Source organism: Biomphalaria glabrata, chromosome 17 (assembly GCF_947242115.1).
Source record: "Biomphalaria glabrata chromosome 17, xgBioGlab47.1, whole genome shotgun sequence".
In the NCBI taxonomy this organism is placed as follows: domain Eukaryota; kingdom Metazoa; phylum Mollusca; class Gastropoda; family Planorbidae; genus Biomphalaria; species Biomphalaria glabrata.
This window is the reverse complement of record NC_074727.1, coordinates 21,656,657-21,728,745: the sequence shown is the minus strand read 5'-3', so window position 1 is coordinate 21,728,745 and position 72,089 is coordinate 21,656,657. Positions and strand designations below refer to the sequence as shown.

The following is a 72,089-nucleotide window of genomic DNA, read 5'->3' as shown; positions in this document are numbered from 1 at the left end:
TAATATTTTGGTGTGATTGTTATATCCCCTTGTTATGAATGCGAAGTGTTGCACGTGTGGTGAACTGAGTGATTAAGTCTTCGTTGAATGTGCGAGAGAATGTGTTAGTCAGTAAGGTCTTGCTCCCGGTCCAGGAAGGTTGGACGTTTACTTCCTGGACTGGTATTTGTGCATTTATGTATTTATAAGTTGATGGACTGGTGTTTTGTGTATTTCCTAAGAGTGATATAATTGTGTGCTTTATTAAGTATTAAAGTATTATCGATATTCGTGAATATAAGGAGTTAGAGTTGATGTATATTAAGTGTTCGTATTTGAGTTAAGCAAGTATTGAATTATAATTGAGTAACCAAGAAAGTACCAAGCAAGTATTATTTAATATTCAAGAAACCCCTAGTGAGCCACAGGAACCAAGTTAAGAAACACAACAAGACATGAGACAAGCAGAGCATAGCAGCTAGCAGCAGTATATATATTTAAGATTAGAACCTCTGATACGTGGGGAAGGGGTTGGCGCAAAACGCGAATGATTTTGCCTCTCGTCAAGAATTTTTTTTTTTCCGTAATGGCCAATATGCAACGATGAGCAGTGACGAAACTATATCAACCATCCCTCACCCTCTCTATCTCTCTCTTCAGACCAGAAAAGATGCGCATGAAGGGTCAAACTTGGGTTAAAGAGCTGGGAAGTTAGTGTGAGTTAGGGGATGGCAGGGGCTTAGAATAGTGAGTGGACGAAGCATCGAAGATGGTGGGGGAGGGGGTTGTGATTGGGTCAATGAGAAAGTAGTCATTGTGTCTCTCTTGTACATTTATTTTGAGTTCAGGCATTCTTTGTCCATGTTGAACAAACAATGAGGCTGAAGTCTCGCTTATAACATAGTCGGTAAATAGTTACTTTAAGCATGCCACCTACGTTATATTTGTTTAGAAACACATCTATCTATCTATCTATCTATCTATCTATCTATCTATCTATCTATCTATCTATCTATCTATCTATCTATCTATCTATCTATCTATCTATCTATCTATCTGTCTGTCTGTCTGTCTGTCTGTCTGTCTGTCTGTCTGTCTGTCTGTCCTGTCTATCTATCCTGTCTATCTATCTATACATGGCCTGATTTAAACATGTGGAGTTCCCGGGGCACGATTTTCGCTGATGCCCCTACAATTTTTCGAAATCTTTAATTAAGATCCACTTATGAATGAAAAGACCTATATCTAAAAGCTTGTTTTTTTTTTGTTTTGTTTTTTTGAAAAACAAGAAAACATGAAAAAATACTTTGAAAAAAACAAACTTTGTTAAGAGTAATTGTATCAATTAATCTTGATCATTAATGTAATTATATGAATTCCGAATATAAAAAATAAATCTGTGCGATTAGAAACATTTTACCCATTGTTTTAGTTTAGCCTTTTGCATTCTCAATGCGCTATGATCCTATCACTTGTCTGGACCAGTTGTGAAAAGGGGAGGGAAGAAGGGGGTATTTTAATTGCATAAAAAAATGTTCACTCAGAGCTCAAGAGTTCTCAAGGGTGCTCATTCAGCTTATATTACCATAACTATCAATATATTTTAGTTTCTATCTTTCTCCTTCCCTTTATCTCTTTCTCTCTCTCTCTCTCCTTTACATCTCTCCTTCTTTCTCTCCCTTTTTTTTACTCCTCCTAACTCTTACTCCTTATGTCGTTTTTCTTTGTTTCCTACCAACCCTCCCCCTTTCTACCTCTTATTCTCACTCTTTCTTTCTTCCATCCTCTTTACTTTTCGTTTCCCTCCTTCTTTCATCTATCTTCTCCTCATTTTACTTCTCATTTATCTCCTCAAAAGTTTATTTCCCTTCATTTATTTCACGTCATGTATCTGTCCTCAATTATCTCAACTTCCTTTCTCTATATTGTTTTCATACACCCCTCGTTTTCCCCCTCTGTCCCCCCCCCCCCTCTCCTTTGCAATATACTCCCCCTATATATAGCTTCCCCTTGTATTAGTGTCACACACTTTTGTACTGGTTTTGAAGTCCGACCATTCGTTATAGAAGGCATTAACCCTGACCTGCAACGTCACAACATGTGGGCAGTTTAGACCAATAGCTCGTTGCCACGTCCTACAGACCCTTTGCCCACAACTGCCCACAGGTTGTGACGTTGCAAGTCTGTGTTCAGGTCTTCTATAACGAATGGTCTTGCTCAAGCAATCACGTGACATGGTGATAGAAATTCGCCAAACATTATATACCGGTATATATAGTGCACATTTTGTTAATTGGTAGAAAAAATACCGATGAGAGGACAACATAAAGATTACAAAGATTCCCAGTCTTCGCCAGGATTCGAACCCGGGACCCCCGGTTCGCTCAGCCACCGCGCCTGCCCTGGTCTAACTGATGTCTTAAAATTGATCTAATTTTTTGAAGAGGCTCAATGTCTTATTCGAATCTTTATGTGGATCTTCTTGTCAATTTATTGAATTTTTTTAGGGAAATAAACCTTATAAGATTACTATTCGTTTTAAATTAGGTCTAACTTATAACACATACTAATTAGCTTTTTCTCTTTAAAAAAATACTTGCATAACTGATTTTAAAAATTAGATTTTTCGCTTTCAGAAAAAAAAAAAGTAGCCGTTGCATCAGAACTTTAAATGGTCTAAAATATTGTGATGTCCGATTTTCAATATCTTTTCTAGTTTACGAGATCTAAACGGGACAGACGGACGGACATTTCGCACAAAACTAATAGCGTCTTTTCCCCTTTCGGGGGCCGCTAAAAATGATTACGAAAAACTGATCTTGATTTTATAATTGATGAATTCCAGCGGGTATATTACAATGAACAGTGCAAACGATCATGAACTATATACAACTTCTCAATACCTTGACTGCTCAACAGTATTATTTGGTCTGGACGTGGATGCGTTAACCTGTTTGTCTTGTGTGTTAGTGCATATGAAAGTATAATCTGAATAAACCACACAAAAACAAACAAATTAAAACAAAATTATTGACATCTGGAAACCGGTCGCCGTTCTGTCATCTGTCGTTCTGCACAAAACGGTCCTACTAATTAAGTTCCTTTGGACCTTTCAGCCTGAATGCAATGGCGCAGGGCACATGACTATACACAACGTGATGATGACTGAATGATGTCCAGGAACATTTGTTTGCGTTGATTGGCCCAGTTTTAAGTATACATTGTTGGACATACAAACATTAACAATAGGAATTCATGCGGATCTGTCAGCTGGTAAACGCACCAACAAAAGCATTAAGCATTATGTTTCTCGGAATTTGTGGGCTTCCATAGAAACTAAAGACAGTTCCTTTCAAAAGAATCCCAATCTGCCATGTTGGCGGATGTTTATTAAGATGTTTATTAAGATGTTTATTAAGATGTTTATTAAGAACGTTCTAGAATAGATAGAAGAGTGAATGGAAGACAGAACAGCACCAGCTGACTATCCTGCCTGCAAGTCCGCGAAGCTTCGGAGTCCTCGCTTACCCAATGTAAGGAACAATGGCAATCATAGAGCACAACAAATAACAACAACAAAAAGGTAAGTATGGTGATGTACTGGATACTCTCTAACTGCGAAGCTCACTGGTTATCATTAACATAAATTCCTGCCACCAAATTGCGTTCCAAATCATGGTCATAAGCCCCAGGCGTCTGCGGCGTAGCAAAGTATCCACGGGCCCTGGTTCAAGAATATCTAGGTCGGCCCCCCTCCCCCTAAAAAGGCTTTAGGGTTATACTTTTTAATTGTGTTTACGAAAGTGCAATTATGTATTCCAGTTTGGTGTCATCCCCAAGGCTCATGTGGGCCCCAACTAGTCAATAAATCCCTTTGTACCATGGTTGGTACTCCAAAGATTGTGGAACCCTAAGGGTCGTGGGCCCGGGTTCATTGAGCCCTTTCGCCCATTGGATGCTACGCCACTGCCAGACGCATTGAGCCACCTTGCGCACCTGTCTGTAACTTCTGTCAAATCTTTTATATAAGGTAAGGCAAGAGACAATAATAATACCCCGCCCTTTTACGAGAATTTTACGAGAATATTATAAAATCCTTTAGCGGGCCCCACTATCATTAAAAAAGCGGACCATTGTCTGCCGGGCAGGGTATTAAGACAGAACTGGTTTCGATATATGGTGTGGTCGTAAGAGAGCTAGAACTGGTTGTTTGTGACGGTGGTTGACTTGTAGCACCAAACTGCTAATAAACAACTAAACCGCTGTAGGCTTATTCAATTTTAACTTATAAAAACTTGAAATAATTTAAATAACTTCTTTTGTGAACAAAACTAAATAGAACTTTGATTACAATATAGACAAAGACAACTTCATATGAAATGAAAGAAATGTAGTAAACTTTAGTAATAATATAAATATTTTTTTAACAAATACACGTTTTTTTTTCACTCTGGCGTTCTGAAGTCGCCTGGCGTACCCAAGACAGCTTAGGACAATGCCGCTTATCTTGGGTCTTTGACACTGCTGAGCCACCAACCAATTGCTAACTCCTTCTCACCGTCACCATAGAAACACACACACACACTCACTCCATAATACTGGTATAGATGGATATCCCTCACTGTAACAGGGAAACGGGGAAACCCAGAAAAACACAGCTTACTTCTTGGATAGTGCTGAAAAAGAGTGGTCTCAATACAGAACCTTTGCTACGAAAATTAAACAATGGATCAGAATGTTGACTCGGCCACATGACTTCTAACCATTCTAAAAAAATGCTCGTAAAGTCAGCTGGTACGGCCATGTCCCAAGGCTTGATGAGTCAATGAACATTCCTGCATCAAAAAATAAAATGGAATAAATACTGGCTAAAGCAACGTTAGTAGACAACATCTGGGACATGAAGAGGTATACTTTAAGAGAAAAAGAACAAGTGACAGGAATGGAGAAAATTCTTCGGAGGATCACATGTGGTACCCTACCACCATGGTCGAGAGAAGATGAAAGAGCCAAGATCTGTCCAATGATATGTTCCAACCTAGATCAGAGAAATGAGTTCAGGAGTTGAGGTATGAAGTAATTTTTTTGTTTTAAAGTTGAGCACACCTATATCTACGTGCCCCCCCCCCCCCCATCTTTTTTCAATTTTTGAAATGCACCCAGTCTCACAACATCTGGTGAACCTCACCTTGACTTCTCCCAACCAGGCCCAGTAAGCTCCGCCTTGGTGGTTGAAGATCACAATCTCATTTCCTAGGACCTGTAAGATAGCCGTGAAGTGTAATATTTCTTTTGAGAAGCCGATTACATTCAAGACAGTCTCTAGCATGCCGTGTTGGGGCCTAATGCAGTAGGCCAGCCTTAGGTATAGACAAACTAGGCAGCCGCTTAGGGTCTCTGATTCCTGGTGGGAGCCTCGCACTGGTCTGAATTTTTTTATTTCGATGTAAACCTATGACGCAAGAACGCCAGTTTGGCAACGATATCTGTCAAGAGAAATATAGTCCAGTCTTTGGATTACATAGAATTTTTTCGAGACTTTGCAGATATCAAATCACGAAAAGTTGATATTTTTGTTGAACGTTTATGATATTCGCCGAAATATGTTTAAGACGTTTCCGGAACGCTTGTTGAACACTTTGTAAATTACGCTACATAATTTTCAGTTCTTTGTTGAAACATTTCAAGCTACAGGGATGTTTTAAATACATTCTATTCTATTTTTACGGTGTCTATTTTTTTCATTTTATCTATTTCATTTGAGGCCACTTAATTCATTTCGCCCAGTGCCTCCAGTTACCTAAGGCCGGCCCTGGCAGTAGTGCTTGATTTTTGGCTATTACCAGTCTCCATAGAAGAGAAACCAAGTCATTCTAAGTCCTTACAATAATTCCAAAACACACCGCGTTAACGCTTTTATTGCTTCCACTATAGACCTCCTTATTGTAGTCTTTTTGTTCTTAGGCCGTACATTTAATTAGGCTTCTGAAAACGAATGCTTTTGTTACTAAAATTAAATTTGTAAACGGCTGTTTCATTGGCATAAACCATTTATAAAACATGATTTGGAATCCTTTAAAAAAAAACAAAAACAAACAATAATTAGTGTCATTTGTTCATTAAGAGAGTTATGCAATCGAATCACATCGTGATGCGATCACTTTTTGTTTTGAGTAAACGGCTTATTTCATTCACTGATTTGACTGTATAATTTGATTTGTTTTAGTACTTTTGATTCGATTATACTTTTGAGTTGTCACCTTGCGGTCGGTATCGTTCTGTTTCCAAAGTCATTTCTTCAAAACAGCTTGTCATTTGCCTTTTTTTTTTCCCACTACACTATCACACACCCCGTCAATGGCATATTCAACTCCAGACGACAGAAGACTTATTCCCCCTTCTAACAGCTCTCCAATGAAATAAGCGCGTTCAAGATTCACGAGTACCGTCGCCCATACAAACTGATCACTGATTGGTTCAATGAATGACATCTAGATCTATAGGAACAAGTTTTTTTCTCCCTCTCTCTGGCGAATAATGTTAACCCATTTCGTTATTCTCATTTTAAGTGTAAAAACTACAAAATAAAAATTTAATCTTATAATCTCTACTGTATGTTATTTGTAAAGATATACACCTTTTACATTTCAGCTACTGTCTTTTTATATAGATCTCAATTTTACAATTTATGACTATACACATACGAATGATTTTAAACACATTTGAATATATTTTCTCTGGAGGTCAAATGAAATGTCGGTGTTTCAGAGAGTCTTCAAGTTTTAAATACACTATTTCGCAAAAAAAAAAAAAAAAATACATATAGAAACATAATGAAAGGTGACCCTACCCCTTGTGGAAGGACGCTCCTGAATTCGGACACCCTTCATTCCCTCCCGTACACCAAAACGAAACACGAAAACTTAGTTTAAAATGACCCCACATGGTCTTGCGCTTAGTTTGGTCAACCATGTGTGTGTGTAAGGAAATGTGTTTGAGGAAACACTAATGAGAGCAGACTTATAAGAAGGGCTCACACCCCAAGACCATCTGCAGATCGTCTGGTAAACCTCGCCGCGACGTCTCCCAACGATAAAGTTAAGGAAGTAAATTGAATGAATGAAAACCAAAAATTAAAAAGAGAGTTATAGAACAGTTATAAGTTAAAGGAGAGGTGGCTGATCGGTTAAGCTTGGCTTTCCAAACCGAGGTACCGGGTTCAAATCCTGTTGAAGACTATGATTTTTAATTCCGGGCTCTTTGGGTGCCTCAGAGTCCACCCAACTCTACCTGACATTAGTTGTGGAAAGTAAAGGCGGTTGATCGTTGTGATAGCCACATGATACCCTCGTTAACCTTGGGCCACAGAAACAGATGACCTTTACTTTATCCGCCCTATAGAACGCAAGGTCTGAAAATGAAGCTTGACTTTCTTTATAGTTCTAAATTCGTGAGTAGGTGTAGTATTACATACATCAACCATAGAGCAAGTTTACCCTACACAGACATCCAGGGCCTGCCCTAACCCTATGATGAACGAATTGCGCTTGGCCCATGCTGGGTGGTGATAAGGATAATAATAAGGATAATAAGTGAAAATTAAGATTTTGTATTAGAAAATAAATTCGTCTTTGCATTTTTATTCATTCTTTAGTAAGTACAAAAATCACGATCAAATTAAGTTTACTTTACGAGCCTGTGTGTAGCAAAGGCATACAATATATTATCGAAATGACATAATCTCGCTCAATAGCAAGAATTGCCACATTTTTTAACCTGAACCTCTAACGGCGTGTGGAGCTTATTTAGGCCTATGTATATGCTGCTTCTATATACTGTACTTATTTTATTTTTTTTAGATCTAGATATTGCCTTAAGTTTTACTTGTTTCATATGTTTCTTCAAAATTCAAGTTTATTAAATCGTCTCCCAGTCCTCCCCACAAAACGGCTGCGGGGGGGGGGGGCAGACACCGAACCTTGTACCATCGAGACGGCATTCCAGTGCGCATAACACATGTCCAGGCATCCATTGTTACATTGCTATAATAAAAAAAAACATTCCTTTTATTTTAATTAAGTGACCCATGTCAGAATCGGAGCAATTATTTATTCATGAGTGGGTTACCTTTCATCGCTCCATCACGCCGTGACACGCGTGGGTCTGTATTTTCTGTGGCGGGCCGCGGCGAAGACACGCGTCAAGTGACGTCACAAGCGCGTAATGGCGTGGCTCATCACGCTAGTTTCTGGTCAATAAGGGGAAACAATTTTACACACAAGGGGCATAATCCACATGAACAAGAACATGTCTTAGCAGAGTTGTAAAATTAATTGGTGTTTTAGACAATAACATGGGAACAAACAAAGTACAAGGGATGTGCCCTAGTGACATAAAGTGTTCCGCGAGGCCTGAATAGGGTTCTACGAACTACTGGAATAATTAACTAGTTGGTTACAACGTGAATTAATCTCTTTAAAATAAATTAAGCAAAGTGTTCCGCTAAATACTTCAAGACTGAAAAGTGTTGCGTTAAGGAAAAGGTTTAGGAATCACTGAATTAGAGAAAGATGAATCTGTACTATTTTGTTTAAGTTGTTGTGTATGATATGCTGGCTTGCCCAACCTAGACTCTATCTCTTCACCACCCATACCCCCTTAATAAAGGTCTCAGACAGACCCTTGTTGGTACACGGTGTTTACATAGTTGCTGGAAACAGCTGGTTCAACTCAACCGTTGTAGGCGTATTCATTTCTTAATGCCGAGCTAGAGTAAATCTTGAACAAAGTTCCTTTTTTTTAAAAAAAAAGAAAAAAAAATGTATACGTAGTGGCATTATAGAATAAACACAGCTTTTAACTTTTGCAACGTGGAAATGTGTAGAAAAACAGGTATCCGGAAATTTGGGTACTGGAATTTTAGGCACCCGGTAATTTAGGCACCGGTAAATTTGGTACTTTTTGACAAGGCAAAAAATTAGGCACCGGAAAATTAGACACTCTTTAAAAATCCCGTACTTATAAACTTTCCTAGATTCAGAAAAACTAGTGAATTAAAGATAATGTAACAAAATACAACATACTAAAAAACAACATCACGTGTTTATGTCACTCGTTGCTCTCTCGTCGTGACCACTTCATTTTAATTCCCGAGTTAGGACCTCAATTATGACATACTTCCTTGTGACATACTTCCTAATATAAATTGTTACAGATGTCACGTGTTTATTACGTTTATTTAAATGGCAGATCTTGATGCTATAAACTTGTGACATATGCGGGTTCGGAGGTGCCTTGATTATAGTTCAAACACTTTAACAAGTAATGAAGTAACAAAGTGCTGATATGTTTTCTTTAGTTTTAATTATTTAAAACTTGAACTTGAAACAATAAATGTATGTACAAAGATATATATAACAGATACAGGATTCAGTGAAATGTTGAATAAAATGAGTAAATATTTACTTTAAAAACTAGCGACTTCTAAGCCTAACTTCCTAGCTCTCTTCCCTTCTCAAGCTAACACTCTGCCTTTTATATCTTTCTTTAGGATAAAGAACAGTGACAATTCAATACCCATCCTTGACTCCTTGACCCGTTTACATTTAATTTTCCTTTTGATTGTTAATTATGTTTCCCTGCCGTAGCCTTGAACTAAGCTTTAATCGGCGTCTTTCTGGCATTAAAGCGTGAGTGCGCTGACCTGATTTTAGATAGGTACAATGTCCTCATTTTGTGAACAATGAGGTGTCACTAGGAACTGTGTTTGTAATTTAAGCTATGTTAATTTTGTTTCCCTGCTGTAGTCTTGAGCTAAGATTTAATCGGCGTCTTTATGGCATTTAAGCGTGGGTACGCTGACCTGATTTGAGATAGGTACAATGTCCTCATTTTCTAAACAACGAGGTGTCACTAGGGACGTGACATATACCCCCTCCTCCTAAGCGGGATGCATGTTGAGTAAAACGGAACTGCAACCGCTCAATCTTATATATAATAATGTTACTAACGTACAAAGGTATTACAGATGCTTCTTCCATGTATAAAAATAATATTCAATAATATGCGGTATTCTAGTTTTAGAATTCTTCACAATAATAACATATGTAAGCATGGCAAATACAGAAAAATTTAAGAAGATATGTTATAGTAATAAAATGAATGTCATAAGACTTGAAATCTTCCATCCAATGGGAATATTAAAATACATATATATTTCATATATAATCATTTTTAGTCAATGTATGAATCAAATTTTAAATGAAAACAAAATGTACAAGTTATGTTACTGGTAGTTGTAATCTAAGTACATCTTGACAGGGTGTCTGCTAGGACGTTCATCTTCCCTGGTATGGTTTTTACAGTAAACTGGTAGTCTGTTAACATTAAACTCCATCGTGTTAGTCTGCTGTTAGCCAGTTTTCTAGTGTTTAGAAATTGGAGAGGAAAATGGTCTGTAAGTAGGTTGAATGGTTTGCCTAACAGATACTTGGCAAAGCGATTTATGGACCAAACTATCGCTAAACACTCTCTTTCAATTGTAGAGTATCTGGTTTCCGCTGGTAACAATTTTCTGCTAATATAGAACACAGGATGTAGTGTTCCATTGTGCTCTTGCATTAAACAGGCTCCGATCGCTTCGGAGGACGCGTCCGTCGCAAGGTGGAATGTTTTGTTTTGGTCTGGTAACTTGAGAATGGACTCGTGTGAAAAGGTGTCCTTGATTCTCGTTATAGTGTCTTCCAGTTCTTGTGAATGAAGTACTTTGTTTGGTTGACCTTTCTTGGTAAGGTTTGTCAAGGGCGATGTGAGAGTCGTGTAATTAGGAATGAAACATCGGTAGAAATTACATAGTCCTATTATACTCCTGATTTGTTTCTTTGTCTTAGGCACTTGAATGTCTAGTATTCTCTTGATGATTTCATCTTGAGGTTTTAAAGAGTTGTAGCTTACTTTGTAACCTAAAAATGTTATTTCATTCATGGCTAGTTCCATTTTGCTGGGTTTGATAGTGAAGCCATGCTGTCTTAGTTCATGAAAGATTTCTTTTAGTCCTTGCAAATGTTCTTCCCAACATTTGTGAAAGATACATATGTCGTCTATATATGAAACAGTATCTTTTCTTTGTCCGAATAGTCGGTGTATTGCTCTGTTGAATGTACTACTTGCATTGACTAAACCAAATGGCATGTAGTTCAATTGGAATAGTCCGCATGCAGTAGTGAAGGCTGTGTATGGTTTACATTGTTCTTTCATTGGAATTTGGTAATATCCCCTTGAAAGATCTATATTTGTAAAAAATTTTGCTTCAGCAAACTGTGTCATGAGATCTTCTGGATTTGGCATAGGGTAAGAGTCTAGGCAAGTAATTTTGTTGAGTTGCCTAAAGTCTACACACATTCTAGGTGTTGTAGCATTGTGTCGTTTCACAAGTACGATAGGTGCTGCGTAGGGCGAATTTGAATGTTCAATTATGCCTTGTTGTAGTAATTGGTTGATTTCTTTTTGTAGAAAGTCTCTATAATGTATTGGAACTGGATATGGTCTTTGTTTTGTTGGTTTGTCGCTAGTCAAATTGATCTCATGTTCAATAACTGATGTTTTGCCTGGAACGTCGGTAAAAATTGCTGAGTAATTCTTTAGTATTTCTGATACGTCTTGCTTTCTTTGACATGATAAATTGTTCAATTTTATGTCTTTCCATGATTCTGTTTGTGTTGATATTGGATTCGGGAGTATGAGTTCTTGTGTATCATTTGAATCACTTTCTTGAAGAACAGTCAAACATGTAATTGTGTCTGGCACTGTTTCATTTTCTTGCATTTCTTCATTATATTTATGAAGCATATTGATGTAATAGACTTTCTTTTTGTTGTTTATTTCAATTTCATAGTCTACGTCTGTGACTTTCTTGGTAACTAAAAATGGTCCTTGCCACTGAATAAAAAACTTGTTCTTTTTATCTGGCAATAATAGTCTCGCTTTATCTCCTGGTTCTAATTTTCTCAAAGTTCTGCTTTCGTTTACTCGTCTTTGGGTAGCTATGTTGGCTTTTGCTGTTTCTTGTTTAGCTTTTTGACATGCTTGTATGACCATATTTCGAGTGTCTATGACATGTTGAAATGCTGTTTTTGTTGCTGTTGCATTATGTCTTGGTGCCATTAATGATTCTTTTAGTGCTTCCATAGGTCTTTCGGATTTGCGCCGTAGAGCATTTCAAATGGAGAAAAACCTGTAGTTTCTTGTTGACTTTCTCGGTAAGCAAAAAGTGCTGCTGGTATTAAAAGATCCCAATTTTGTGGGTTGTCATTTGCTATTTTTGATATGATTTGCTTCAAACTAGAATTCATACGTTCGCAGAGCCCGTTACTCTGTGGGTGGTAGGCCGTTGTAAATTTCATCCTTATTTTGTACATGTCCATGAATGCTTTCGTAATTTCCGCTGTAAATTGTCCCCCTCGGTCGCTTAGTATCACCTCTGGTAGTCCGGTTCTGGAGAAAATTTCTGACAAAGCTCTGGTAATGTCAATAGCTGTTATGTTGACTAATGGTATTGCTTCTGGCCATCTTGTACATGTATCAACTAAAGTAAGTATGTATTTATGCTTTCTTGCTGATTCAATTGGTATGGGTCCAATAATGTCAATGGCCACTTTCTGGAATGGTTTGTCTGTGAGTTCTACAGTTTGAAGCGGTGCTTGAGTGTGTCTACCTTTAGGTCCTTTCATTTGACAAATATGACATGTACTGACGAACTTCTTCACATCTTTCGTTATGCTTGGCCAATAGAAATGTTGTAGGATTCTTTTCTTTGTTCTGGATACCGCCATATGTCCAGAAAAAGGTTTGCTGTGTCCTGATTCAATTATTGTCTTTCTGTAGGTTTGTGGTACGACTATTTGTTCAATGATTTCATTTTTGTTTTTGCTTCGTTTCGTAAGCATTCCGTTGTCAAGATATGGTTCATTGTTTGATTCTGGATTTATATTGGTCTGTGCTTTCTTGTATAGTCTTGATAAAGTATGATCTTTCTTTTGTTCTTCTTTAAATTCTTCATTGTTGAATTCAGGCGGGATGTTTGAATTGCTAGTCATTTCATTTTGATTAGTGGTTTCTTGGTCTGTAGTTTCTTTGGTTGCGTTGTCATTTTGTTGATTTGAGTTTGATTCATTCTGTAGATTATCTGATTCTACTTGTTCTTTTGTCATTGACCTTGTAATGACTGCATTACATTCTTGGCTTACTTTTATGGCTTTCGACCAGTCTTGTAGGTCTCGTTGAGTGCAATCACGAACTCCATTGATGTTGCCAATCAACAGATTTACAGGTAAATTGTCTGATACTAGTGCTTCTACATCACCACTGTAGAAAGGTGTTGTAATGTTAATTTCTGCTACAGGTAGATTGCTGACTGTACCATTGAAAGCTGTAGCCGCAACATATTTGCCTGTGTATTGATGAGTCTTGACGAATTTTGAATGTACGACCACAGACGTCGAACCTGTGTCTCGAATCACTTCCACTTTCTGGTTTCCAACTAAACCTGGATAGTATTCTAGACCTTTAGACTTTGTAACTATAGTCATTGTTGTGTGTTCAGATCTAGGTTTTCTGTTGTAGAATTTGTTTTGATTACCATAGTTTTGATTACCATAGTTTTGATTACCATAGTTTTAATTACCATAGTTTTGATTTCGTGTAGATTGTGGCTGGTATCTGGATGCTTGTTTTGCTTTTGATCTGTCACTTGAATTGTTTTGTTTCTTTCTACATTCGTTTGCGTAGTGACCTTTAAGATGACAGTAACTGCATTCTATGTCTCTGGTTTTACATTGTGAAGCATAATGTCCTTTGAAATTACAGTTTGTACATATTGGCGTTTTTTCTGGTCTTGAGAATCGTGGTGTTCTGGTTTCTTTGGTATAACAGATGAAATTTTCTTCTGCAGACTGCTTAATAGGTTTGTTTGGATATGCTGTCCTGTATTGTCGTACTATTTGAGTCAAAGTTTGAATGTCTTTTGGTTGTCTTTCAATGATAAAGGATTGAATATCTTCTGAGTGTGCATGTGTAATGGCATCTATGATGACATGCTCTCTCAGATTTTCGTATGAATTTTCTATTTTTGACAAGGAGATCCACCTATCAAACCACATGGTCATGTTTGAAACAAATATTAATGAATCATCTTCTTGTCGAGGCCTTTCTGTATAGAACTTTTTTCTGTATGCATCTTGTGTAGCGCCATACTGTCTCAGGAGTGCTTCTTTGACATTGCTATAGTTGTCTAGTTCGTGCGCTGGCAGTTGAATGCAAATGTCAATGGCTTTACCTGTAAGAAGGCTCATGAGAGTTCTAGAGTATTGTTCTTTAGGTAGACCTGATGCTTTAGCTAGTTCTTCGAAACGCATCAGATAAGAATCAATATTGTCTTTCGATTCTTGGAAATTTGCCATTTTTGACATTTGTTTATATTTGTCGAAACCTGCAGACTTATGTTGGGCATGCGCTGCTTCTTTTTGTGCCTGAGCTAATTGTATGTCTTTTTCTTTGATAAGGCGTTCTTCTTCTTTCATTAGGCGTTCATGGTCCATCTCTTCTTTTCGTTGGGCTAATACTTTCTTTTCATGTTCTTCAAGTTCTTGCTTTGCCCATTGTAGTCTTTCTGGTTTAGGCATGGCTAATTCTTTGGCCATCTCAAGAAAATCTTGTAGTGTCAACATTTTGGATGCCATGGTAATTCAGTAGCAAGTAGTCTTGTACTTGTTAAATATTGATAGTTGAATATAAATGTAGACTTGAATATACTTCAATTAAAATGTTCTTTTGGTTATTTAAGATACACAATAGTTCAGTGTTTTATCTTATAAATCGTCGTTATAAGATGATTTTTGTAGATGATTATTGATAAGATGATTATCACTTGTAGTTGCCTCTTGATTAGGCAATTTGAGAACAATTACTTGTCGCTAGTAAGTAAATATACAAGGCGATCTAAGTTGATAGATAAAGCCTGTAAAATGACGTAAGGTTGTACTGACCTTGTCATAAAGACATGTAGTAGACTTGAACGTAAAGTTTTCTTCGTAGTGATGAGAGGCTGAGTAGTGACGTAGAACTATCGTCTGTAGTTCTAGTTTGTTGCAGCACAACTGTCAAAGAGTTGTTTCGATGGTTGCAGGTTGGTTATTATGGCAGACGTCAAAGGTTGCCAGATGAAAGTATTGATCCTGTAGTAGTTATCACGTTGATGAATAAATTCGTTGTACATACAGCCGTCGGAGGTGCCAATTTATGTCACGTGTTTATTACGTTTATTTAAATGGCAGATCTTGATGCTATAAACTTGTGACATATGCGGGTTCGGAGGTGCCTTGATTATAGTTCAAACACTTTAACAAGTAATGAAGTAACAAAGTGCTGATATGTTTTCTTTAGTTTTAATTATTTAAAACTTGAACTTGAAACAATAAATGTATGTACAAAGATATATATAACAGATACAGGATTCAGTGAAATGTTGAATAAAATGAGTAAATATTTACTTTAAAAACTAGCGACTTCTAAGCCTAACTTCCTAGCTCTCTTCCCTTCTCAAGCTAACACTCTGCCTTTTATATCTTTCTTTAGGATAAAGAACAGTGACAATTCAATACCCATCCTTGACTCCTTGACCCGTTTACATTTAATTTTCCTTTTGATTGTTAATTATGTTTCCCTGCCGTAGCCTTGAACTAAGCTTTAATCGGCGTCTTTCTGGCATTAAAGCGTGAGTGCGCTGACCTGATTTTAGATAGGTACAATGTCCTCATTTTGTGAACAATGAGGTGTCACTAGGAACTGTGTTTGTAATTTAAGCTATGTTAATTTTGTTTCCCTGCTGTAGTCTTGAGCTAAGATTTAATCGGCGTCTTTATGGCATTTAAGCGTGGGTACGCTGACCTGATTTGAGATAGGTACAATGTCCTCATTTTCTAAACAACGAGGTGTCACTAGGGACGTGACAACAGAAACATGCTTACCCACTTCTAACACCCAGCACATCAAAACAACATAAGCAATCAATGGCAATGTGGAACAACAGAGAGTGAAATCCTTTTTCAGATGATAAAAAGGTCATCTGTTTCTGTTTCTTTGACAAAAAAACACCAAACTATTTATAAAACCCAGAAATACCGAAATAACTGAGCCCATAATTATTAGTGCTATAAAGTAACAAGGAATGTCTCTCTATACTTTTGCCAACATGTGCGTGTATTTTTTTTTTCTCTAAACTCGGGATATCTCCAAATGGTCAAAGAGAGAACAATTCCTTACGTCACGGGCGAGAACGAAGCGCGTCTGAAATTTCAATGGCCCCTTCCCCCCACTCGCGTGGGAGATAGTACACGTGTGAAAACATTTCCGACCCAGACCATGTAAATGGGATAGAGGGCCAGAGAATACACTGTTGCGCTATTCACTCTGATTATTCGACAAGTTTCATTACGTTTCGGTATATTTCGACATACCGGTACAAACATTTCAACACTTTTTGATATATTTGAATATTTATTTCGATATTTTGTATATATATATATATATATATATATATATATATATATATATATATATATATATATATATATATATATATATTCTGGAAATTTAAACACTCGTAAATTTAGGCAGATAAAAAGATATAGACCTTAAAAAACACAGACAAGATAAAATGATAAAAGTCTTTAATGGCTAGTGTTTACAAAAGTGTCACAGATTACATTATAGAATTGTTTGTACATTTCACTTTTAAAAGAAAATATAAGCCCTCGACATGAGCCTCGGGATTTACCCCTCAAATTTAGACACTTGATAGCACGTCAGGATTTACCCAAGGGACGTGACTAGTATGTCTGAAATCTATTGGTTGATTTGAAATTAAACAAAGACATTTTTGAAAAGAGTTAGCGCCAGAGAATTGGCGGGGAGTAAGAAAGTAAGGCCAGTCGAATAAATAATGTCCTTGTAGAAAGTCACGTTTCTAAGAGCTCTGTTTGAAAAGCCTTTGTAATATGTTCCATGCTCATTGATTTGTAATTTGTACATAAACTGTACTTACGTTATATTTAAATAAAGTTCCAGAGTTTTGTTTTATCAAAGAATCGTCAATTGTGATTCTAGATCTTCATTTTTTGTTAACTATTGAATTCAAGTAAAATCCCCGGCGTCACATCGTGACATCATACCATCCGAATGTTGTGACAAAAAGAAACAAGTAGCGTACATATTTTTTAAAATAAGAATTCCTTTTGTAATAAGAAATTAATTATCACTTTCTAAAAAATACTTCTATAAAGTTCTTGCTCGGTGCATTCAGGTCCAGTCTCATCTGTGGACCAGTAGGGAGAGGGTGTATCTGGGAGAAATTTTCCGTGCTGCCTTTTGACGCTTAGCAAACACAACTCAGCTCGAGTCGGGAATCGAATTCGAGTCCCTTTGAAAATTGGTCAAGTGATTAATACCACTAAGCCATTATTCAAAATATTCATGATATTTTATCTATGTTACGGTTATGATTCCACTTTAGGTTTTGAAAACGCGTCTACGCCTTGTATTTTGTGTAGTTACAGTATAGTAGGTTCAGGAGTAAGGCGTTTCCTTTTCCATACCGCCTCTTCTCCCTCCACAAGCCTCATGCCTCCTCTTTTTACCCTGACTTCTTGACTGACCATGGGGTACTATAAATATTTTAAACTCCTTACTCCTACAAGTCAATAATTTTGACCCTGCGCCGGCGGAGTGTGGTTTAAAAAAAAAAAAAGGAGGAAACACAAGGGAGGGAACTCTTAGTGTTACTATTTAAAAGAAAAGTACTGACCTTGACCTCTGAGTCACAAAGAACTTTCGAACCCGGTGATGTAACATCGCAATTAGACCTCCCCTCCTTTCCCCTGCTGGCGGGCCGGTGAGGAGGCAGTAGGGACATCGCGTCTCTTTGAAAGGAAAAAAAAAGTTGCGGGCCAAGGGGAGTTTAATTACTTTTTCTGTAGTGTTGGCAGTAAATTACGTCCCCTTGACTTTTTTTTTCCTTTTTCTGAAAAAAAAAAAGGGGGGGGGGGAGGGATAAACGACAAAATATTCATTCCTATACTCTTTTGAATAAAGGGCGAAAGGGAGGAAAGGGGTTTGGGGAGGGGTGAGGTGGAAATCTCGCGGCTCTAACCCTGGGGCTCTAAAAAAAAAACACTCTATACAACTGACCCTATAACTAGTGGGCTATTACCTAATGTTTGATAAATGACCATTGTCCACTGACGTTATAGTGAATGGTATTGTTATGGAGGAAACAGAAAGAAAAAAAAGTGAATAAAAAGACTAGATGTAACCGGCTGTAGGTGAGAAGAAAGAAAATAACTCTAAATGTGTTGTCTCCCTTGCTTTTGGAAAAAAAAAAAAAAAGGGCGGTAAAATATTATTTCACCTGCCTGAAGCTTAAAAAAAGGTGTTTAAGGGCTTTGAAGAAGTGACTGTGGGTGCTGTGGAACAAGTTTTAAATAAATAGAGTTAGTTAAATTGTTAATAACAAATGTTCCGGAATAATGTTTAATTTGGTCTACAAAAAAAAAATTATGAAGTACCAAATAGTGTATGTTAACTGCAACACAGATAGGGCAGAGTATATATATATACCAACAAAAATAGTTCAATTACCTTAACAGGACAGTACTTACTGAGAATATGATTTCACATAAACACTATGGTGAGACGCAAATTGCACCAGATGTCCAGTTAACAAAAAAAAACAAGTCAATGGTGGCATAACCCTAACCTTAACCCTACACGGCTTTGTAACGAGATACATGTAAAAACGCATGTTTTTTTTTTTTCAGCACGAATATCTGAAGTTAAGCTATGCATACACAGTAGCACACAAAAAGGACCACGCCCCCATCCATCTAAAACATTCATTTGAAGAATGCTTCCCTGCGATGGCCGACACCCTAAAAGCTCGATATCCTACGACGTGCCTCTTGTCTAAATACAATCATGGTGTACAATCATGGTGTACAATCATGGTGTACGCTTTACGAATTCTACGATACAGATAGATGTGACTGAGAAGCCAAACCGCTTGGCTATGCTCAAGTTCGAATCCCGAGTTGAACAGAGTTGTGTTTGCTGAGCAGCACGGAAACAGATACCCACTCCCCCCTCCACACACACTGGTCCACGAAAGAGTTTGGAGCATAACGCACTGAGCATGCTATAAGCAGGAACGTAGCGCTTTATAAAAGCAATTTAAAAAAAAAATAAGGAAGAACAATTTTTAAAAAAATAGAAACATTTACTATATAGGTAAAAAACATCTTGACATTACAAATACACCTGTATAAGGACAACTCGTTTACAAATACAACCGAATAAGAAATTTTGTGACAATATAAATACAAGAAAATATATCTGTTTGACGATAAGTTTTATAAATGCAATGGAATGGGGCAAAGGCCAAGGGCCATACTATATCTACCCAGGTGCTCTGCCAACGATTGTTCAGTAATATAAAGTTAAAACTAAAGTAGAATTATTTCTCCACACTTCAACAGGCCTCTTGATTCCTGTATTGCTTCTATGTGTTCCCTCGGCCCGTCAACAGATTCGTTTGTATCGATTCATTGCCCTGGCTCGGATTGGGTCATTGTTGTGTGGTAGTCATCTCCTGGTCATTGTCAATGAACACGTCATAGCATTCTGTTTTAGATGTGACCGTGCGTCCGTGTGAGGAGGGACAAGGGGGGGGGGTGTAGTGCGGAGAGGAACCCTGATTACCCTACTCCGCTTGTCTTTGTCCAGTAGTCTGTCGCGTTTTTAATTTGTTCGTCCCTCTGACGTGAGGCAGTCTGCATAAATGACAGGGTGGAGATATGAAGAGACAGACAGAGAGAGAGGGGAGGGGGGAGTGAGAGAGAGAAAGATATAGAAGGGATATGAATGACTGCGAATAAATTATCTCTTTTAGATTGATGAGGTTGGTCTCATCATTACTCGGGGTTTTAAGGTCACAACTATGATGTGATGTGATTAGATATTCCACTGTTAATCTAAATCCGTCTCCATCCCTCCATCTTCATACTAAAATAATCGTCAAACGAAAAAAAAACAGCAAAAAAAAAACAAAAAAACACACACACACACACACACACAAAAACAAGCAAATTAGAAAAATAAAATCCTTAAAAAATAAACATATCAAAGGGGAAGAATTCCACACCAAGAACAGTGGCAAAGCATCCATTAGGAGCCCACAGACTATGGCTTAGCAGCAATGGCGCAAATGGGTTGATTCGGCACCTTCCATATAGTCTCGGAGGTCACGGTTGATTGCACTTGGGCCCATGACTCTTGACCAGTTGGGGCTCACGTGAGAACTTAGAGATGACACTGTCAGAAATATATGGTGACGTTCTTGTAAATGTGAAAAGCTCCCTCAAAATATTCTAAACATTTCACGAAATTTTAGATTGGTTTGAAAACATGAACACATGTTGTAAGTTAGACTCAGTGTACCAGCGGCTTGAATTAGTACAAGGTACTGCTTTTCATCAGGTTTATTGTAATGGTGACTAGCCGTAATTGTACGTTTGAGGGCAGTGGCGTAGCAAGGTACATATGGCCCCGGGTTGAAGAATATGATGGTGGGGCTCCCTCATCTACATTAAGTAAAATAAAAAACAGATCTTGACTATCAAGCATGTATCAGTTCATTTTTTAAAATGCATTCTTTTGTCGATACTACCTTTTAGAAGTAATGAAGTCATTCCATTCCATTTACTTCTTAGACTTGCTTCCTTAAACTTAAGTACCACAGCGCCGTTTGGCGCAGAAATCAGTGTCAATGGTAATCTTCCCGTTTACATCCCTTTGCTTTCTGTTTTTATTTTTCAATATCTATCTGTAACACTAAGTAAATTACATAAAAATTTGAAAGATTTCAAGTGTCATTGTGGGCCCCTATTGGTCATGGGCACGGGTTCATTGAACCCCTTCGCGCCATGGATGCTGCGCCACAGGGGACTATTCTTGCCAGTTTGTCCATTTCTTAAATTTATGTTCACAAATCATTGATAGTATTAGTAGTAAGGGAAGGGGGAGGGGAATTAGGTTAAGAAAATATTAATGTGTTGTACATAAAAAATAAGGAAAGGGGCGGGGCAAAAATAGTAATGAGCCCTGATGGTCTCAAATTAATATTTTGACACATCTGTTAATTATTCATTTTTTAAAGCTTAATTTTTACCTTTTACATTTTGTATTTAAAATATTTAAATTTCACATTTTGTAGTGTATCAATGGTAATTTGTGTATAGTATTTATTATCAACAAAATTTTTAAAATGAATGAACAGTGTCAAATTATAACTTGTATGTCTTTTAAGTTTCAAGTATAACCGAATAAAAGACAAAAAAAAGTCTGAGATCTTAACTAACCAAAGAAATGTCATTCTAAAACCCTTTATCCAATCCGACAAAGTAGAATAGTGTAAGCCCTCATCACACTGTTTTGTTGTCCTCTGTAGTGTGTAAAAAATGTTAACAAGAAATTAAAAAAAGAGATGAAATCTAAACAAACAAAGAGATAACATTAAATATTAAACAAGCAAAAGAAACATCAAAGTATGTTACATAGGTATGATGAAGGAAAATAATGAATTGGAGACAGTGGCGTAGCTAGGGATTTGGTGACCGGTGGGGCTTGACCTCCTTAGGGTTACCTGCATTTTGACATTCGACAGCAATTTCGGACAATCATTTGGGGGACCCCCCCCCCCCATTGGGGCCCTGGGGGATTTCAAATTTGGACTCATCTTCTCCCCACCCCAGTTATATCACTGATTCTAGAGCAGGCTTATTATAAAGATCTAGAAGATAGATGTGTAACTTGATCATGGAATAGGGCCAATCGTACGATACCCAACTATCAGTGTCATTGTTTCACAATTACTTGACATATTTAATGGACATAAAAAAATGTCATTATGTTTGAGGGGAAGGCGCGGTGGCTGAGCGATAAAGTGCTTGGCTTCCGAACCGGGGGTTCTGGGTTCGAATCCTGGTGAAGACTGGGATTTTTAATTTCGGGATCCTTGGGCACATCTGAGTCCACCCAGCTCTAAAGGGTACCTGTCATTAGTTGGGGAAAAGTAAAGGCGGTTGGTCGTTGTGCTGGCTACATGACACCCTTGTTAACCGTAGGCCACAAAAACAGATGACCTTTACATCATCTGCTCTGGGGTTAATGCCCAGTTTCATTTCAAGTGAAAACGACAAAGAGTTATATGATGACACATTTCTTCTAGTCGCATTTGACCCAGATGATATTGACTTAGAATATTGTTCAGTGATGCAATCCTTCAAAGAAACCCTTTATAACGACATATCAAGTCTGTGTACCAGATTTTGCAGTTTTTTTTTAAATATTAACAGCTACATGCTGTTTTTATCATAGACAACTACTTTTTATCATACATAAGTTTTTGTGTTTTTTTTTTAGACATTTTCATAGCATGCATCTTATTTTTCACTTTGTCTGTATCAATTTGCTTAGCTTAGCGGTCATTTTCGAAATTTCGATTGATAAAAAAATTATTTAAAAATCTCTATGCCACAAAGAAGGTTGGCTCCACTTCTTGTTCTTTCCATTGAGCGAGAAACAAAGTTTAGAACTAGATGCCCCACTGGTTACTGACTTTGCTACTTTGAAGGCCAGAAAAAATGTTCGATCTATTTACTGTTAAATGATGGAAGTAGAGTTAGATTATAGTTAACTCTTTCTCTCCTTAATTATTTCCCTCGTTTCGAAAGCATTATTCATTTTGCTTATTTGTATTTCGCTTTCCTGTTCTGATTAAACTTCAATAACTTTTTTGTTTGTTGTCAGAGAATGTTACATTTGGTATTGATTTATAGGAGAATGCAAGCTCTTTTTACAGAACACAAATTAAAGTTTAGAAATCCAAAAAAACAATTTAGTTAAATGGGAGGTCAAATCAACGTTGGCATCGTCAATTAGGAGAGAAAGAGTTAATATCAACATTTAAAAGTTTTCCCCTAGAAGTGTTTGATTCAGTTTGGACTTTAACAAGTAATAGTGTCTTAAAAGTCAATGTTTGTACAATTTCTGAACAGAATTCAATGGCTTAAAGATGTTTCAAATGAATAAAGAAACTTTTTATGAGTTCAACATTCTACACATTTACGCTATTAAATTTGTTCAACAAATATCATCAAAATATCTTTTTTTTTTCGTCTTAAAAAAATCAAACAGAATAAAGTAAATCAAATGCATAGTAATTTACTGGACACCAGGCTTGCCATGTGAAATCTTTGGGTACTTTGAAGTGCGGGCCAAATAGGTTATTATTATACTAAGAATTCTAAGCAGTACAGTACATACTTCATTGACTCTGCAAGACTCATTCGGCTCAATAAAAACTGGCAGACACACACCCCTCCACTCAGAATCAATTATGTAGGTGGCCGCCGATTTCACAAAACCATATTAGCGTTTTTAAAAGCTTTACATAGATTTTGCTTTGTCGAAACGGAGAAATATAGTAGGCCTATAGTTGTGGGAGTTCGGGGGATTACATTTTAAATGTGTGTGTGGGTCAAACTAGAAGCCGAACCATCTTGATCATGGCAGCAGACAAGATAAGATAACTCTATCACAAACAAGCAGCAAGTGAAACACGGAGACAGCCAGTCATTGTACAATCATGGGCGCGAGACGGTGAGCTCCCGTCAGCCATGTCGGCACGCGCGCACGGGGTGATCGTTGGGAGGCACTCGCTGTGAACTCGCGTCATGGAAAAGAACGATTTGGACGATAGGGAGGGGGGGGGGAGGAGAGAAGAGGGGGAGTGATGACGTGAGAAAAAAGTGAGAAAATACACGTCCCACGTGGTTACTGTTACGCCTGGATCTCCCCTTCCTTCCTTCCTTCACCGGACACATAATGGCAGAGGTGAAAGGTGAATCCCCAAAGGGAATTAACGCCAGAGATAAGATTATAAAGCGCGTGCGTTTTCACCTCATTTTTTTTTTCGGTAGCTCCGCTCTCCGACTGGACGACTTCGTATTTTGTCACGTGGTCATTTCACCATGGAAACAAATGATAGGTCTATTCCCACCCCCCCCTCCATTTCTGCTGAACCAACCCCACCCCCATAATAAAAGGTAACTTTATTGAGAGTCACTTGTCTCATTTTTTTTATTGGTAGGTGGTCTGAAGGATTAAATGAACCTCCAATAATGTATTTTCTCCCCTAATTATGACCACATTTTGGCCTGATTGTAAAATGTAGTAGCTAACGGCTACTGGACTACGTTAAAGAAATATTTTCCCCTCATTTAAGTGCGAGAAATTGGCGTTTCAGAAGCAGAGGCGTGCATTTGGGTATTTGATTCAGGTTTTATTGAGACGATGAGATTTAAACTTAAGGTAGCAAGAAAATGGAATAATGAAAAGATATTGCTTGAAAAATGTTGCTACAAAAATATCCTAAGATTATTCAAGGCTATACAGAGAGTTTGTGTGGACATCTCCAATAATGAACATTTGACAGAACAATCTATGAGTCGACTTCGATAATAGTGGATCTACATCAACAAAAAGGTAAAAAAAAAAAAAAAAAGGAAACAGACAATAAATCAATTTTATTTAGTATCGAGTAATTATATTAATTTATGTGAAGTTTATCTAAAACCAAGTTTTAAATATCTAGCTACATAGATGTGGTACTAAGTCGGAGTCTTGGTTTCAAAAAGCTATACAATTGTATGCTCTTTAAAAAGAGACACTCTTTCTTTAAACAACAAATATGCTGGATTATTGTTGGTACCACGCCATTTACCATAACGTAGGGGGGAAGATAAATTAAAATTTTTTTTTTTTTTTTGTGGAGAGGGAATTTTCTACATTTTATGCCGACTAGTTGGCGGGTCGGATGAAATCACGTCGCGGGCAGGATGTGTCCCGCGGGCCGTATTTTAGGCATCACTGAAAAAAACAACAACAAAATATTGATATGTATTTATTCACACTCTAAAATGTATTACTAGGCAAGAAAAGCGTATATATTTAAAAAAATAAATAATTGAATCCTTTATATAGAAAAATAAAAACCTTTTATTTTCGGGTATTCTCAAACTTGTTTGTCTTCTGTGTAATTGTATCAATAATAATAATAATTCTCAAGATTAAAGATGAGGACTCGAAATATTGAATTCTCATTAAAGAGTACGGGTTGTCTACTGCAGAGGTTCTGAAACTTTTTTTGACCCTTGGACCCCTTTACACAGTCGAAACTTGCCCACGGACCCCTTAGTGAAAAAATTACACAAATACACTGTGTACAACTGTCGAATGTAGAAAAAAAAAACAAAACAATATCATTTTGTGTTTATAGAAATTAAAACTTTTGTCTAAAATATTTTTTTCTAAAGTTAATGATTTGGATGAGTTTGATAAGATTTCATGAGTGTATTTATGTCCGACTTAATTTTTGTATGTAGCAACCGCAAACCACATTTTTATATGCTTGTGAGTCTTGGACGCTGACTGCAGAGCTAGAGAGGAAGATCCTAGCAATGGAATTGAGATGCTACAGAGGGATCGTAGGTATCACATTTAAAGACCGCATCACAAACCAAGAGATTATAGACAGGGTTACTGCAGCGATTGGACCACATGTTGACCTGCTATCTATCATAAAAAAAACGCAAGCTAAAAATCTATGGCCATATTACAAGGTCTTCGAGGCTCGCAAAGACCTTCCTTCAGGGAACAGTACCAGGAAAAAGGAGAAGAGACAGACAGAGAGAGCAATGGGAAGACACCATAAAATAATGGACGGGCCTGCCATTGAAAGAGGTTCTAAGGCAGAAGACAGAGTGGAATGGAGAAAGACGACGACAAATCTTGCATGGTGCCTCAACAGGCTAAGGGAGAGGTCAAGGTAAAAAAAAAAGAGCTGAATCCACAATCTACCAAATTGAAAGACGGAAAAACAGTCAAGAATATTTGTACGATAACCCAGATATCAGGATATACAATTGTCATCTGTTTGTGTAAACAGTATTTGTGGTATCCTTGTTTGAACTTGGGTTTATGTTCGTCATTTGTGGTATCCTTGTTTGAACCTTGGTTTATGTTCGTCATTTGTGGTATCCTTGTTTGAACCTTGGTTTATGTTCGTCATTTGTGTGGACATTTCAAGAAACTACTCTTGCATTGCTGTTTGAAATCCTTGTCCAAACACAAAGAGTTTAACATCCAATCGGGACTATCCAAGTGAAGAACGTCTTCAAATCTTTCAGTACGTAATAGTCATATTAAACCAGTTTATTATCATTAAAAGTGTTCCATCGGATAAACTGGTTTTTAGCGAAGTTATTTTAATAGCATACAATATCCCTATTTCTGCAGACCCCATACAGTCGACTGGGGGTCCGCGGACCACAGTTTGAGAACCACTGGGCTACTGTGTCTCTGTGTCCTGATAAAAACAAACAAAAAAACAAAAAACAAAAAAAAAAGAGCTGAGTTTTAGCTCTAATGTTTGTTTCTCGAAATTAATGAGAGGTGACAGAGTAGAGGGGGCAGGCCTGAAAGAGGTGGCATGGCTTAGATAGATAGATAGATAGATAGATAGATAGATAGATAGATAGATAGATAGATAGATAGATAGATAGATAGATAGATAGATAGATAGATAGATAGATAGATAGATAGATAGATAGATACTTTTAAAAAAATCATACTAATAAGTATTATGCAGAAACATATAATCGTATTTTTAACTTAAATAATATGATATTTTAAAGTAAAGTTTCTTCTTTGTGATCACCCAGCAGCTGCCTGATCGCTAATTATATTTGAAAAAAAAAAAAAGAAAGGACGAAAAAAGAGAGAAGAAAGAAAGAAGAAGAAAAAAAAAGAAAAACAAAATTTGGAAAAAGAATTAAAAAAAAAAAGTTCTATTTGGCTCAATAAAGACAGCATGACTTCAAAAAAAAAAAAGTTCTATTTGGCTCAATAAAGACAGCATGACTTCAAAAAAAAAAAAGAACAGTTGTGTAATCCGTAAACTTATGCTAGTGTCTTATGTGTTGTTGGCAGTGTAATTTCTTATGTAACCGTAAAACTAGAAAGAAATGAATGTACATATCGCAAAACTGTTCACATATTACAATCATAATAACTTTATCAGACTCTTGCAAACCTTGTTGGTAAGGGATTACACTTTCGTATATCTGGATTTCACAAGGAAAAAAAATGTTATTAGATGATTGGAAATGTATCTATCTTATGTTAGTTACTAAAGTTATTGGTCTTTAAATATAACCTTGATTTTTCAAATAGAAATATTTTAAAGATATTAATTACATTACCTCAAAGTTAAAAAAAACAGTATTATTTTTCTTATCTAAAAAACAAAAAATGAGAAATATTAACTAAAAAGTAATATTTAAACTATTAATTACATTGGAAATTCATCACTTGGACTCAAAGTTTATCAACAGACAACCAAGTCCGGAGACTTATCTTCACAAGACAGATCAAGTTTTGTTTGTTCTCATTCATCTTGAACTTTCTACCTCCTATTTAAGAAGATTCACTATTTTGATTACTAATTAAGTATGGATTAATCATATTTCAAAGTTTAATTTTATTTCTTTATACTTTAATATTTGTGAAATGTGAAAATTTATAAAAAAAAAAAAGCACACAAAAGAGGCAGGAGGGCCCAAAAAAGAGGCAGATAAAGCCCAAAAAAAGAGGCAAAGAAAAGAGGCCTAAGGCTCAAGGATTCCTAAAATGACAAAGCTAACATTAAATAGCGCAAATTCTGAGGTTTCCTTTATAAAAAAAAACACATTTATATTTCTTGGAACCTTTGTGCTTCCATAGGAAATAAGGACAGATCCTTCCAAAAGAATCTCAATAACTCCGTTTGTCTACAGCACAGGACAATGGACAACCCAGTGATCTTCAAGTTTGGACAGTTTATGAACAATTTTAACGTGAACTGTTGTGTAAACCGTAAACTTATGTTAGTGTCTTATGTGTTGTTGGCAATGTAATCTCACATAAACAGACTACTTACTAATTACTAATTTAGTATTGATTAATCATATTTCAAAGTTTAATTTTAATTCTTTATACTTTACTAATTGTGAAATCTGAGAACTTATAATAATAATAATAATAAAAAAAAAAAGCCCACAAAAGAGGCAGGAGGGCCCAAAAAGAGGCATATAAAGCCCAAAAAAGAGGCAAAAAAAAAACGATGCCTAAGGCCCAAGGATTTCTGTGGTGACAAAGCTAAAATTGAATAGCGCAAATTGTGAGATTTCCTTTAAAAAAAAAGACTACTTTCATATGCCCCTACATTTGAGATAAATAATGACCTGGGGCGGATATATAATAATGATCATGAAATATAAAAATAAGTAGGCAACGAACTGTCTGCATTTGTAACTAAGTAACCCTTGTCCCCCGCCGCCTCGGTGAAGTGGAGATGTGAGACACTGAGAACGACATCGGAAGCCTTTGTTTTGTTGTCCTTTGTGTTGTGTATAAGATTTTCTATTTTTTAAATTCATTTATTCTTAAAAATGTAGTTTGAAAAAAAAAACCGGAAGAACTTACAAAGATCCCTGAATTAAAAATCCCAGTCTTCATCAAGATTCGAACCCGGTTTGGACGCCAAGCGCTTGGCCGCATAGCCACCGCGCCTCCGATGATAATTTTTTACACAAGATTTAAAGTTCATCTTTGACATTTAGCCGGGATGTAGTTAAAATATTAAGTCTATCACTGAGCTGTTCTTTCTGGCCAAAGAAACAAATGACCTTTACATCATCTGCCCTTTACATCGCAAGATTTGAAAGGGGGAACTTAAAACTACAAGGAAAAAGATGGAAGAGTGAAGAATCCCAAAAGATCCTAGACAAGTGGTTCCCAAACTTTTTTGTTTCGTTGACCCCTTGGAAGTCTTCGTAGACCCCTTGGAAGTCTTCGTAGACCCCTGGGGGTCTATATAGACCACTTTGGAAATCACTGTCTAGACCACCATCAGTTTCATAAAGTAGGAATATAAAGTAAGTAAAGTAAATTTACCCCTTACAGACATTGCGTACTGTAGGGCAGATGATGTAAACGTCATCTGATTCTGTGGCCTACGGTTAACGAGGGTGTCATGTGGCCAGCAAAACGACCAACCGGCGTTACCTTTCCCCAATTAATGTCATGTACCCATTAGAGCTGGGTGGACTCAGGGGCGCCCAAGGATCCCGAAATAAAAATGCCAGTCTTCACCAGGATTCGAATCCGGGACCCCCGGTTCAGAAGCCAAGCGGCTTACAGCTCAGCCACCGCGCCTCCAAAGTAGGAATGAATTGAACCAAAAAAACAACATTTTCCCCTTTTTAATACTGCTTATTAATATTTCAACTTAAATCTTCACGGGTCCAAAGAAATTCATTGCTAAATTAAGAGGTACGGGACTCTAAGAACTGAGAACTGAAGAAAGGAAATACTTGCTTAATCTGAAGACGAACATGATGATTCAGTATCTCGCTTCCCAGTTTGGCCACAGTTTTAGAATATACGTATTAGCACTACATTTAGCTTGAACCAATTCCGACTTCAGTCTCGAATGTCGCACTTTTAACTCTTTCTCTCCTAATTAACTATACCAACGTTGATTTGACCTCATTAAACCAAAGTGATCTTTGAATTTGTAAACTTTAATTTGTGTTGTGTAAAAGAGCATGCATTCCCCTATAATTCGATACCAAATATAACATTTTCTGATAAACAAACAAAAAAGTTATTGAAGTTTAATTTAGAACACGGATGTGAAATGCAAAAGAGCAAAATGAATAATTCTATAGAAACGAGAAAAATAATTACGGAGAGAAAGAGTTAAAATTCGTTTACTGTATCGCTAATGACATATATAGTCTACCATTTGGATCCTATTGACCAAAATTTTGGAATAAAAAAAGGTCGAGAAACGAGGTACTACCGTACTGACACGAATTTTATGTATTTAAATTATGTATTAAAGAAAAAAACAAACATTATCGGCCTATTGCTAATTTAGCCAAAACAAGGTACAACAGGTTTTGCATTGAGGCCCCTAAAATGTGGGCGTAGACACGTGATGGGCCCATTAGTTACACATGTCACAATACCGCAGCTTTAAATCGTCTCCCCTTATCCTGTTCTTCCGGTAAGAGCAGAACTACATTTGTCATTAGATGCCGGAAACTACGTCATTGTGGAGTTAGTGAGTTAGCCATAGTCGGCCCGCGGGTAACGTTCAGACCCACTTACACTAACATCTTTTGATGAAAGAGTTTCAATCACATACGTAAATCGATGCGAGTGCTCCTCCTTCCACCCCTTAATTTTCCACCCAGGGCGCCACACTCCTCATCCACATTTGAAACATATTCATCATAATTTGCTTTGGCCCCTAGCGTGGGAGGACATGGAGTACTATGGACCAATACGTGATACCTCGTCTAATTGTTGAAGACAATGTAGAATTCAGTGGTTCTCAATTCTTATAATAGTTGTCCCACGTCTAAATGGTACAATAACATAATCAACATACGTATCTGTTGTAGATACTGATAGATAGCAGCCTGAACTTCGGATCAATCATACTTCATTAGATACTTTTTAAATTCATTGCTTTGCGGTTCATGTAAACTAAATATTTGCTGGAATGAAACAATGTAGAGAATTAGAACATTAGTTTCGTGAAAATACGAATTAGAAATCACCAATTATAAAGTGAGTCATGAGATGGCATTGCGAAGTGAACTCAAGAAAACATTAAGAAACTTGAACAGATACAAAATAGATTCATAACAAACGAATATTCACATTTGACTAGAGTAACACCTTTAGTAAAATCACTAAATTTAGAAAGCTTTCAGGACAGAAGACTCAAAAGTAAAGTAGCAATTATACATAAAACACCGAGCCATAATCTTCAAATACAAAAACAAAATTTAATAAAATACTCAGAAAGACACAAAGATAAAGACACATTCCTTATCCCATATGCTAGGACAAATTTGTACAATTGCTTGAGCTAGCCAGGAAAACCAGTGACTTGGGAGAATTTAAGTCATTGGTTAATATGCATGACCGAATGCATGACGCGTAGGACGTATTCATCTTCTATTTTTGAAGTGACGTTTGTATTACATAAGATAAGTGCGTTTAATTTGAATCACGATCGAATATTTTTAAAAAATCCATTTGTATAGCGCAACTTTCATCCTTATGCCTGATCAGTGCATTACACTTCATTATATTGTGCGAAATTGTTGAGAGAGTTACGTATCTTGGAGTTTTCTGTGCTATTCTTAGGTGTTCAGTTAACGCAAATATTCCTGGTCCATTGGAGAATTCGACTGGGCCGCAGCATGAGGGTCCCCCAAATGAGTGTACGAAATGTGTTTTTACATTAAATATTACGCCATTATCTCATGCCATGATGTCGACTGTCAAAATGCAGGGGCCTCTAAAGAGGTCAAGCCCTCTGGCCCTTAAATTTCTAGCTACGTCACTGTTCTGACAACACTTGCGCGTGCAAGCCTCTACTTAGATTTTGTTGTTTTTGTGATGCAAGGTCGTCTCTCACGTGGCTTTGGTGGCGTGTGCAAAGAGACAACGAGGATGTGGCGTAGAGTTAATTGGTTTTCAGGGCGCCGGTATTACTCACTATAATGAGGGGGACGAGAGAGAGAGGGGAAGAGAAGGAGAGACAAGGAGAGAGAAGGAGAGAGAGAGAGAGAGAGAGAGAGAGAGTTGGGATGGAAGAGAGACGAATGACGGAACGAATGGGTGAGCGAAATCGAAAGGAGAGTGAGAAAAAGAACCATTCGTTTTGATGGGCCCTCGGAGGGACAGTGGTCAGAAAATACATATGAGTGACCAGCGTTTGACCTCCAGGACCGAGTAAGAAAGGGGTTAGCGAGGGGTCGGTGTGGCGGTGATTAGGTAGTAGCCAGAATGAAGAGGGTGGCCGGTAGGAAGGAGGAGTGCAGGGCGCGGGAGTGTGAAGGGGGGGGGCATGCTGTGGGGGCCAAGAAAGGAAAAACACATGTGAGTGACCAATGTCCATTTTGGAGGACTTGACAAAACGATCGATAGTCCGGTGATGGAATGGGTGCATGGAAATTGCCAGCAATGACCGATGCGGCAGTGGGCAGTGGACAGAGTTGTTCGGTTAATCAGCATGCGTCTACTGCCGGGGGGGGGGGGATGAGGATGGGTCAGAATAAAACAGTATTTTCGGGCATTCACTCTTCGGACCCAGCAATTCTAAACATACACAGCAAGCATAAGACGCTTTAAAATGAACTAAACAAGTGTTTTATACAAATTTTGGTTAATGCAGCGATTTCATTCTACCTCTTTAAAACCTATGTTTGTTTTCTTTATATACCCGAAGAATAAATAATAAATAACATTAGCTCCTCAGGACACAAAGTAATATTTCTCATGTATAAGCAGACCATTGAACCGAGCATTGAGTACAACAGCAAAATGTTGTCTCAATTTATCGCATCCTAAACAATCTCGTAATTAAACAAAGAAATCCCTATGATAAAACTAGAAATGCATCGGAAGTGTTGTTTACAAGCAAGCTTTATTTCTGTCAAACAAGTCATCTTTATTTCTTCAGATCTTAACTTTTTTTCTGTTCTAACTCTTCCCTCCTTAACTCTTTTCCTTCTCCTCTTAACTCCGTTCATTCTCCTCTTAACTCTTTGTCTACACCTTTACTCTCTTTTTCTTTGCATGTCTTTATTCTTTTCTAATGAAGACTTTGGTTAAGTATCTCCTTGGAATTGAAGATGCAATCATTGACCTTTCACCTTCACCTTTCAAAACTCTTTTAAACGCCATGAAAGTATTTCAATCACTTATTAAATATACTTTTTGTTTCGTTTCTCCAGGTCCGCTGACTTTCAAAACAAACCTAACCGGATATCAAATAGAAGGGTGGTCCCATCACCCCCTTTTATGCATTTTGTATACGTACTTGAAGGTTTTTGGCGTGTGTGTGTGTGGGGGGGGGTAGTTCAGAGTGGCTCACACGTACCCAGTCGTCTGGTGCCTTAATATTTCTTTCGTTGCCTTGATATCCTCTTTAGAGTTCCTTCCATTATCGCCCGTGTCATAATTTAATCTTGTCCTCCCATTTCTTTTCGCGGTAATAATATTATTTTTTATTTTTATTTTTGCTGGTAGAAAGATCCTTGTAAGCTCTTTTAACATTGCCGTAACCCCCGAATTTTAAAATCTTTTTCTTTTTGTGTGTGTGTGTGTATGATCTATAGGTCTTGAAGCCTAAAGTAAAAAGCTTTTGTCGGATACAGGTCGAAAACTGGATTTCTTGGTCACGTGATACACTGCAGTCATCGGAATCGATGGTTTTCAAAAGTACCAATAGATATTTCGATACTCGTTGTGAATGGATCTTAATAGATCTTTACATCGTAAATGTAGTGCAGTTTTAGATAGTTAAAACGTACACTTATTTTTATCTCTACGTCTGTAACAAGCTGAATGTGGATCTCGAATTTCCCGGGAAAAAGTTTAGATGAAGATCGCAACTCTGGTGCTGAAATACAGAAGACCAGAACAAGTGACGTGCAGAGAGAGGGGGGAAAGTCATGGGATGGGAAAATCTTACGGAATGCTCTGTCATCAATATGAAGCAAGGGGTGATGGAGGAGGGACAGGGTCATCTAGAGGTCAGAACCTAAAGTAATATCAAGCCGGACTCTCAAAAAAGACGAAGTCATCTTTTTGTGTTTTTTTTTTGGTTTATCATTCGATACGATGACAGACTGGAACAGCTCCAAAACTGACATCTATTCTGTTGGTGTACATATATATTAACTACTCCCACGACACCTATTCTGTTGGTGTACACATATATTAACTACTCCCACGACACCTATTCTGTTGGTACATATATATTAACTACTCCAACGACACCTATTCTGTTGGTGTACATATATATTAACTACTCCCACGACACCTATTCTGTTGGTGTACACATATATTAACTACTCCCACGACACCTATTCTGTTGGTACATATATATTAACTACTCCAACGACACCTATTCTGTTGGTGTACACATATATTAACTACTCCCACGACACCTATTCTGTTGGTACACATATATTAACTACTCCCACGACACCTATTCTGTTGGTACATATATATTCACTACTCCCACGAAAACTGAAAAACAAAAAAAGCTTGAAACATTCATTCTAACTATGTAAAGGTTTCATGATCAAAGTAGATATAGACTAAATACAACTGAAACTCAAAGATGGAAGATCAGATCACAAAGGTTCCTACATTGTATATGAATTGATCTCCCCTTTCAATATTCACACTTGTCTTCTCTTGTCTGCCCCTGTCTTAACCGTGTCCTTCTTTTCGATGTGCCACATAAAATATGCCACAGCGTCTTATTAGTCAAAGTACATCATTAAATTCCCTGCATATGTTTCAGCGTCTTAGTCAAAGTAAATCTATTCTATCAGTCCATATCCGGCATATGCAATAGTCTCTTAAAGTACATATATTATACGAGTCAATGTACACACATACACACACTCCATAATCCTTTTCATTCCAACTGAAACACCTTTAGACAAAAATGGAAACGCTGTTATAATTAGACTCCCGTGCTAAATACCGTCAAGAGAAATAGAATGTTATATTCTCGTCACGACTACGTGCCTACGCTTGACCTATCAAACAAACCAGGTACTGTAACTTGACCAATCGTCCAATCACCTACCCCCCCCCCAACAGCCCACTCTAAACCAACAATACATAATGCATCTCTCCCTCCCCCCCCCTTTTGTTTTTACAGTAAAAAAAATGTAATAATAAAACGAAGACGCTTTCCTTTATATGAAGTAGAAAAACAAAAGTCAATTCTGATATCTACCGAGTCGACAAACAGTGACCAATGTTGACCCTTGACTTCTCTATCTTATCAATATGTAGCGTCTGGTGTTTTTTAAAAAAAATGTGAACTTTTTTTTCTGAAGGTCAAATGAGAATTTTAAAATATTTAACAAACTGCTTTATCTGGACAGGAAACAACAACATGCGTTTATAAGAATAATCCTAAAAAAAAAACTGGGGTTAAAGAACTTAAAGCTATAAAAGGTTTGGTTGAATGGGGGAGGAAGGTGGGGAATGGGGCTGGTCATTTAACTAGACACTTATTATTTATTCTTTAATGCGATAGAAAACACATAGACCTCATTTCATCTCAGCCTTTGGCATAGGAGACCAACCAGCTTCCCCCAGGAGTCTCGGTTCTAGGCGAGTCTCTCCCCACGTCTTGCCCATCTGCTTGGCATCTGCTTCCGAATCGCGGCGCCATGTATTTCTGGGCCGTCCCCTTTTCCTCTTTCCTTGGAGTTTCAGGTGAGGTCTTGCTTTGTTATACTGGATACAGGCTTGCGAGCTAGTTGAAGAACATGTCGAGGTTGTACCCAATGCTGTGAAAAGTCATTGATCCCGATCTCTCTTTGAGAAACGCCGTCTGCTAGTTTTAAAATGAACTTGGCATCTGTTGCACGGAATCAAATCGACCAGTTTGTTGTTGTTATAGTCACTAAAAAACCTTTTTGATCCAGAAAAACGCTAAAATTACTTTTTCAAAAAGACAATACCAGATTTATACAACTTCTAGAGCGACTGTTTTCTTTTAATAACTAATAAATGTTAGATTTAAAAACAATGGAACATTTTTTTACCCCCCCCCCCGGAGAAAGAATCCTGGTTAAGCGAACTGCGACACTTTATAATATTCCAATGATAGGCTCGCCTTTATATGTAGACTTCAAGACGATGCGCTAAATTTTCCTAAACATTCATTTATGAACCTCTTTGATCAATAATACCTTATATTCGGAAACTTCCGAACGCGATAGTCCTTTCAAAACCGATCTAGATCTAGACCTGGTTCTCTAGCCAAATTTAAAGTTATTTATATTTTTCCTTAGACAAATTATGACAGTCAAACTATGGTTTTCACAGTGTGGCCAATGAGCAAGTAATTCATTTCTCATAGATATACATCAACTATTACATTTTTTGAAAACTGTTACAGTCATTTCTGAGATCTGTAATCCAGGTTCCACCAAAGTTCCTCCAAGAAGTTCAGATGTATTGTTAAAATAAAGTGAAGTCTAGTTAAGAAGTGTAAGGTGTCAGACAGCTATTACGGCCGTGCACATTGTTGGCTGGACCTGATTTACAACAGTGAAAGAAGTCCCATCCATTCAGATCCTCATCCTTAAAAGGGGGGCCTCTAAATTTCAATAGTAGAAAATTTAAAACAAATTAATAAAGTAAAATATTAGAAAATTAAGGAAATGAGCCAACATTTATTAGTATTTTACATCTTTCAGCACAAATATATCTTGATTTTAGATTTATTAATATTATAAAGTAAATTTATATTGATGATTAAAGAAAAAAAAACCTGCCCACGTTATAGAATGCTTGAACACTGACCTGCAACGTCACAACCTGTGGGTGGTTTAGACCAAAAGCTTGTTACCACATTACGAGTCTGTGGCAATGAGCTATTGGTCCAAACTGCTTACAGGCTGTGACGTGGCAGGTCAGTGTTCAGGCCTTCTATAATGAATTATCTCGAGCCATCACCGTCGGCTCTTGCCAACACTATAGCTATCCCTAAGTTATTTACCTTGAACTTTTTCTCTTTTATTTTGCATCACGTGTTATTTGTTTATGCTTCAGATCTCATTACGTCACTGTGACCTAATTGTACGACTAAGTGATACATAGACACACCAAAGTACCACGTAATCCATTCAGTAAAGTCTGATGCAATTATAGAACGCTGAATTCCGATGATTTGACTATGTATTCTTTACTTTTGTTGGACGCTTACATAAGCTGCTTTTTCCGTTCCATTCATAATTATATTTCGTTTCGCATTTAGAATTTATTTTTCGGGAATTCCCGTGTGGGTCAGCGTTATGGACGTTTCTGAGCAGACGTGACCTTCAGCAACATCGCGTAGGGTCATGCCCATCTGGAACTAATGGCGACATTAAGCCAAAGGGGTAATTAGTTCATTTTGTCCGCATCGGGGAAAGGGAGTCAGGGGGGCGGGTGCTATAAAAGAGTGCGTCGAAGGGCGCCGAGTGATTTAATCATCATATTCGTTTCTTATGTAAAGTTCATTCGTTCTACGTTTGATCTTTTCGATGTGGCGACGGGCGCCAGACAACAGGAGGCGTTATTAATACGTGTGGCAATGGTTGCTGTAATGGTGACTGGTAAATTGTAAATTCGGTAAAATGTCTATCGTCGAAGTTGTGTGTTTTCAAACGTTGTCTGTCGTCGAAATAGTGTATTTTCAAACGTTGTCTGTCGTCGAAGTTGTGTATTTTCAAACGTTGTCTGTCGTCGAAGTTGTGTATTTTCAAACGTTGTCTGTCGTCGAAGTTGTGTATTTTCAAACGTTGTCTAGTATCGCGCTTACTAGTTACTATTTATCCAGATCTAGTACCGTATTTTCGCGTTATAAACCGCCGGTTATATGAGTTTTTACACACAGAGGTGCGGGGTATACAAACTTTATTTTACTCTTAAACATAGCATAACAAAAACAATAGCCTTACCTGTCCTGTGGGTCTTTATGCCTCCTATAGTTGTACAATGTACATTAAAAAACTTGATGAACATCTCATTATAGACCTACAGTAAACAATCTGTACCTGTCTCAGTACTTAACGTACCGGTAATTTACAACAAATTACGTTTTAGTCATGCGGGGTATATAAAGCGTGGGTTGTGCGGTTTTGTTTTTAGTTATTCTATAATTTGTGCGGGTATTACGCGTGTGCTTAGACCTAGAACAAAATCTCTGTATAATTTTATCGCCCATAGACTTTAAGTGCTATCTTTAACTTTACTACAAGACTGGTCATTTTTAGAGAAAGTCAAATACTTTAAGAGATTATTATTTTTCAGGTTGCCTATGGAATTAAGTGGGTTGTCTTCCTTGTTCTCCATTAAGTTGATCGGGCTGTCTTCCTTGTTCTCCACTTCAATTTGTGTAACAGGAACATCTTCTCTATTAGTTGTGGTACATAGTAGCAGGGCCGGCCTAAGGCCACTGCAACCCATCCGGCCGCAGTGGGCCCCGAACTTCCATAGGCCCCGCGTTAATTTTAGGTGTAAATTATTAAATTAAATCATTATAACAGAAATAATTAAAATCTCCTGAAAACTAGACAAAATTGTCAGATTTAAGGCATATTCTACGAAATGTCAATTCTTGCTATGGAGCATGAGTAATATAGGAATCAGAATTTTGATGATATTTTATACTGTCTGGCTTCGTTGGAAACATGGCTCGTAAAGTAAAGTAAATTTGATCGGGATTTTTGTAATTAGTAAAGATGAATAAAAAGTAAAGACAAATTTATTTTCTAATACAAAATCTTAATTTTCCCTGTCCCTACCCAGACTGGGCCCCGCGCAATTCGTTTCGCATAGGGTCCCCTGCATGGGCGTAGCCAGGGGGGGGTTCTTGGGGTTCAACCCCCCCCCCCCCCCGAAATGAGGGGATCGGTATTTAGTGACTGCTTTTTTGCTTTTATTTTGTTTATTTTAGGTGAGATTTTAATACTAAACTATCACTTTCCCTTTCACAGCAAGGAGGGTTTTCAGTTTAAAACCCCCTACCAGGGGATTTGAGTTTAAAACCCCCTACCAGGGGGGTTCGAGTTTAAAACCCTCTACCAGGGGGGTTTGAGTGTTAAAACCCCCTACGAGGGGTTTTCACATTTAAATTCCCCTCTTCTATAAAACAAAACAAAAAATGCAAACGACAATCCCCCAAATTTCACGAGCACAGTTAAGGAAGATTTTGATTTTTAAACTCCCTCCAAAATTTATGATAAACCCCCTCTTCAATATGAAAAAAAGAAAATTACTCACTCAAAATTCTATGAGCGTAGCCAAAGGGGTTTTGAGATAACCCCCACCCACTCTTTAGTAGGGTTTGAAGCTAAAAAATACCTCTTAAATACCCGGTATAAAAAAAACGCAAATTAAGCACTCAAAATGTTATGAGCGTAGCTAAATGGGTTTTGAATTTAAACCCCCCTTCAGCGGGAGTTAAAGTGGAGTGAAGCTAAAAATTACATCTTCAATATAAAAAAAAAAAGAAAATGCACACTCAGAAATCTATGAGCGTTGCCAAAAGGAGTTTTGAGTTTAAACCCCCCTTCAGAGTGGTTTGATATTAAAAAAATACCTCTTCAATTTAAAAAAAAGCAAATTACACACTAAAATTTTTTGAGCGTAGCCAAGACCATTGGGGGCTTTGAGATTAAATCCCTCTCCTACAGATGGCTTTTTTTAAAGTTTAAAACCCCTCCAAATGGTTTTGAGTTTAAAATCCCCCTATAGAACGTTTTGAGGTGGAAAATCTCTATCCTCAATATTATTCTAAAGCAAACTACAGTTACTAAATTCTATGACCGTAGCTAAATGGGGTTTTGAATTAAAAAACAACAACATAACCCCAGAGTTTTTTCAGTTTAAAACCCCTAACAGATGATTTTGACTATAAAACTTCCCTTTCCATATAAAATCTAAAGCAAACTATAATCACTTAATTCCAAGAGCGTATTCAAGAGAGGTTTAATATTTCTACTGGTGGCGGGGCTCAATTAATAAAGTGCAGTGAATACTCATCTGCCAAAATTGAAAAACACTAAATGAGGCTCAACAAAGATGGCTAAGACAGATTTTAGGAGTCAGTTATAGAGATCGGGTCTAAATCAAGGAAATCCTATGCCGATCTGGGAGTCGACCCCTTAGTAAGATTGTGACAGAGCGTCGCATGAGGTTTGCGGGACATGTTCTCCGACAAAATGAATTATACATAAGAAGAGTTGCGATGACATCCTAGTACAACTTGGCGCCACACATTCATGGAGGTCCTCGGAGCAGGTGGAAGAGGCTTCAGACATAACCAATGACAGATTTTTGTGGAAACAGCTTGACGGCTAATGCGCCGAACGGCGCGGGAATGTCTAAGTCAGTAAGAATAGCACATTAGGTTTTTGAAATAAAACTTTTTAATAGCTTGAAAATGCACTGTAGATACCTCACAATATGCATTTTGTTAGCTCTCAATATCAGAAATAGTGCATGGCGGCGGGGCTCCGCCCCGCGATGGGGGAGCTCCGAGCGCTCCCCAGACCCTTTTGCTAGCGGGGAGTCTACAATTTTTTCAACAACTCCAGGAAGAACCTATTCTAGGGCACAATAAGCGTCTTCCGAAAGAATGATGGGTCAGAATGTAATAAAGATTATACACACACACACACATACATACTTATAAATATATTTTTTTCGCGGGAGGGGGGCGGGGGGGGGAGAAAAAAATCCCCCCAACCCCCCCCCCCAAAAAAAAAAAATCCTGGCTACGCCCATGGTCCCCTGCATAGTAGATATTCAAAGGACCCCACTAGATTCTTGACTTGGTTTCTCTGATGTTCAGATATTATGATTATTATCTTCTTACCCAAAACTTCTTCAGGACCACAAGGAATGGAGGCGGACAGAGCTTTGAACCCTGACCCATCCTGTCGACAGTCAAAAGGGCTTAATACACGACCAGGCAGTCATCCTCCGGCATCGACTAGATCATGTGATGGGCTAACTAACTTAAGATCCTGATATATAATACTAATTATAATAAGCCCCCCCCCCCCCAAATTTGTGGCCTTTAGGAGAAAGCCTTTCAATGCACAAAGATAAGACAGATAGTATCTTCGATTGAATTCATAAAATCCGCCTCTGCATCAAAACAATTTCTATCATAATCAAAATGTTTCCTTAACACTTTGACGACCTTTGACCTTCTGCTTCTAATAACATGTTATCACTGTCCAGATAGATGTTCAGAAAACTCAAAAGATATGGTCAGGTGTGTTTGAATCACGCCAACATCGGGTGGACACCAAAACCATTACAAATTAGTCGAATCAAAATTTTATGCAAAAATGGTTGGTAATCTTTCCAATGTCGCAGTGACACTGCTACTATCTGTTTAGTCAGAAGATACTGATTGTTGATAATGTATACCTGGAGGCAGTGGAGTCACCATAGGAGAGTGCAGGGAGTGCGGACCACAGCGGGTGACACCGAAGGTAGTCTTGTGCCTCTGAAGGGTTATACCATAAATTTAGAATTAAGATAAAAGGGTCTTAATGAAATCAGAACAAAGTCGCCGGAAAGATGAGGGTGGAAAAAAAAGAGAAATTACGCCCAACAATAAGAGTCTCTATTGTGTTTGTGTTGTCCGTCTGTCATTTTCATATATCGAAAACGAAAAAAAAAAATAGGCCTACCCTATAAAAAATGAATTGTATGGTGCTTTAATGAGCTGCTAAGGTCGGTCCTTTTTTGAAACATCTATCAGAAATGATCAGAATATGTACTGCCGTAGACTGGCGTAGACAACAAAAGGAGAACAACGGTTTGGTCTGCTGGGATTGCGTAGACACGTGAAACAACAGCATTCGTCCTCAAGCTTGAAGGCATGAGGTGGTGTGGAGGAGGGTGGATGATTAGCAAAAGTCGAAGGTTAGAGAGGAACCACTTCATCAAGTCAAATTTTAAACCGTAGCCTATTATTCAAATTTTACCGAGGAGGCCGAAAAATAAAAAAAAAAAAAAGGAGAAAATAAAACAAAAAGCAAGGAGGGCAGAACAAGAGAGGTAGGGATACAAATTGTTAATGCGGAAAGAAGTTTTACTAAATATCTTTCTTACTATTGACTAAAATTTGTCTGTAATGAAAGACAATATCATGTATGATAAACACTTTAAAACAATCATCATCAATTTTTTTTCTTGTCTGTTGTCAGTTTCTTTTCTATTCATTCAAAAATCAATTAGAATCTAAGACCAAGACCTCTAGCTTTTTCCCTTCAGAAAAAAAAACAAAACAAAAAAAAACTTATGATTCTAAAGGAAAGGTAAATTTCCCCGTACATACCGTGTGGTCAATAGGACAGATAATATTAAGGTCATCCGCTGGACTAAGCAATTTTCTTTTTTGGTTACATGTTATACCGAAACTCTTATGACCACATGACCGGAAAAGGTTGGCCCCCCACCTGCTAAAGTTCACAGAAGTTATTTCCACAAATGATAAAAGTTGAAAGATCATATATTTGTTAAGAATGAATTTTAGATTTGTTTACAATGTGTTACTGATATAAGTGTTTTTTTTTCATTCATAATACATTCCTCTGTGGATCAAAGATGACTCTGATAATAATAAGGTATGTCTGTCATGCAGAGGCGGCCTGAGCAGTACGCTGGGCCCTGGGGCGATTTTCATACGGGGGCCGTAAGTGTAATCTATATGCAGGGTATCACATCGCGCTAATGGGCTCGTCCGCCTCTAATGTCTTATTATTGATTCAAAACAAGGTACCTGAAGTAGGTACCGGCAAATGCGTTGTTTCAAGATCAAAATATGTTAAGAGCTTTCAAGGTAATTTATATCATTATAGGTGCAGGAAAAGATTTCCAAAATATTCAGCAACAAGTCCTCGTTTATGAGAACTGGCCTTTTTTCCCCAAAGGGATAATGGAATCTCCTATCGTGGGGCCCCACTTAGGGTGACTTAGGCACGGGCCTGAGAGGTTTCACTCGCCACCCACTAAGGCCGCCTCTGAGAAGTGCAATATTTCACGTGGCTACGCAGACCTATACGTGATTTACATATTTTGTCACCTCTATTGCAGACATAAATGTTGCTTGCAGGCGGTCAATTTATATTGTTGTTTTTTTTTTGCAGATTTTATAAGACTTGGAGGCTTGGACGGTAGCTTTCAATTGGTCTTAAATGTGTATTCCAAAAATATTCAGCTGTCTCAAACCACTTGATAACAGGCACTCGGTCATTTCTGTGTCAGTTGGAGGGCGTCTTATGACAGCTGCGATGTTGCGTAAAATAATTTCAAAGTACCATTTCAAGTGCATTGAAATAGTTAATATAGACATCTCCGTTTTGTTGGCTCAAAAATAAATGGTGAATTGTCAATGTTAAATACAAAATAACTTGATAACTGAAAAGGTTACATAAAAAAGAATATATTTAATTATATATTTGTTTGCACAAAAAATGGGAATAGTTATCAGGCGTTCATTGCAGTAAAATTAATTACACAATTAAATTTAATAAAATGAAAAAAAAAAAAAGTAATTCTCAATCTGATCAAAAAATAGTTTTGTATATTTGTATCCTTTGTATATATTTTATACATTATTTGTATCTTGATTTTTTTGTATATATTTTGTATCCCGTTTCACTCATCTTGTTGATTCACGTTGTTCCAAAGGCACGTCATAATAAAAAGTTCAACGTCAAACATGTCATGGTCTGTTAGGAAAAAATATTTAAATGCAAAATAAGGGGAGATAACAAATAAAAAAGGAAAAACAGTAAAGGTTTATGAGTTGTATCCCTTTATCTTCCATTCACTTGTTCGTTCTAGGATTTTCTGAAACTGGAGCTGTCTTTGAGTCTGTAAAGACAAGTTAGGAAAAAAAAAGCCTTATATAAAACATAAAGATAAAGCTAAATAATAATAATTTGTAATTTTTCGATACGCGAACTTATAAACACAGACATTAAAACTCTAATAAATTTGACTTTGAAATACACTCACATCATATATAAGGGCCACACATGGAAGACCATAGAAAGATAGGCCTACATCTATCGACAGACTTACACAGGTCAATAAAATATTTGAATTCACAATTCATACAATTAACTAGGGTGTCATGTGGCCAGCACAACGACCTTACTTTTCCCCAAACGTTGTCATCAGGTACCACCCATTAAAGGAGGCGCGGTGGGTAAGCGGTAAAGCGCTTGGCTTCCGAACCGGAGACCGGGGTTCGAATCCTGGTGAAGACTGGGTTTTAATTTCGGAATCTTCTGGGGCCTCTGAGTCCACCCAGCTCTAATGGGTACCTGACATTAGTTGGGGAAAAGTAAACGCGGTTGGTCGTTGTGGTGGCCACATGACACCCTCGTTAACTGTAGGCCACAGAAACTGATGACCTTCACATCATCTGCCCTATAGACCACAAGGTCTGAAAGGGGAACTTAACTTTTTTTTTACCACCCATTAAAGCTTGGTGAACTCAGAGGCGCCCTAAAATATGCCGAACAAAAAATACCAGTCAACACCAGAATTCGAGCCCGGGATCTCACGTTTCGGAAGCCAAGCGCTTTACCACTCAGTCACCGCACCTCCTAAATTATAGTTATGACTACATAAATGCAAACACATGATACACACCTTTCTTTATTTTTACACACGTGTATTAAAATTAAAAAATTGAAATAGTCACGTGGTAACATTTACTAGACGACACATAGTGATACAGCTAGACACACATAGCGGACTGGCAAAACACACACACACACGCGGCCATCTTACACACATAGAGCCTAAATGAAATGTTTCTCAAGAACAGCCTGAGACACAGAGAGTAGACAGTAAGACAGAGGCAGACACACGACAAACACATTGAGAGAGAGAGAGAGAGAGAGAGAGAGAGAGAGAGTTGAGGAAAAGGCAAAGGGAGGGGGGGGGGAGAGGAAAAGAGGGAAGGGAGGGAGAAAAAGAGAAAGAGGTGGAGACAGGGAAATATGGAGGGACAGAGTTTGAAAGAGAAAGGGAGGGAGAGAGAGGGAAGAGATACAAAAAGTGGAGAGAGGGACTGATGAGAAAGAGGGAGGAAGAGAGAGAAGGTGGCAGAGAAATAGCGAGATAGAGCTTAAGACAGGGACAGAAAGAGAGAAAGGAAGATAGAGCCTCAGAGAGATAAAGACAGTGAGAGAAAAACACTCTCAAGTTTAATGTAACATACTTACCATTGTTAACTTTGTCCTATAAAATAATAATTTTAAAACAGTGTTAAACTAATATTTTTTTTTACTAATTAGTGCTCTTGATCATTCTGCAATCACACATTTGAAGGGGAAAGAGAAAGAACCGAAAACGTAGCCCTCCCCCTCTCCTTATACAGTTATATAAAAGGATCCGAACCCAGCACTTTCTGCTGACGGATCAAAAGTTGTATGTTTAAACTGTAATTAAATAATCTAGCAAGTAATTTCAAAATTTCTTGAAAGTAATATTAAAATTAAAGTCTACACAAAAATAAATAAATAAATAAATAAAATCAATTTACACTTCTACAAATTAAAAAGTTAAAAATATACCAATTTTTAAAATGTTCACTATAGATGAAACTCGTTGCATTATCCCGTGCATACGAATCGAATGAAGCTGCGGGTCAAAGTTTAATACTAAACAATAGACAACGTGCTGCATTAAATTTCACATTGGATGGAACCTATTACAGTTATTGCTAGTTGGAATTAATGTAGATTTCTACAGTCCACAGAACCATGTTGAACAGTGGAACAGAACGACTTATAATAATGGGCCACATTACATGCAATCTCATCAGATCATCAGAAAACGTGAACTAATATAAAGATTTTATCATTATTTGATTCTGAAAATGAAGGGAGAGTATGTAAGAACTACAAGAATAATATCCCCTTTAAACGTGTACAGATTTTAATATAGTGTTAATGTGTTTGCATATCTAATTTATTAAAAATTGATTTACCTTAAATTTTTATAAATTCGTTTATTTTTAAAGCTTTTTTTTTAAAGTACACATTTCAGTCAAATGGTTCAGCGGTCAAGAGTTTATATGGGACCTAAGTTCGTTTTAATTCAATTATACATGTATCTTAATTCTTCAACCTGAATTATTCTCTTTTGACATTTATGGCAGTTAGACATTTACCTGAATAAAGACAGGTTCTCCGAAGTCGTCCACACTAGAAATACAAAGAAAATATTATTTGTAATGGTTTTTTTTTGTACACCAGCGTTTCGCAACTTGTTGTACGCGCTCCGGTGTGACGAGAGCTTGAGGTACTCTAAGAAATTCTAAAATTCGATATTTGTAAACAATCCCCCCCCCCCCCAAAAAAAAAAGACAAAGACAGATCAGTGTGTAAATCTACTAGTGCACGAAGAAAGTAAGCAGGAGATACTGGAGAAAAATTATCACGGGCTTAATTTTAAGATTGTTGAGAAACGCTGGTTTGAATTGCAGATGTACTTATAGACAGTGGCGTACCAAGGGTTCCTGGCGCTGGGGGCAGCGTTTTAATACACATTTGAGTATTCCCTACGCTCCGTTACCCTGGGCGGCTGTCTCTGTATCCGCCCCTTGGTACGCTATATAAACATACATATCTATGTTAATCGTAATCTATATTTAGATCTATGTTAAGCCGACAACCACTTAGCGTTTGAACTAAACCCTGGTCTCGTAGCTCTATTTTGCGCCTGTTTTAGTTTCTTGAACTAAGGGGTCCCAGAGGACAAATACTCTAATAATGGCTTAGCTAAGGTTAAATAGCATTTTAGTTTTATGTCCTTATTTAATTTGTACACATTTCTTGTACTAAACTCTCGTCATTATGGGGATTCCATTATACATAGTTATATATTAAAACGGGACACAAAAGAATACCCAGACCGACGTGAAATGCCATACAGGACCTTCAACACTTACCCAATACTTGTGAAATCTGTAAAGACAAGAATACAAATTTAGTTCATTAATGTTGTCCAAAAGAGAATAAAATAATAATAATTAATTCACGAGCCTTAATTTTGAATTAAAAAAAAACTGTATAGCCTAAGCAATGTTTAAACCTAGCCATAAATGTTTATTGTTTATTAATGTCTCTAATTACTGATACTGAATACGTAGAAGGAAGTCAATAGTTATGTTTTCATTGAAAAAAAAACAAACTTTCGTAAGTAAAAAATAAAAATAAAATGAAAGGAGATTGCGTCAGACACAAACTCATTGACGGCCTTTGTGGGTCAGTTGTTTCACATCTTACGCTGCACAGGATTAAGGCATTATATTATGGGTAAATACTGATCAAAATGTATAAGTGCAAATAATAGACATACATAGCTTTAAAATAGGCATACAACTAACTAACAGCATACATTTATAATTTAATTTGTATTTTATTTCTTTAAATTTTTGTAAGAAACTCTTTTCGGTTTCAGAATCTCCCTTTCTTTTTGAATAGTTCTCTTCCTGGATCTGTTTGCCTTTTGGGTATCCGACGTCTTTTGCATCAGACCTTATCATCCTGGTCACACAATTAAAAATGGTTGCTTTTTCACATCTTAATTGCTGTTGTCGGGCATTAGATCTTCTTTACGTTAGAAATACACATTTTATTGAGAATACATGCTCTTAGAATTGCTTATACTTTATCACAAAAATTTAATAAGGCCAGTGTTTACCAATATACTCCTCATTTAACTCTTCGAGTTTGGGTCATTTTGAAAGGAGGACTCGATGTATTAATTACGGCAGTAAAGGCCAACTTACGACCTGCGAGCCGTATCCGGACGATAATGTGATCCTATTGTAACTTTGTGTATTTCTGCTAAAAGCAAGAAATAGCGATAAACAAAAACAATCGGTAAAAAAATTGCTAACAATATTTCTAATCGCACACATTTAATTACTGATCCAAACTAATAGATACAATTACATTTCGTATGAACTTTGTTTATTTTTTATAAAAATATTTTTACAATTTTTCTTGTTTTTTTTTAGAGGAGATGCTGCCCATGACACAAATAAGAGCCGAAATTTATAACAGCACCACAGGCCGAAAAAAGGGTGGATGGCGGTGAAGGAAGAGTTACCCGACCAAGTACGTCCCAGCAAGCTATGGTTGAAAACAAATAAAAAGTACTATAATGATCTTACCAGCATTTAGTGGTCTCAGTAAGTCCCGTATGACACTGTTCATGTTTCCAAACATCCTGCGTGATTTTTACAGTAATGTTAATGTGAACTAGAATCCATTAAATAAACAACAAAAAGCTCTTATCTTATCTTATCTTATCTTATGAAAATAAAACAACGTTCGCTATAATCATATAACCACAACCTTTCAGATGTTAACACTACTTACCTTCCAATGACAGAAGTTCCGGGAATTTCCTGAGGGAAAAAAAACACTAATGAACATAAAAAAATAAATAAATACAAATTCTTTGTTTTATAGTTCCTTCAACCCCACTGCACGCCCCGTCTCACCGTCGATGTTCATCTTCTGTTTCTCTTATTATAAAACTCACTCTGTCTCCAACTCCCGATCTCGGGTCAAGTTGAAACTTCATACAATTATTCAAGACAAGAATCAATAATAAAAAAAAACAATCTGTAAATAAACTACTGGTAATTAAATACTTTGTTTGATATCGACAAAGGAAATTAATCCTTCAGTACTCACAGAGAAGGCTAAATATATAGGGTTTGGTCCCCTTATATAATTGTTCACATTATTTCTCCCTCACCCATTCTTAAATCAAGTTGAACTTTATAAGCTATTTATTGTAGAAAACATAAATCAATGATGAAAATAAAACTAACACATTAGTCAATTAGTTATTAAAAATTAATTTTTTGTTTGATAGCGAATAAGGGAAATAATTTCTATATTATTGGTGTATATAGCTGCGAGTACAGAGTTTTTCCACTTAGATAAGATTTATTTAAAAAAAAAAGGATTTTAATATTTTGTTTATTTACTACTTGGAGGCGCCATGGCTCAGCATAAAACGTTTGGCGTCCGAACTGGGGTCCCGGGATCGAGTTAATGGGATTTTTAATTTCGGGATCTTTTGGCGTCCACACAGCTCTAATAGGTACCTGACATTAGTTGGTCACATAGCCGTGGGTTCCAGAGACAGATGATCGCAAGGTCTGAAAGAGGAACCTTACAATTTAAAACTTGCACTCGAATTATCTTACTAATACTAATGTTCATACTCACACTGTCTATGAGACATGGCTCCCCGAAGTCATCCACTCTGTAGGAGAAAACAAAACATTTTCAAGATGATTGTTTAGCAGTCGTAAAATTGTTTTAGGATTACCATATCTATCAGTCGATACATTCTTGTAAAATCATTAAGTCATGCAATATGTAAATAGACGCGATAAGCTGGCAGCTGGACCCTGTATAAATAAAGCTGTTTATTTTGAAATACCTTAGTTAATTAACTCAGAAATATGGTTAATACTTATTATTATGATGTAAAAAAAGATTTATTTATCTCTCCATTTCTCTGTTTTATCCATCTATTGCTATCTATCTATCTATCTATCTATCTATCTATCTATCTATCTATCTATCTATCTATCTATCTATCTATCTATCTATCTATCTATCTATCTATCTATCTATCTATCCATCCCAACCTTAACCCTGTATCTCTCTCTCTCTCTCTCTACTATACTGTATCCCTTACCTCACTTGTCCAGTATCTGAAATCGACAGAAATCTTAGTTTGACATTACGTAATTGTTATTTGAGCGATAATGTATATATATATATAAACTCCATAGAGATCTATCTAACGCAAATAAAAATAATAATAAAAATAATTTTTCTTACGTAATTCGGATTTTTTTAGAGCCTCTGAGGTCATTTCCATCTGGCACAAGACATTTGAGGATTCTATTCAAGTGGAATGATAATGAATGATATAAATACAGTCATTATATATTTAAGTCAAAAATTAATTTAAACAAATTTCTATTTTTAATACCCACGTGACCCTATACCCTTCAGTAGGTCTATTTGTATTTCCGGGGCCTATCGTATGTGGCAGTGAAGAAATATTTCTTCGTAATTATCTCCAATAGTCTATTTATCATCTAGACATTTTGATAGTGCGCTACAGAATGGTGCTTCAAGACCAATCCTTTTTGTGTATGCCTAGTTCATGCTACTGACAATAATAAACATGAATAATGTATTACTTATTTACGAAACTTTGCTAATAATGCAATCATTTAAAAATAAAAGCAAACACAAATGCAACAAAATATGTAAATAAAACTAACTATAAACAAAATTACAAAGTCAGTTTGTGTGGAAACACAAACTCAAAATCGGCCCCCGAAGTGGTCCACCCAGGCAGGCTTCAATATTTTTAAGAAAGAACATCCGAATGAAATTATATCAAAGACAAATGAGAGATATGAATGGAGAAAGAAGGTTAACAGATCTTGCGTAGTGCCCCAACGGTCCAGCAGATCAAAGGATAGGTGCAAGTGAATGCAAAGTTAGATGTGAACCTGGCCTAACTAGTTCCCCTTTCAACCTTGGGCAGATGATGTAAAGTTCATCTGTTTTTGTGGCCTACTGTTAACGAGGGTGTCATGTAGCCAGCACAACGACCAGCCGCCTTTGCTTTTCCCCAACTTCTTCTTCTTATATAATACAGACGTTACTTCAAAAAAGAAGATGATTACGTCCTACGCGTCATGCATTTAGTCGTGCATATTAACCAATGACTTAAATTCTGCCAAGTCACTGGTTTTCCTGGCTAGCTCAGGCAACCCATTCCATGCTCTAATAGCACTAGGGAAGAAGGAGTATTTGTACAAATTTGTCCTAGCATATGGGACTAAGAATGTGCCTTTATCTTTGTGTCTTTCAGAGTATTTTATTAAATTTTGTTTTTGTATTTGAAGATTATGGTTCAGTGTTTTATGTATAATTGCTACTTTACTTTTGAGTCTTCTGTCCTGAAGGCTTTCTAAATTTAGTGATTTTACTAAAGGTGTTACTCTAGTCAAATGTGAATATTCGTTTGTTATGAATCTCACTGCTCTATTTTGTGTCTGTTCCAGTTTCTTAATGTTTTCTTGAGTTGAGGGGTCTTGAGTTGCATATTCTATTATTGGCCTAACCAAGGTTAAATAACATTTTAGTTTTATGTTCTTATTTGATTTATAGAAATTTCTTTTAATAAATCCTAATGCTTTGTTTGATTTTTTTGTAGTTTCATCAATATGTGGATTCCATGACAGTTTTTCATTTATTATAACACCTAGGTATTTTGCGTTTTTAGTCTGTGTTACTGGTTTGCCATGAATAAGATAAGTGGAATTATTTTGTTTTAGTTTTTTTGTTACTCTTAACAACTGACATTTTTCTGGGTGGAAAGACATGCTCCAATTTGATTCCCATTTCTGTAATTCATCTAATTCTCTTTGTAAAATATCTGTGTCTTGTGTTGTTTTTATTGTTCTATATATTATGCAGTCGTCTGCAAATAATCTGACTTTTGTTCCTGAAGTAATGCAACTCGGTAAATCATTTATGTAAATTAAAAATAGTAGTGGACTCAAGACTGTTCCTTGAGGTACACCTGAGTTTACTGTTATCGGTGTTGATTTAGAGCCATTTATTATTAAAGTTTGTTCTCTCCCTATCAGAAATTCTTTAATCCACTGATGCAGTGGACCATTAATGCCGAACTATTTTAATTTTTTAAGCAAACTATGGTGGTGAACTTTGTCAAAAGCCTTAGAAAAATCTAGTAAGATAGCATCTATTTGTTCACTATTATCTAAACCTTTTGAAAAATCATCAATTAGTCCTTTTAGTTGTGTTTCACATGATCTATATTTCCTAAAGCGATGTTGGTATGGTGTGAGGACATTATGTTTGTCTAAGTGGTTTATAATGTTCTTACATATTATGTGTTCTAGGATTCTACATGTGATGCTGGTAAGTGATACTGGTCTGTAGTTTCCTGGGTCAGATTTTTCTCCTTTTTTAAATAGGGGGGTGACATTAGCTTCTTTCCAGTCCTTTGGTACTCTGCCCTGGTTAAGTGAAGCCTGAAAGAGTATTTTGAACACTGGGGCTAGCTCATTGCTTAGTTCTTTGAGTAATCTAGCTGGAATACCATCAGGTCCAGACGCTTTATTTGGTTTGGTGTTGGCTAATAGTTTTTGAATTCCATTTTCTTGTACTACTATATCTTCTATATCAACTAATGTCAGGTACCCATTAGGGCTGGGTGGACTCAGAGGCGCCCAAGGATTCCGAAGTTGAAAATGCCAGTCTTCACCAGGATTCAAACACGGGACCCCCGGTTCGGAAGCCAAGCGCTTTACAGCTCAGCTACCGCGCCTCCCCTGGCCTAACTGTAGTGTTATAATTGATGTTATTGTTTTGAAAGGGCTCAATCTATTATGCGAATCCTCAAAAAAAAAAAAAAATATATATATATATATATATATATATATATATACATTTATTTGCATGGGTGCGGCTTCATTCACAATTTTACAATAAAATGCAGTTTAGAAGATTACTATTCATTTTAAATTAGGTCTAACTTATAATACATACTAAATTGCTTTTTCTCTTTAAAAAACTGCTTGCATAATTGATTTTAATAATTAGTTTTTTTTGCTTTCAGAAAAAAAAAGTAGCCGTTGCATCAGAACTTTGAATGGTGTAAAATATTGTGATGTCGGATTTTCAATATCTTTTCTAGTTTACGAGATTTAAACAGGACAGACGGACAGACGGACAGACATTTCCCACTAAACTAATAGTGTCTTTTCCCCTTTCGGGGGCCGCTAAAAAATACAAACACTTTCTCTTATTATCCAAAACCGAAACCATTAATCAACATTGTACACACATAAATCGAACAGTCTCAATCTAACAGTTAAACAGGCAAAAGCAAAAAGATTACTTTACAGTAAAACAATCTTATCTAAGGGAAAGAACCGCTTATTACTGCCATTCATCTGAAAATGGCAGGGTTTAGCTCCCTATCTGCCATATAAAACAAAACTGATTCATTAATATTAATTGATTAACTAATTGGTTAACTTTTGGATTTATTCTTGTAATGAATGAATAATTATGCAAAATTTCAACTTGATCCGAGAATGTGAGGCTACGGGAGAAACGTGTCAAAACGTAACAAGGTATTAAATCCATATATACATCCACATCTCTAATTAAGTAGCATTTATTCCCCTAATTTCTAATTTAAAACAAAATAATTAATCATCAACAATTCAGTAACTAACTGATTAATTTTATCATTGATTCATATTTTGTCAGGTACATGAGTAATTGTTCAAAAGTTTAGCTTGATTCGAGCATGGGAAATGGGAGAAAAAAAATGTTCCAACTTTTTACCAGACAGACATACAGATAGACAGAAGGAGTTGATATAAGCTTCATAGAAAAAAAGTTAAATGCTGTAAATGAAAACAAGTAACAAAAAAACTATTTACCCAAACAAACAAATGACTTTCGCTTTTAAGTCAACACTTTCAAAAAGGACATAGAAAATGAATTCCACGATCCTGTCCTGTCCTGTGCTTTCTAACTTTCTCGCTGTTGATTTTTATGACAACAATTAAATAATAGTTAAGCATCTAATTAAATTAAAATCCTACGTGGCTCAAGTATCCCACTTGATATCTTTATTGCTAATTCTTTTTGCTATTGGGTATTTCAAGATCTCTAAATAACAATTCAATCTATTTTTCACAACAAAGTTGCCCTTGATTTTTTCATTATTACTTCCCTTTAATTATTTAACTCCGTCTTGGGTTCATCAATTGGGAATTCTTCACATTAAGTAATGAGAACGTGAGAAGAATATAAAACACTTATAGTGTTCTATTTTTAGCAGGATGTCAAGGGACCTTCCCCTATACCACTTCAATCTATCTCTGAATGTCAATTTTTAGTTTATACTGTACAAATGAAATGCAAGCAAAGATCTAACATCGCCACTTAGCGAAACTGTCTCTCGTTCATCAGTTTTTTTGTTTTGTTTTTTGTTGCCAAAGGTTATGAGAGTGTTATGAAGCCAGCACAACAACCGCCACCGTTTACTTGTCTCAAATAATAGATTCTTAAATGGCGCCAAATAATTCAAATAATTTCAAGGGTAGTCGAACTTGATACTCTAGAGAAGCGCGTAAGCCCTCGACCACAGCACCTATTTTAATTACTATTAAACCAAAATTTTGTTTCATCATGATTTAACATTTTACCAACATTATTTATTAAAAATAATGAAGGACATTGTACAAAACAACTAGATACTAAAATTCTTGTCTTTGAAGAAATGAACAATCAAATGAATAACAAGCAAAGTAAAAAATAATTCAAGTATATTTAAGGGAAGAACCGCTAAGTCACTGACATATTTCTCGATAAGGTTGAACTCCCTTTTACTATATAAAAATTAATTAATTAACAATAATTAGTTAAATAGATGGTTAATTATTGCAACTGATTTTTGTATTGTCATCAACAACTATGAATAATTGTGCAAAACATTTCTTCTTGTTTCAAGAATGGTAAGTGGGTGAAAAACGTACAAAACCTGTACCAGACAGACAGACAGACGGACAGAGATAATGTACAAACTTTGTAAAAACCAAACATTCATCTCATTAGTTACCTGGAGAGAAACACAAAGACGGAAGCAGCCAAACAAAAAAGTTTTTTCTCCGATTCTGTAAAATGATATGAGAACAGCGCACAGAAAAGAAGTGAAGCCTCCTAGGAGGCCTATGCTTTAGCAATGAGTGAGGCGATCTGTTCTTGTGAAGGGCTCATGAATATTTGACCGCTAATGAACTGGAGTGATTCATTACCAAAATACGTCAGCTTTCCCCCCTCTTCCCAATACAAATGTTGTGTTAGTTGAACTATTGATATTGACCTTCATTCCCGTGACCTTTTGAAAACGTGACTTCACTTCAAATCAAAACAAAAGGGGAAAGTTTGGAGTAGACAAACGGATGACTTTTTCAATTGCTACGTATCATTTCTCGCACATACCACCATATAGACACACATATACAACAACACACACTCACAGGTACGCACGTACACATACATACACAGTCACGCTCACAGACACCAGCAAACACACTCTTACAGGTACGCGCGTGCACACACACACACTCACGTACATAGACACCAACAAACACATACTTAAATAACACAAGCCGTCATACAACTGTCCGTTTTAAAGTCCACACTCTTCATGAACTTAAAACCAAACTTATCTGTATTTACTTTACGGCATGTGCTATATCAATCACATACCATTGCCCCCTTTAAGATCTCTTTAGACCCGGGCAATGCTTCTCAGCCTATCGTGGTGCTTTGGTGGAAATGGTCGTTAGAAGAGACGATTAGGCCGATAAGGAAGCAAAACTGAACTCCTATTTGGGTGCTTAAGGACCGAGTCCATTGCACTGGTGGGAATGGAAGAAAGCCTCAACAAATGTCACTATTCACACATCGTTCCTCAAGGGGTCGTTTTTCTGGCGGACACCTGAACGGCTGACGTTGTACAGAGAAGTAATATTTAAGAGTTTCCACGGTGTACTCGGTCTTCGGCCTCGCTTTTCACCCGAGCGTCTTGGGATACGAGCCATTGGTAAAAGTGATATAAAAATTTACACCTGCTTGGATCATTGCCAGACAGAAGTTTGTTTTAGTCAGGCAAATGGAAGCAAGCTTCCAAAGGTTTTTGAGTCCCAAGTCAAGTCCTTGGACAATTACGAAGACTTTATGTGACATGAGACTATTGAGGTACTAACCTCAATATATTTGTGTGTATGTGTATATATATATCCTCCATCGTGGTTGAAGATGAGCACATTTCTCATTTCCTATGGACTCGAAGATGACTGTAAAGTCCAATGCCCGCTTTAAAAAGCCGGACGCACACGTGGCATGGGTGGGTTTGGTCAGTTGCAGATAGACCTGCTTCTTCTCTCAGCTTTTTATTGGTTCGGCTTTCTTTCATGCTGAGATGGACAATTGTAGTCAAACTGAATTTCCGTTCGTTTGGATAAATAAAAAAATCTTACCTTTTCTTAAAAAAAAAACAGTGGCGTAGCTAGGAATTTGCTATCATTTTTGGGCCCGGTTGGGGGGCTTAACCTCTTTTGGGACCCCTGCATTTTGCGTAATATTTAATATTTAATGTAAAAAACACTAATATCGGAGCCCCCTCAAGTGGGGTACGGGGGGATTTTCAAATTCTCCCCCACCATTTCTATCATTCAAATATCTCCATTTGAAAATAACGAAACAGTTTTATGAACTGTAAGTAATAGATCCAGGTAAAGTAATATATAGTTCAACGTAAGGACATGTTTCCAAGGTGATGTACTCTGTTTATTTCCGGTTGTTAAAACTGAAAGTACCATCGTTATCACAATGATCGTCATCCCCTCATCATCACAATGATCGTCATCCCCTCATCATCACAATGATCGTCATCCCCTCATCATCACAACGATCGTCATCCCCTCATCATCACAATGATCGTCATCCCCTCATCATCACAATGATCGTCATCCCCTCATCATCACAATGATCGTCATCCCCTCATCATCAATCTGTCGAGTTTGGATTCAGCAAGTCGGGGACAAACAATAGATCGAGAGCTCTTACCAGAGAATCCGCTAAAAGGATTTCCTCTTTCCCTCCGAAAACCAAATCTAGATTGTAGGGATGTTATAAGGCAGTAGGGACGCTATGAGACTTATGAAACTTATAATACTAAAGCTATTATTAATCTGCAAGGATATAATTAATAGACTGCAAGGATATTGCAAACTATAGAGATATAATAAGACTATAAGCTTATCATTAAACTGTAGTATAAATATTAAACTTTTGGAGCACATAAGAATTAAAGATGTTATTTAACACCAAGGATATTATAAGACTAATGAGCCAATCCTGGAGCGGCAGACTTTGCCACAGTTCGTGCATGTATATGCATATGTCATAGGGCCAGTTGATAGGGTAGCTTTATTTTTCAAGGGCCATCCAAGACTAACCTACAGAGATGTCTGCAAGAGAGACATGAGAACCGCAGGCATAAACGAACGTATGTTGGAGGGTATATATATATACATATATAAGAGAAAAGAAAAGATATCTAAACAGTTATTTCTTGTACTATCCCTTATTCTTAAAATATCCCAGCTCTCTCTCTCTCTCTCTCTCTCTCTCTCTCTCTCTCTGTCACACACACACACACACACGAGTTCACACACCACAAATTCTGGTTACAAAAAGTTGCCAATGTTATATGCTGCATTATGGGTGATTGTACAGTAGTTGTTGACTGTTTTTGTTTTTGGTAAAACGTGGATCCCTTGCCTCACGAGCCTCATGACAAATAAAAGAAACTGACTAGAAATGTGTGCTAGCTGAGAGTTGAGGTTGTTACAAACAGACATTGAGCCGGATACAAACAGACATTGAGCCGGATACAAACAGACATTGAGCCGGATACAAACAGACATTGAGCCGGATACAAACAGACTCAAACAATATCATCCACTTCACTCACTTTCTTAAAGCGTTTATTTTAAACAAAAGCTATAGTCTCAATAAACACTTCATCCACCAAATATGTTTTGTTTAAATTTGAAACATATTCTATAAATTTATGTAGCTTTTTCAATTAGGGGTCTGTGGGAAAGTTTTGACTACACAAAGGGGCCACACTGAGACTGAGGTCAGCGAACCTATTTTCTAAGATTTTACTTGTGATGCTGGTAAGTGATACTGGTCTGTAGTTTCCTGGGTCAGATTGTTCTTCTCGTACTATAAGAATTAGGGATATTATTAATCTGTTGTAAAATTATAATTTGAAAAGGATTAGTTGAAGTCACTAGACAATACCCTACTCTAGGTCAATAAGTGTGCTGCATCCATTCTCTCATCTTTCATCTTTAATGTTATCCCCCCTAAAAAAATTCCTACTACAACCTTAAAAAAGATTTTACTAACTAATTCACTATTTCCTGTTTCCTGTTTGCACATGATATAAATCTTATTTGAATAACAACATCTTAAGCATAACTTCCTTTCAGACCTTGGGGTCTATAGGGTCATCTGTTGCTGTGGCCAACGGTTTACGAGGGTGTCATGTGGCCAGCAAAACGACCATCCGCCTTTACTTTTCCCAAACTATTGTCAGGTACCCATTAGAGCTGTGTGGACTCAGAGGCATATCACACATACACATTTTGAATTAAAACCTAGAAATCTGTGACTTGTAGAAATATTTCGCAAGTGCAGTGGCGGCGCAACGAGTAGACCATGTGACAAACCACCCACGGGCCACGGGAACGAAAGGTTACAGAAACGAAATGAAATTGACCTGAAACTATTTGTTTAGAAGCTTGTACATCTAGTACGTACATTTTTAAATGGGATATTTCACGTTCTTTTTTTTATACGCGACAGTAAATGGCCTCATTTCTCTACTTAAAAATGAACAACATTGTAGCTAGCTACACCACCGACTTATTTTCTTTTTTCTCTTTGGTAAATATTCCTATCGATCCTCCAATCTCTAGGCGTAGTTTAACCATTTTTTATTCGCTGGTCAATTAAGAATGCCGTCATATTTGTTGTATAATACCGTTTATATGTTGATATTTTTTTAAAGAACTGGTTTGATCATATTGTTAGACATTGTAGCTGTCAAAATCATCATTCAAGATACAGAAGTAAAAAAAAAGTACAAAGAAAGCTAGATGAACATCTTGAAGTAGTAAGTCTGGCTCTCTTTTCATTTTAAACTAAAAATATATATTTATTGAACAAAAATACTATTTTTTTAGGTTATCGTAGAACAGATTCTCATTTTGTTTCATACAAAAAAAAAAAGAAAAAGAAATATTTTCAAACTGCACTCATGAGACTTTGAACCATGCACCTTTGGCTAAATAAAAAACAATATTCAACAGAAATGCCACATTAACGTTGCAAATCTTAGAAACTGAGGTTATATAAACATACTTTGAATTAAATTTTCATTTTAAAAGATCAATCTAAAACATTTTTCTATACCATTATACAAAATATTACTTCAATGTTCCTTACCAATGAAGAAATGTATAAAATTAAAACATTAGATTTGATTTAAAACAGTTTAGTAAAGAAAAGATAACTTTTTTATGTAGTTGAAATTTAAAATAGAAAAAATAGAAATTTTTATATAAATTAAAAATAGATGAAATCTTATTCCAACAGTTATCAGCCTTTGACGATGACCTTTAGGTAGATTATTTTCGTAGTACAATGATATAGAGAGCTCTAGTGACATTTTAATAGCGAAATTTTGCATTTTTTGTTCAAAAAAATTTAATTGAAGTAAATAGGAAAATTATCATCACATATGCACATTCTATTTTAGCATTACATACTATACAATTTTTAACAATTAAATTATGTATCATTTATCTATTAAAACACAATAATAAAATGTTTAAAAATGTACTTTTTGAATGAAAACTAAAGTTTCAATGTATATCTTTTTATAAAATTTTGAAGAAATTGATCATTCTGTTAGCACTACAGGTAAACGTATAAATTTGCCACTATTTTTCACTATTTAGTTCAGGTGGACAGGTAAAAAATATGGGATTACAAGACAAACATTAAAATCAATAACAAGGTATATTTATATACAAACATATAACAAGGTATATTTATATACAAACATATAACAAGGTATATTTATATACAAACATATAACAAGGTATATTTATATACAAACATATAACAAGGTATATTTATATACAAACATATAACAAGGTATATTTATATACAAACATATAACAAGGTATATTTATATACAAACATATAACAAGGTATATTTATATACAAACATATAACAAGGTATATTTATATACAAACATATAACAAGGTATATTTATATACAAACATATAACAAGGTATATTTATATACGAACATATAACAAGGTATATTTATATACAAACATATAACAAGGTATATTTATATACAAACATATAACAAGGTATATTTATATACAAACATATAACAAGGTATATTTATATACAAACATATAACAAGGTATATTTATATAAAACATATAACAAGGTATATTTATATACAAACATATAACAAGGTATATTTATATACAAAAATATAACAAGGTATATTTATATACAAACATATAACAAGGTATATTTATATACAAAAATATAACAAGGTATATTTATATACAAACATATAACAAGGTATATTTATATACAAACATATAACAAGGTATATTTATATACAAACATATAACAAGGTATATTTATATACAAACATATAACAAGGTATATTTATATACAAACATATAACAAGGTATATTTATATACAAACATATAACAAGGTATATTTATATACAAACATATAACAAGGTATATTTATATACAAAAATATAACAAGGTATATTTATATACAAACATATAACAAGGTATATTTATATACAAAAATATAACAAGGTATATTTATATACAAACATATAACAAGGTATATTTATATACAAACATATAACAAGGTATATTTATATACAAAAATAGAACAAGGTATATTTATATACAAACATATAACAAGGTATATTTATATACAAACATATAACAAGGTATATTTATATACAAAAATATAACAAGGTATATTTATATACAAAAATATAACAAGGTATATTTATATACAAACATATAACAAGGTATATTTATATACAAACATATAACAAGGTATATTTATATACAAAAATATAACAAGGTATATTTATATACAAACATATAACAAGGTATATTTATATACAAACATATAACAAGGTATATTTATATACAAAAATATAACAAGGTATATTTATATACAAAAATATAACAAGGTATATTTATATACAAAAATATAACAAGGTATATTTATATACAAAAATATAACAAGGTATATTTATATACAAAAATATAACAAGGTATATTTATATACAAAAATATAACAAGGTATATTTATATACAAAAATATAACAAGGTATATTTATATACAAAAATATAACAAGGTATATTTATATACAAAAATATAACAAGGTATATTTATATACAAAAATATTTCCAAGAAGATTGGAAGTAAAAAATTGTCCTCTCCATATGTATTGTAACTTTTTTCGCTATTGAAAAATGGAGTTGTGTGCACTTGCCAACGATTAGTTTTATCTAAGTTTAACCTTATTTTAAATAGACTTTTAGAAAATATCCATAGAAGTGTGGTGGCTAAAATGCATTCTTTCTTAGTCGCGCGAGAATTCAGAATATCGAGTAGGAATATAGATCCTTACGTGAACCTGGAGAAAATTGTGGGACAGCTGGTAGACTAAAGCCTCGCCACCATGTTTTTGTTTTTAAGACGTGCCCAGACTCTGTAAATATTTTCAAATTTTAGGTACTAGCGTGCCCTTAACCACTGGGTCATATGAGATATGTTTTTAAGGCGGAGGGGCGAGAACGGACGATCTCTTTACCGCCTCTACCCGAATCAGCCACTGCTCAATTCCCCCATAGACGCCGAGTAAAAATTATTATACCCCTCCAACAGATTCGAACTCCCTCCCTGTGTGTTGTTGCGATGATGTAATACAGCGCTCTATCCTTCCGTTCTCAGGAGGAGACGAGGACTGATGAAACGTCTGACAGTATTTAGCATTCATAAGCAGTCCCCCAACTGTTACTAGACATAGGTCATTATCTCTGATCCGTATTCAGGATCATTTTCAGGGGCGTTTCTAAGCTCGTTTATCTAAATATACCAAGACAACAGCACAGCAACAATTGTGGTGATTGAAAGGAAGAGTCAAGAGAGGAAAGTAGAGGTGCCACGTAGAACTGAGTTCATTGCACATGATCAGGATGAAAGAAAGCTTCAACAGTCTTTCATAATATATGACACCATTCTTTGTCGAATGGTGGACCCTCTATGAAGGGATGGTATATACAACAAAAATAAGTGCTCAGCAGCTTGGCCACCTAAGTTCGAATCCCGACTCAAGCAGAGTTGTGTTTGCTGAGCACCTAAAGGCAGCACTGAAGTCTTCTCCCAGTTGAACTTTTCCCCCAACTGGTCCATAAGAGAGCTTGGACAATAGCGCACTGAGCATGCTGTAAGCAAGATGCGCTTTGTAAGAGTAATTGTGAAAAAAAAAAAAAAGAAAAAAAGTTTTGCTCTATGCTTTGTATTGTATACTGTTTAAAAGTCTCGTTAGAACTCCTTCAATACGCCCCTGCGTTTATTAAAGAATACAATTATGGGATATGAATACACCTGTGATTGAAAACAGTCGTCTGCCATTGAAACAGGTGTGGATAATGTCCCCTCAATTCCAGCTATATAACCACCCAACAGAAAGAAGCAGTGAAAAAAAATATTGAGTTATCTCCCATTCACTAGCCATTCACACCAGGTAAGTAATATAGATATGTTTATTTAGTTACAACATTTTATATTTAAGCTCCCATTGCATGACAAGTTCTCTGTGTCTCACAGTACATATATAAGTACTTTTTTCTAGATGGAAACAGCATCATTTGATATTCCTATCAATGTATACGGATTATCAATATATATATATAATTCTCTTCATGGCTCAACAGTTTGGACACCAAGAAGTAAAGGAAAGATCACTCTTTTAATTCTGCAAGTCGGACTAGAGCTACCCAACGTATTTTTAGCGGCAAAAAAAAAAGAGGGGGGGGGCAGAACAAGTAATCTACTCTGTATTCATCAGTTACTAAATAGAAGTGCCGGACTTAACCATTGTGGATCCCTATGCGAAACGGATTTCGCGGGCTAAGCTTTGGTAGGGATACGGATAATAAGTGAAAATTAAGAGTTTGGATTAGAAAATAAATTCGTCTTGTGCATTTTGTTCATTCTTTACTACGCACAGAATTACTTTACGAGCCTTGCCTGTAGCGAAGTCATACAGTATATCATACAAATTCTGTTTCCTACATAGATCACTCTTAATAGCCAGAATTACCAAATGTTTCAATCTATCTTCAAGAATTGTGGATTTCAAGTAATTCTTCATTAGTTGAGGCGCGAGAAGCTTCTTTCACCAGATTACAAAATTTCTTTATTTGCATAATGCCGTTTTTTTTTTATCACGCGTAGAATTAACATTTTTAATATAGAATGACACCCCAAAATGACAATTTTTGTGTATATGTTTCGAAATAAAATATTTTAATAATTTCTGGAGATTTCCAGTACTTTTTCATCTATTTTGCAATTTCAGGAGATTTCCATGAGCTCCTTGTTAATCAGGAGGACGCGGGAAATCTGTTATAATTTATAAAATGGTTTAAATTAATAATTTACACCTCGAATTAGCGCGGGTCCTAGGAAAGTACGTGACCCACTACGGTCGCATTGACTGCAGTGGCCAATGGCTGGCCCTGCAAAATAGCGGTGTATGCTAAGCCGTGGATCGTCTACTTTCTTTTATTAAAGCTCTTCTCAATTTACACGCCTGCCCCCACCACTTCTAAATTGTTCGTATTTATAAAAATCAGATTGAAAAATTTAATAAAAAAAGGAGACTTCCATGATTTTTCCCGTGAACATAGTTTGAGATAAGTAAAGTTAATTTAGTAGGGACTCACTTTCCTCGGGATTGTGCTGGCCACCGTTGACCACATAAACAGATGACCTTTACATCATTTGCTCTATAGATCACATGGTCTGAGAGAGGAACTTTACATTACTTTTTATTCGTTTGTCTTTTGTATAGCATTTATAATTTTAAACATTTACTTTACTATCTGTTTTAACAACATTTGTAGGAGTTGTTTTTTTTTTAAATGTCCACGATGGCAATATGGACACCACATCACATACAAAACATATGATAATCCAAACATAGCAAAACATAAATACAAATATATTTTGGTTATTTCTGTTTTGTTTTCCATTCCGTTTTTAGTATCTGCAACCATGACATTCAGCGTTCAGTTCTTCCTATTGCTCCTGACACTGACAGCATGTGCCAACTGCCAAAAACGAGATTTAACCGAAGACAAGCTAAAACAGTTCGCCGGAGAGAGTAAGTCCCAACAAAATTAACTTTTTTTTTGAGTTTCTAGAAGGTGCTAGCTAATAGAAATATTAGGAATAGAAGTTTCTAGAAGGTGCTGGCTAATAGAAATATTTGGAATAGAAGTTTCTAGAAGGTGCTGGCTAATAGAAATGTTTGGAATAGAAGTTTCTAGAAGGAGCTAGCTAATAGAAATATTTGGAATAGAAGTTTCTAGAAGGTGCTAGTTAATAGAAATATTTGGAATTAAAGTATCTAGGCTTTGAAAAAAAACTATTATAAAAAGGTTAATTGGGGAAAAAATTAGTTAGTGAGGTCCTTGGGTAGTTTCAGGACTACGAGTCGTTATAGAGTCAGATAAAGATAGTTCAGTTGTTATTAGTATAAAGTTGTATCAGTATAAAGTTGTATTAGTATAAAGTTGTATTACTATTACGTTGTATCAGTATAAATCTATATCAGTATAAAGTTGTATCAGTATAAAGTTGTATCAGTATCAAGTTGTATCAGTATAAAGTTGTATCAGTATAAGTTTGTATCAGTATAAAGTGTATCAGTATAAATTTGTATCAGTATAAAATTGTATCAGTAAAAAGTTGTATCAGTATAAAGTTGTATCAGTATAAAGTTATATCAGTATCAAGTTGTATCAGTATAAAATTGTATCAGTAAAAAGTTGTATCAGTATAAAGTTGTATCAGTATAAAGTTGTATCAGTATCAAGTTGTATCAGTATAAGTTTGTATCAGTACAAAGTTGTATCAGTATAAAATTGTATCAGTAAAAAGTTGTATTAGTATAAAGTTGTATCAGTATAAAGTTGTATCAGAACAAGGAGCTGCTGACCGGGAAAAGAGGAAGGATTTGGTCCAGAAATGTCACAGCACCTCTATGACGAAAGTTAAGGGACAGATGATGAATACCTAATTCAGAGTTTAATTAATGTATGTGTTTGAAGGAGTTCATTAGAGAAAGGAAAAAAAAGAACACAGAAGTTTCTTTAGTGTGTTTTAATCATTCCATATTTCCCTAGCAAGAGATTCTATTTATGACATTGAATAAACACAAAGGAAAAGAATTGTATTGTAATAATTATAATAATAATAATAATAAGGCTTGTCTTCGAGTCCAAAAATTAATGAGGAATGAGTATTTCCCGTGGCTACGCAGCCCCAGCTGTGACCTAGATATTCTGCCACAACCAGGACAAGCATAACCATTGTCCGCCGGTGGTCGATTAAGATTTTCTGTTCGCCGTTTGCGTGTGTCCTCGGCCTGTAATCCTCCTGCACTCCTCCGTAATCTTTATATAAAAACATATTTAGGCCTACTATCGTCAGTTTATAAAAACAATGTATTCTAATTAGGGTTAGGGTTAGGTTTTTTCTGGTTTTGCTGTAAGGAAACCTACGTTAGACCCCTACGTTAGACCCCTACCTCAAACCCCCACCTCAGGCAGTTGTAAACAGAACAAGTAAAAATACGGATTTCGAAAAGTAAAAAATACGAGTTTATAGTTGAGGTGGAAAAAAAGGGTATGGAACAAAATAAGTTTAAGAGCTCAATCACTAAAATTTCCAAGCAAAGCGAGACAAATATTGGTGAAACGAAAACTAGTATAAAATGTATTAACTCCCTTAGATTTTTATATACGTATAATAAAAAGGTGTCATGTTTCTCGGTAAGTTGAATGTTGATTAGGAAAACTAAGCCTCGTGAACAGAATTAGAATCTATCTTGGGGTAAATTCAGTTGCAAAATGGTTAGAGGAAGCTATTGAAAGTTAAGTTGTAGGCCATGTTTAGTTACGAGTACCCAATGTTATAGGTATATATATTAATCTATATCTGCATCTATATCTCCATGGTAGCGTGACATCACATCTTTGCTTATGGTTGATTGTTGTTTCTTTTTTTTTTTAAATTGCTCTTATATAGTGCATCTTTCATGCTAACTCCCGTGGGGAGTATCTGTACTTAGGGGACGTATTTTTTTTCTTTTCCCAATCAGATCAAGTGTCAAGGTCAGGTGCTGATGTATTAGCTGCGCAACTTGATTATTATCATTTTGCATTGTAATTAATTTCCCTGAATCTAGGGGTTAGAATTTATGTGCTTGAAGATCATTATCTATGTGTCCAGTTGTTACGTAACGGCCAGTATCCAAAATCATAGTGTTTAGTATCAGTTGGGATAACTTTTTAATGTGACTCTAACCATTGAGGTGAAATATTTAAATATATAAATAGAAAAATAAATATATTACTTGTAGATATCGCTGATAGATCTAAAGTCTATTTCGCCGTTGATATTTTATATACGACTATATAAGTATAATAATAATAATAATAATAATAATAATAATAATGATAATAAAAATAATAATAAAAACAACAATAACAATAATAATAATAATACTAATAATAAGCGTGGTTGAGAGGCTATGTGCGCTTGAACTTGGCTTGGCTTGGCTACCTAGAAGGGGCTCGAGGTTCGACACTCGACTCTGGCAGAGTTGTGTTTACTGAGCGCCTAAAGGCAGCACGGAAAACCAACTCATAGATACCTCCCTTCCCCCCACTGGTTCACAAATGAGATTGGACCAAAGCGCTCTGAGCATGCTATAAGCATGAAAGTAGCGCTATATAATAGCTATATATATATATATATATATATATATATATATATATATATATATATATATATATATATATATTATAATAATAATAATAATAATCACCTGAAAATTCCTCGGTAGAAACTGATAAAGGGACTGTTGTTTCCCTTTAACGAAACTCTACCCTGGCTTCGCCAGAGAATGAATACTCGTTGTTTTCTAACATAATAATAATTTCCTTTTTTTTTTCGTATAAGATCTGTCTGCTGAGGTGGCACAGACATTAAAGCTATCCGAACGAAGAAATCCACTCAAAGGTCTAGCAGAGATAAACAATGATGTCCATCTTGGCCAGCTCGACAACGGAGTTATTGCCAACAAGTTACCGCCAAAATCGGACCAGTCTCTGCCCTCCTCCAGCCGGCTGGCAGCCTACAACAGCCTCCGGAAGAAAGTTCAAGCTGAAGTCGACGATGAAGACGATGCAAGGCCATCAGACAGACTGCTGTTTGCGTATAACACGCTTCGCAGGAAGACCGGTCAGAGTCCTCCCAGCGCTGAACGCCTGTCCGCATACAACGCAATTCAAAAGAAACTTAAATCTTCTAAATTGGACACATTAGTTTCTGCTTACAACACTGTGCCAAGGAAGGACACCGAAGCAGCCGCCGACAGCAAACTCATTGCGTACAATACCGCGCCAAAGAAGCTCAGTGCAAGCCAACTAAGGGCATATAACACCATCAGAAGAAAAGTGCTCGAGGACAACTCTGTGGAAATAAATTCATCAGGCGATAGTGAAGAAAAATGAGCGTTAGCCTGGTGTTACATTAACAGAAAGTAAATCATTCTCGATCAATAAAGAAAATTATGTAATATAAAGTTTCTTTCTTGTTCATTCTTGTTCATTACCCATGTTTACACACAGGGCCGGTCTTAGGCCACTGCAACCTATGCGGTCGCAGTGGGCCCCGCGCTTTCATAGGTCCGCGCTAAATTCTATGTGTAATTATATTAATTGCAAATTATATACGAAAAATTTGGTGCTCTAATTAAAATCTCCTGAAAACTCATAAAAATCTCATGAAAAATAGACAAAATTATCATTTGTGTGTGTCATTCATTCTGGAAAACGTCATTGCTACGCACGTTAAAAAAAAGGCAATGTCAGCTTTCATGTAATAAAATGTAATGATCGGACAAATGTTCCACATGACCGGAAGTTCCAATACCGTATTTACTTTTATAGTCACTGACATAAAAATATGCCATAGGTAGCAAGATTCGTAAAGTAAAGTTAACTTGATCGCAATTTTGTACTTAGAAAAGAATGAATAAAATGCAAAGCCGAATGTATTTTCTAATACAAAATCTTAATTTTCACTTACTATCCTTATTCTCACCTAGACTAGGTCCCGCGTAATCAGTTTCACATAGGGCCCCGCAATAGCTAGGACCGGCCCTGTTTACACAACTTAAATCAACTCAACCTGTCAGTCTGTCTGTCTGTGTGGCCAAATGTTTGTACACGTTATTGCTGTAGCACCCAATCTTGAATCAAGCTGAAATTTTGTAGAATTATTTCTTACCTAACCCTAACTGACAACACAAGAATCAACTATAAAAATAATGAACCAATTATTTGTTAATAACTTACTTTGTTTGGTATTTCAAACAAGAGGGAAGAAATATTATTTGACTGAAGTGGTGGTATGAGGTGAGTTAGGCCCCTTTATAGATTGTCGTTTGAGGCTTATTACAAATATAATTAAATGACTAATGAAAATAATTGATACACTTATTTAGCTTTTTAAAAAAAGTTTTTTTTTTTGTATTTTGCCTGTACCTGTTTTAATCATTAGATTGTATGTTTTTATAATTCTTCACTATATATATTGTCGTGTAAGACAGTGTCTCACAAAGTTATCTTTTTGTATGTAGATCCCCTCCCCACCGGTATGAGAACTCCCAAGACGGTCCCAGAGAGGACGAACAAGATACATGATCTATTTCATCCTTCTGACCAGCACAGCCACCAACCAATCGCCTAACCTTTCATCATTCTGAACAGCACAGCCACCAACCAATCGCCTAACCCTTCATCATTCTGTACAGCACAGCCACCAACCAATCGCCTAACCTGTCATCATTCTGTACAGCACAGCCACCAACCAATCGCCTAACCTTTCATCATTCTGTACAGCACAGCCACCAACCAATCGCCTAACCCTTCATCATTCTGTACAGCACAGCCACCAACCAATCGCCTAACCTTTCATCATTCTGACCAGCACAGCCACCAATCAATCGCCTAACCTTTCATCATTCTGACCAGATATCCCTTGATATCTCCCATGAGATTTCGGAATTAAAGCACGTGAATGTTATCACTAGCAATCTTTTCACAATAACATTATCTCGTACTCGTATGGAACAGAACATAAACCAGAAGCAGAGACACTGGAACTGGGATACTTACTAGAAAAAAAATGTAAGCCGTTAAAAAGTTAAAAAAAAAAAGGGTATATTTTTTTAATAAAGTAAAAAAAAAAGTAAATATCATGAGTTTTCTAAATAACTTGCGGATAAGGGATTATATTTAGCACGTGAAATGAAGAACATATTTAAACCGAGGCACACATCTTGTAATTCACTTCTTAACTTTAACCCCTGAGTACTTAGGGCCGTCTCCAAACACGCCATGAGCACTACTTGTTACCGAACTAACTCCCAAGACGGTCCCAGAGAGGACGAACAAGGACAACTAGCCAAGGTCCCAGATAAGTGGCACCCTCGTCAAAAAAAAAAGTCCATTGTAAAAATATAACTTGAGATTTAAATCTAATTAAATAAACTGATATTTTAACAAATTCTAACTACAAGAACACGTCCTACTGTTTCAATTCTTAGGTCGTCTTCTTCTTAGCATTACGACACATGATCTATTTCATAATTCTGACCAGCACAGCCACAAACCAATCGCCTAACCTGTCATCATTCTGACCAGCACAGCCACCAACCAATCGCCTAACCTTTCATCATTCTGACCAGCACAGCCACCAACCAATCGCCTAACCTTTCATCATTCTGACCAGCACAGCCACCAACCAATCGCCTAACCTTTCATCATTCTGACCAGCACAGCCACCAACCAATCGCTAACCTTTCATCATTCTGAACAGCACAGCCACCAACCAATCGCCTAACCTTTCATCATTCTGACCAGCACAGCCACCAACCAATCGCTAACCTTTCATCATTCTGACCAGCACAGCCACCAACCAATCGCCTAACCTTTCATCATTCTGACCAGCACAGCCACCAACCAATCGCTAACCTTTCATCATTCTGACCAGCACAGCCACCAACCAATCGCCTAACCTTTCATCATTCTGAACTGCACAGCCACCAACCAATCGCTAACCTTTCATCATTCTGACCAGCACAGCCACCAACCAATCGCCTAACCTTTCATCATTCTGACCAGCACAGCCACCAACCAATCGCCTAACCTTTCATCATTCTGACCAGCACAGCCACCAACCGATCGCCTAACCTTCCATCATTCTGACCAGCACAGCCACCAACCAATCGCCTAACCTTTCATCATTCTGACCAGCACAGCCACCAACCAATCGCCTAACCTTTCATCATTCTGACCAGCACAGCCACCAACCGATCGCCTAACCTTTCATCAAACTCGCTAGACCGAAGCAGTCCATGGTGGGTTTACTTGAAACATAAACCTGTTCATTCAGTGTAAATGTTCATAAAACGGGGGTAAATCAATAGCAAGCCCCCCCCCCCCCCCACACACACACACACCTGGTGTATCCAGTGTACAGATTACTGAAGTATAAATCCAATACAAATAATTTTGTCTGCAATGTTCGAACGCTGTAGAATGAATATAAAACAAAATTAATATGTAAATAAAGAGCATTTAAAGAAAGCATCACAAGCGAAGAGATTAGAGACAGGGTTACTAGACTGATTGGACCCAACATTGACCTACTAAATATTTCACAAAAACGGAAATACAATATTGCTAGCCTAGTAATCTACTTTAGCAAATTCTTTATCGAACGCATTCTTTTAGGAAAAAAAGTTTAAGGACAAAGATAATTTACATCTTATGACGTCACTTTAGGGAGAACCCACGCTGTGTATTATAGCGTTCTATGACCTTATTACAAGGTCTTCAGCGCTTGCAAAGACCTTTTTTAGGGACGGTACCAGGAAAATGAAGAAGAGGCAGACAGAGAAAACGACATAAAAGAACAGGCGGGCCTGCCATACAAGGCAAAAGACAAAGAGGAATGGAGAGACGGTTCATCTTGCGTGGTGCCCAAACAATCCAACAGACTAATGGATAGGTGAAGTTAAAGGCGAAACAAAGAGAAAATTACTGAAAACAATCTTTAGTAAGAAAATCTGAAATTTGCTGACGCCTTTAAGGCCACCCATGTAACAATCTCTTAGGCCCCAAGCGTATCGCTAAGGTCTTCTTTGTGGTCACTTCGTACGGGGTGGTTAGGTTAGAGGGGGCCACGAGCTTAAAACAATCGATGACGACAGTGGCCCACAATATTTCAATGTTTGTATAAAGTTTTGTTTAACATTAAATTAAAACTCAACAGCACTTGAGGTACTCCAGTGATCATCAAACTACGACCCACGGGCCGAACCCTAACCCTAACCCTAACCCTAACCATGACGCTGTTATATTGGGCCTCGGAACTTCTACCTCTGTAAACAGTGCGTAAATGAAGCGCTAACCCTAACCCTAGCCTATTTATTTGTTCCATTGATACGTTCTATCAAAAGTAGAACCCTAACCCTAACCCTAACCCTAAACCTAAACCTAACCCTAACCCTAACCCTAACACTTGTTCAACCATACCTTATTTGTTTTTTTACATAAATAGCTTGGGGAATACCCCACAACAGTAACCAGCAGCTTGTTTTGAAATATTGTGGTATCCTTCTAACTAATTAGGGTGGGAATCATTTAGTACTTGATCTTTGTATTATTGTTTCAAGTTTCAAATTAATGTCAAACTCTTGTTCAGTTCAAAGACCATAATAATGTTGTTATTGTTTTCTTTCTAATCCAGTCCAAGTTTATTTCAACTACTTAGGAATAAATTCACGTGTAGGTCTACCAGTACAGTACTCTAACAGTTCGTGGTGCACCTATTGAGGCATTACGAAACAATAGTAAATTCCTGGAAGACAGTTTGGAAAATACTGAACTATCTTATACAAAGTTTACAAATTTCTATTTAAATTAATATCTTACCATTCAAAATAAAACTTCCCTAACGCCAATTATGAAAAGCCCTTTAATACTAAAGATGAAAAAAAAAGTTGCATGTGAAGGAAATACAATATTGCTAGCCTGGTAATCTACTTTCACAAATTCTTTATCCAACGCTTTCTT

General features: G+C 36.4%; 2 protein-coding genes across 4 annotated transcripts; one reads left to right on the top strand and one right to left on the bottom strand.

Annotated features, from left to right (window-relative positions):
- Positions 1–43,242: 43,242 nt before the first annotated feature.
- On the bottom strand, positions 43,243–54,799 carry LOC106059946 (uncharacterized). Of its 3 annotated transcripts, none has more exons than XM_056015698.1 (10): positions 54,559–54,799; positions 53,375–53,477; positions 49,713–49,775; positions 49,567–49,582; positions 49,089–49,125; positions 48,225–48,253; positions 48,017–48,072; positions 46,787–46,802; positions 46,007–46,040; positions 43,243–43,692 (listed from the first exon to the last, which is right to left on the bottom strand). In XM_056015698.1, the coding sequence occupies exons 3-10, from the start codon at positions 49,750–49,752 to the stop codon at positions 43,618–43,620; spliced, it is 303 nt and encodes a 100-aa protein (XP_055871673.1). In that variant the 5' UTR covers positions 49,753–49,775; positions 53,375–53,477; positions 54,559–54,799; the 3' UTR covers positions 43,243–43,617. The 3 variants fall into 3 exon arrangements, with proteins under 3 accessions (XP_055871673.1, XP_055871674.1, XP_055871672.1); XM_056015699.1 differs by lacking the exon at positions 53,375–53,477 and adding an exon at positions 45,057–45,072 and having other exon boundaries at positions 54,559–54,798; XM_056015697.1 differs by lacking the exon at positions 53,375–53,477 and having other exon boundaries at positions 54,559–54,798.
- A 7,481-nt stretch (positions 54,800–62,280) lies between these two features.
- LOC106052954 (uncharacterized) lies at positions 62,281–67,528 on the top strand. The gene is made up of 3 exons (XM_056015694.1): positions 62,281–62,395; positions 63,920–64,039; positions 66,904–67,528. The coding sequence occupies exons 2-3, from the start codon at positions 63,931–63,933 to the stop codon at positions 67,455–67,457; spliced, it is 663 nt and encodes a 220-aa protein (XP_055871669.1). The 5' UTR covers positions 62,281–62,395; positions 63,920–63,930; the 3' UTR covers positions 67,458–67,528.
- Positions 67,529–72,089: the final 4,561 nt, after the last annotated feature.

Bases quoted from the DNA above. Each gene is read 5' to 3' on its own strand.
- LOC106052954 (XM_056015694.1), top strand. From the start codon at position 63,931: ATGACATTCAGCGTTCAGTTCTTCCTATTGCTCCTGACACTGACAGCA. The intron at 64,040-66,903 runs GTAAGTCCCAAC...TTTTCGTATAAG, and splicing joins AAAACAGTTCGCCGGAGAGA to ATCTGTCTGCTGAGGTGGCA.
- LOC106059946 (XM_056015698.1), bottom strand. From the start codon at position 49,752: ATGGAAATGACCTCAGAGGCTCTAAAAAAATCCGAATTAC. The intron at 48,073-48,224 runs GTAAGTAGTGTT...AAAATCACGCAG, and splicing joins GGAACTTCTGTCATTGGAAG to GATGTTTGGAAACATGAACA. The intron at 43,693-46,006 runs GTAAATGTCTAA...TTGTCTTTACAG, and splicing joins GAGAACCTGTCTTTATTCAG to ACTCAAAGACAGCTCCAGTT.